Source organism: Amborella trichopoda, chromosome 12 (assembly GCF_054954075.1).
Source record: "Amborella trichopoda isolate Santa Cruz 75 chromosome 12, AtrichopodaSantaCruz75HAP2 v2.0, whole genome shotgun sequence".
NCBI classification, from domain to species: Eukaryota; Viridiplantae; Streptophyta; class Magnoliopsida; order Amborellales; family Amborellaceae; genus Amborella; species Amborella trichopoda.
In genome coordinates this window covers 40,891,552-40,963,640 of record NC_142347.1, presented here as the reverse complement: position 1 = coordinate 40,963,640, position 72,089 = coordinate 40,891,552, and the positions used below count along the sequence as shown (strand labels likewise).

The 72,089-nt window shown below is 35.0% G+C and overlaps 3 protein-coding genes across 8 annotated transcripts; 2 read left to right on the top strand and 1 right to left on the bottom strand.

Moving 5' to 3' along the window:
• The first annotated feature begins 19,481 nt into the window (after positions 1–19,481).
• FIP1[V] (FIP1[V]-like protein) lies at positions 19,482–36,795 on the top strand. Of its 2 annotated transcripts, XM_006857107.4 has the most exons (9): positions 19,482–20,327; positions 22,359–22,612; positions 27,677–27,803; positions 28,404–28,472; positions 28,562–28,711; positions 29,603–29,704; positions 29,790–30,145; positions 32,533–34,255; positions 34,867–36,795. In XM_006857107.4, the coding sequence occupies exons 1-9, from the start codon at positions 19,530–19,532 to the stop codon at positions 35,506–35,508; spliced, it is 4,221 nt and encodes a 1,406-aa protein (XP_006857169.2). In that variant the 5' UTR covers positions 19,482–19,529; the 3' UTR covers positions 35,509–36,795. The 2 variants fall into 2 exon arrangements, with proteins under 2 accessions (XP_006857169.2, XP_088709934.1); XM_088853808.1 differs by lacking the exon at positions 28,562–28,711.
• Positions 36,796–40,623: 3,828 nt separating this feature from the next.
• On the top strand, positions 40,624–47,900 carry ZCW7. 4 transcript variants are annotated; one of them, XR_016045861.1, is made up of 6 exons: positions 40,624–41,260; positions 42,051–42,195; positions 46,779–46,938; positions 47,054–47,178; positions 47,295–47,516; positions 47,668–47,900. XR_016045861.1 is itself a non-coding variant. In XM_006857106.4 (5 exons), exons 1-5 carry the CDS (start codon positions 40,756–40,758, stop codon positions 47,671–47,673), a joined length of 1,038 nt encoding a protein of 345 aa, XP_006857168.2. In that variant the 5' UTR covers positions 40,624–40,755; the 3' UTR covers positions 47,674–47,900. The 4 variants fall into 4 exon arrangements, 2 of the variants coding, with proteins under 2 accessions (XP_006857168.2, XP_020530826.2); XR_016045860.1 differs by having other exon boundaries at positions 47,292–47,516; XM_006857106.4 differs by lacking the exon at positions 47,054–47,178.
• A 7,441-nt stretch (positions 47,901–55,341) lies between these two features.
• Positions 55,342–57,087, bottom strand: LOC18447003 (uncharacterized). 2 transcript variants are annotated; one of them, XM_006857105.3, is made up of 3 exons: positions 56,180–57,087; positions 56,007–56,079; positions 55,342–55,867 (listed from the first exon to the last, which is right to left on the bottom strand). In XM_006857105.3, the coding sequence occupies exon 1, from the start codon at positions 57,008–57,010 to the stop codon at positions 56,252–56,254; it is 759 nt and encodes a 252-aa protein (XP_006857167.2). In that variant the 5' UTR covers positions 57,011–57,087; the 3' UTR covers positions 55,342–55,867; positions 56,007–56,079; positions 56,180–56,251. The 2 variants fall into 2 exon arrangements, with proteins under 2 accessions (XP_006857167.2, XP_088708831.1); XM_088852705.1 differs by having other exon boundaries at positions 55,342–55,832; positions 56,007–57,087.
• Between the last annotated feature and the right edge of the window lie 15,002 nt (positions 57,088–72,089).

Sequence of the window (72,089 nt, the reverse complement as noted above, 5' to 3'; positions counted from 1 at the left end):
CATGATCTACACTATGATGATCATGGATACAAAAATTAAAATACAATTTTTAATTTTGATTTATTTATTTCTTCCTATCTATTGAAAATGAATCTTTAGTTGTGGAGGTCATCTTAATGATGGATGTTTGTGAGTCAGCAGGTCTGCTGACTCGCAAAATACTTTTCATGTATTGAAACATTGGCACGTAAGATATTTCCCCCCTCCCCTCTCTCTCTGTCTCCTTAGACTAAAGTCAATAAATGTTTTTTTCTTTGTTTTTCTCCGGATTTTACTCTGTATGCAGTTGAAAAAATAATGCCTTAAGATTGAGCAGAGACCATGTAATTTTTAGATGGTGAGAACTTAGTATTAGAAAACTTAAAATTCAAAATCTTTTTTTGAAAAGAATCATCTAGTTATTCTTGGGTGATTCCCAAAATGCTGGTTGAGAAAATCCTCCCAAGTAGGCCTTCCACCCGAGGGAGTATATATATAGTAATGCTCATACGGAAGCAACTGAAAAATCTAATTATTTTCTCATGGCATCAAATATTTGAGAAAATAGAAACAAAGCCATGTAACTAAGATTTATGAAAAAGAGAAACTTATTAAATTTCATGATTAAAATCTTTGAACCTTTTCCAATATTATCCCCTTCACCCACCAATCCGATGAATTTTACATCGCTGAAATGAAGGCTAAAAAATTCATGACAACTCATTTCTTCTATGTTTTCATTTTTGCAATGGTAGAAAAAAGCTTATATTATGTTAAAAGATTCAATCTTTAATATTATATTATAAAAACATTATTATCTTGGTTACACAATGATTCAATAAATACCGATCTCGTACTTTTTTGAGTCATTATTCCCCCTTCCCCCCACTTCCCTCTCCACTATTATGGATCCCTTACTTGCTCTTATAAATAAATGATTGCTCTCCTCCTAAATAATTGTCCTGCCTTGCTCTCTCTTTGAGGATGATCTAATCTTCTTGCTTCATATCATGAGTTTCTTCTTCAAATATGATAACTCATATACATTTATTAAGGGTTAGCTGGGCCATATATTTTATTAATTCATAAACACCTACTTAGGTGGTTAGCATTTTATTAAGGGTGTGGTTTGTGTAAGGTGTCATCCTCAAACAATTAACGTAAGGTACACCTCATAATGTTGCTAAAAGATGAATTCCGGTGTTGGAAACCTTTACAATGGCCTAGAAATCTATTTCCACTCATAATTATTAATTTAAAGCTCCAAAATTTGGGTAGATCAAGAATATCTATAAACACTTAAATTTTTTGAAAATTGACGATCTAGATAATTTATTACAAGATGCACTATTTTTAAGACTTGAACATTCATTTTATTTTTTGTTGTCATACATCTTGAGTAGATCAAATGTAGCGTTTTGGAGGTTCAATTGAACCAAGATAAAAATAGTACATCTTATGTTAAAAAGGTTCAATTGAAGGTGTCACAAAAGATCACAAAGAAAATGTAATCTTGATGTATTCAAGAACAATGTTACAAAACCTCGGCCGATCAGGCATAAGTTTTAGATCACAAACAGTAGCTTGGGCAAATTGAAAAAGTGATGGAGGAGGAACAAATTGATGTGCTCCCGTGGGAGTGTATTAAATATTGGAAAGTGGTTTGATAGGGGCTGCAGCCCTATATCAAAATAAGTAAAGCCTCACATCATAACACATTAAATATTATAATTCAAGTATTAGAAAACTTTTAAATCGATCATCTTGACTTAAATATTATGATTGTGAAAAAAATTAGGATTTTAAACCTAAAAATAATGTATCTTATAACAAATTATCTAGACTGTTTATTTCACCCTGAAACTAAGCGTTCATAGATCCGCAAGACGTGTAGCATATTTTGAGCTTCAGATTTTATTATCGGTGTTAGAAATTGATTTTAGATTCATCATGGAGGTTTCCATTGCTGAAAGTGCTTTTTAGATAAGGATTTATGGTGAGGCTTTATTTTGTTTGGTAGGCTTTATTTTGTTTTCATAAAGCCTAAGCCTTATAAAAGCTACGAACATTATTAGGTGTGGTTTGTATAAGGCTGAGGGCTTAAACAATCAAAGTAAGACGCGTCTTCAAATAGTGTCGAAAGATGTTGTTTCAATATTGAAAAACTTTGTGATAACCTAGAAATTTTTTTCATCTCTATTATAAAGTTTAAAGCTTGAAAAATATTATAGATTGAGCAGAACTATGAACACTTGAAAATCTTGAAATTTGACGGTCTAGAAAATGCATTATAAGATGCACCATTTCGAAGACTTAAAATCCATTTTTTCTGATGTTCCCACATCTTGAGGTCTAGATAATTGATTTCAGAATTTTTGGGCATCAAACTAACATCTTGTAGTGATTTTTTGAGGTGTGTTTTAATTTGATTGTTTAGGAACTCACCCTTATATAAACGTTTTCCACTTTATAATGAAACAACAAATCTATTTCAAATGAATTTTATGTGGGATTATATATTATGAGACCATTTATCATTGTTGCAGAGGAGGTCACAATCACTACTAGCCCTTAGATGTCAAATTGGATGGCTTTCGGTGTGTCACTAACGCTGCTAAGTACAAGAAATTTTTTTTGAACTTTGAATCTAGTTAATGTCATGCTTACAACCATCTAATTTAAAATTTGATGGACTAGATTAACTGTGACATCTTTGTAATAAAAGCAAATAGTCACTTTGTATACTTTTATTTTATATAATGTATTATTTTATAATATTTATTTTAATAATGAAAATTTCATATGAAGGATTTTTTTTTTTAAAGATGAAACCCTAACTAAAAATAATTTCATTAATAGCTAATTAATAAATCAATATGAGTATGATAATTTTATACTATTGTCCATTATAATTAGCGTTATTTAAAACATATTCCCCTTATTTGCATTTCACACTAATGTTCCCTTTATATTTATATTTATATATATATATATATATATATATATATATATATATCAAATAAGTAGCTTATAACTATTAATTCATTATAGTGAGGAGCTCGAGGCTAATAGTTCCAAGCTACTTTATTGAATCGTTCCATCTTCGTAAAAAATCAAAGCGGTCCTCAACTATTAGTTATGGAATGGTTTTGCTTCCTCACAATGGGCAATTTGAAACTATTAGATCTGAACTACTTTGATTCCTTGCAATGAGTATAGAGGAACTAATGGTTCTAAACCATTTCTATTTCTATTTCTTACGATGATCGAACCAAAAACTATTAGTTTTGAACTGATTCCTTATAATGAGAAGTTTATAACTAATAATTTAGCACTTTGATTACTTATTTGGAACCATGTTTTAAAAAAGGGTGCAGTTTGCATATGATATGGATGCATTTGTAGGTGTAGAGATACGGTGCCACTCCAAATTTTATCATGGTATATAATTTTGATATAAAATGTTCTTAGGATTATCTCAAAATCTATTTTTGTATCTAATTATCAAATTTTAAATTTTAAAAATGGTTAAAATCAAGTAGATCTATAAATATATGAAAATCTTGAAAATGGACGGTGTAGATAATATATTGTAAAATGCACTATTTCTAAGACTTAAAATCTTTTTATTTTTCATATTCATACATCTCGATGTCGAGATGATCAATCAAAGGGTTTTTCAACATGAAAACTACCTTTTCCAATAGATTTTTGAAGGGATCCGTAGTTCTACACTATAAAGTAGCATCCTTATATACCTTTTTTCTTTTTAAAAAATATATATACAAAAAAGGGCCATGAGTGTACAATGTAAAATATCAGCGACATTTTTTGAAATATTGCTAATTACGAGGGATAGGACTGTGAGTTTTCCTTTTTAAATGCAAGTCACAATCGACACAATTTTAATATAATTGACTTAAAGATTATAACTATAAATTAAACTTTTTTAATTGAGAAATATTTTTAATTAATAGAAGAAATTAAATTTAAACTATAACAACTTTTATCATGGGGAATATACAGGGTCACTCACGTTTTTTATTATCCAGCGGACATTTTACATGAAAGCGCTCCTTCTCTTTTTTTTTCTTTTTTTTTGAGAATTTTAAGCAGTCCCCGCTTTGGCAAGACAGTAAGCTTCACAGTTGAAACCTCGCTTAACATGAGCAAAGGTGATCTCGCAAGACCTTAAAGCCACCAAGATGGAATCCATGACTCCACTTAGATGCCACAGCATAATGTCCGGCTAAGAGCACCATTTAAGGATATTAGCAGAATCTCCTTCAATAATCACCTTAGAGTGATTTTCAGATAAATAATCTTCCGCTCATTTTAAGTACCCATAGCTCTGCCTCATTGATTTCACAAGAATGCAGTTTTTCATGGTAGAACCATCCCTAGCTATCGCGCAGTAGTCCACCATAGCTGCTAACATTGCCTACATCACATTCCAAATAACACTATCGAGAGATATGAAATTAGCCACTACCTCGTGTTTCTGGATTGATCTAGAATAAACATCTGGATACAGAACTTTAAACGGGTATCAATAAAATGTTTAAACTTTGAATCTCAATCAATTGTTGATGATTATAATATCGTCTTACTGATAGAATTATCACTAATATCTCCTCTAATTTGTATAATTACAAAAATACCCAAAATTTTGTTCTTTTTGCACATACCAACTTTATCCCAAATTATTTGTTGTACACAAAATAACCCCCCTACGATCCTACTAGAATCGTCGTGCCTAACACTACAGATCTACTGTACCCATTTACGATTATAAATCTAATAGATCCATAGAGCTAGGAAGGCCTTATGGTGCTTCCTCCCATGTCATGAAGTTCACAAAAAAATTCAGGAACAAATGGGCGTGCAATTACAAAATTTTGGGTATTTTTGTAGTTACAAAGATTATAAGGGATATAAGCATAATTTATCGAAAATATTATTTTTCGAGTCTTAAATAATTCTTATTAATTCATAGTATAATGATATTTAAATTTTGAATTGAACAATCTCAAGATCAATTTATTGTAATTTCGATTTGACTTCTAATTGATTTTTATATCTTAATTAAAAACAGTAAAAAAAGAGAAGAAAAATCTAAGTTTTCTACTTAATTAAATTAAAATAAAATAGGCAATTATTTTTAGGGTGTGGTTTGTATAGAGCCGAGGCTCTAAACAATCAAATTAGAGCCCACCTTCAAATACTGTCGAGAAATATAGTTTCAATACTAGAAAGTTTTATGATAGCCTTAAATTATATTTTCATTTTTAGTTATAAAATTTAAATCTTCAAAAATAATGTCGATCGAGCAAATATATGAAAACTTGCAAATCTTGAAAATTGATGATCTAAAAATACGTTACAAGATGCTCTATTTTCAAAACTTGAAATCCATTTTTTTTTTTATCATGTCCATGCATCGTGATGTCGAGATGATCAATTGATGATATTTGGGCATCAAAACAACCTCGTGAAAGTTTTGAGGTAGGCTCTATATAAATTTTTCCCTTATTTTTGTCTCACACTTATGGAAATCAAATTCTTACTCAAAAGGCAAACATATATTAAATTGTATACTTTTGTATTAATATAAATTCTAATTTCATCTTTAGTAAAAAGAAAAAGAAAAAAAGAAAAATAGACTTCTCAAATTTATGCAGCTGTCAAATCAAGAGATCAAAGTATAAAACTCTTTTAACAATTATCTATCTTTTCAACATATATTAAAACCCTAATGAAGGATATCGCATATGACATTCATTTGGATGAGATACACAGTGAAAGAATGAGATTCGTGCAGGTAACTACAAACTTTAAAGTAATACAATGGGGGATCTTTTTTTCTTGAGGTTAATTGGTCCTAAAATTACTCCTTGATAGGATTATACTCTTGTTAAGCTCATAGTCACGAGGTCATGGGAACACATGGGCTACATAAATAACTCACAATAGTTGTGCAGCAATAGTATTATGAGGGATTAAAAAGATGGAAATAACTGTAAGGTCATATAGCTGTATCATATGATCCACTAGATCATTTTTCTTGATAGATTTTATTTTATTTTTCTAGACGGGGAAGGCCCGATTCACTTTTTGATAGATTTTTTTTTTCTAGGCGGGGAAAGCCCGATTCACTTTTTGATAGAATTTTTTTTTTTTCTAGGCGGAGAAGGTCCGATTGGCCCCTCAACTCTTGATAGGATGGGAAACATTGTCACAACTGTGATAACCTCTTCATCATAGGGTTATGACCAAGATATAAATCACAGCGTACACAATAGAGCTAAAAAAAACCGCTTAGTGTTGAATAATTACATTAATCAATTCATCAATAGAGAAAGAAACAACTACGTTACCATCAAAAAATCAGTTCAAAATAAAAAATATTCCTTGGAGTTACAAAATTATGCCAGAAAATACTATAAAATATTGCTAGTATTCAAGCTTCGATATAGGCAAACTTGCTCAGTTGCACATCTTCTCAAAACCCTTGCAAGTGTCCCAATGTTGCATGTCTTAAATTAGGGTACCGTTTCTATAGAGCCTAGGCTCTAAACAATCAAAATTGAGCCTGCAATCAAATAGTGTTGAGAAATGTGGTTTCAATATTGGAAATTTTTGTGATAGCCTTAAAATAAATTTTCATATTTATTTATAAAGTTTAAATCTTTAAAAGTAGTGTAGATCGATAGATCTATGAAAACTTGAAAATCTTGAAAATTGTTGGTCCAAAAATACGTTACAAAATCCGCTATTTCCAAACCTTGAAATCCATTTTTTTCTCATGTCCATGCTTCTTGATGTAGAGATGATCAATTTGAAGATAGTTGGGCATACAACCTCTTCTAGTGAAATTTTTGAGGTAGGCTCAAATTTGAATGTTTAGAGCCTCGGCTCTATATAAACTTTTCCCCCTAAGTTATATTCCAATATTTTTTCTTGCCTTTATTGAGCTTCTAAAATTGGTAATATTTTAAATTTTAATTACTTTCATCGTTGATTATTTTTACTTTCCACACAATATACATCTCTATAAATGATTAGTTATTTTCATATTCTTTCGATTATTGAGTTGCTTACTCTCTACTTATAAAAAAGATAAGCTAAACCTTAAGAAGCAACTTAATTATATACAATTTTTGTAAGTGCAACACGTAATTAAAATCATCTATGATAAAAATCATCTACAATTAACAATTAAGAAAAATTGTTTCATGCGAGCTGGACCGCATTTCTACACATGCGATCAAGAATCTGGAAAGCATATATCTTAAGGGTGCAGTTGCTATATGGATGCATCCGTAGCTGTAGAGGTACGGTGCACCTTCAAATTTTATCATGTTATATAATTTTGATGTAAAATGTTTTTAAGATTATCTCAAAATCTATTTTGATATCTAATTATAAAATTTTAAATTTAAAAAATGGTTAAAATCAAGTAGATCTATAAACATATGAAAATATTAAAAATAGACGGTGTAGATAAAATGTTGTAAAATGTACTATTTTTAAGACTTAAAATCTTTTTATTTTTCATGGTCATACATCTCGATGTCGAGATGATCAATCAAAATGTTTTTCAACAGTAAAACTACCTTCTCCGATGTATTTTTGAGCTGCATCCGTAGTTCTACATTATAAGGTTGCATCCTTATATAAACTTTTTCCATATCTTAAAGATGAATGCAAGTACGTGTTCCATCCAAAAACAATGGAAACTAACGGTCCAAATGTTTTCTTACTAGAATTATTATTTTTAAATTTATTTCTTTTATCATATTCACGATCTCCATGTTAAAGATTACATGTCCTTAAAAATTAAGTCTTAAAATCCATCTCAAAAATAGATTTATTGAGTGGATTACATTTCTACATATGCGAGCTTGGCCGTATAGAAACCGGCCAATAATTCATATTCGTATACATAGTTTCTCTTATACAACATCAATTAATGCTGACTTTTATCTACACGAACAACGTGTAAGTATTAGACTTCCATAGTGTAGATCAATGGTTTAAAAAACGGATCGGTTCGGGCACCCAAAAAACCGATTCGGATTGGCGAATCGGCAATCCGGATCAGGAATCGGGTGAATCGGTCAGAATAAAGCTTAAAAAAAATCCAAAAAATTATTAAAATTCATTATAAATATTTTTTTTTAGGAATTCAATAAGAAATGAGGGTACTCCATTAAGAATTTTCATGTTTTTGAATGAATATGCGAATATTGATATGTTCTTTCCCTGCATGAACCTCTATTCAGCATTTAATTTACATCACACAAAAGGATAAACATAGAATTATCATGGAATAAGTAAATCAACATACATGGACTACAAAAAAGCATAAAATTAGTAACATATGATCTAAAAATAAAATGATAGATGACGTTATTGTTCTTCTTGGTCACGCTGGTGCCATTGATTGAATTCGTTTAACAATTCATTGATTCGATCTAAAAACGAATCATCGTTATTAGCAGGCGTCTGACTATTCCCAAATCCCTGAGTGTTAGTGTTTTGTTGTGTTCCCAATCTAAAATCCCCGAAGCTTGTCCATCCTTCATGCTCACCTACACTGTCGTGCTCATCCCTACACTGTTGCTTTTGGGACTCGATATGTGAATAATATGGCTAGAATAGGGTGGCCTCAGAATCATCATCTCTCTCATTTTCTCTTTGAATAATATGGATTAAAAAAAAAATTAACAAATTTTCAAAAAAATCAATCATGGATTAAAAAAAAAAAATCACAAATTTTCAAAAAATTCTATCATGGATTACAAAAAAAAATTCGATCATGGATTAAAAAAAAAAATCACAAATTTTCAAAAAATTCTATCATGGATTACAAAAAAAAATTCGATCATGGATTAAAAAAAAAAAATCACAAATTTTCAAAAAATTCAATCATGGATTACAAAAAATTCGATCATGGATTACAAAAAATTCGATCATGGATTACATAAAATTCGATCATGGATTACATAAAATTCGATCATGGATTACAAAAAAAAAAAAAGCATAAAAAAACAAAAAATTCCATCGTGGATTACAAAAAAAGTAAAAAACAATTCGATCATGGATTACAAAAAATTCAATCATGGATTACAAAAAATTCTATCATGGGTTACAAAAAATTCGATCATGGATTACAAGAAAAAAAAACAAACATTTCGATCATGGATTACAAAAAATTCGATCATGGATTACAAAAAATTCTATCATGGATTACAAAAAATTCTATCATGGATTACAAAAAATTCGATCATGGATTACATAAAATTTGATCATGGATTACATAAAATTCGATCATGGATTACAAAAAAAAAAAACAAAAAAAACAAAAAATTCAATCGTGGATTACAAAAAAAGAAAAAAACAATTTGATCATGGATTACAAAAAATTCAATCATGGATTACAAAAAGCTCTATCATGGGTTACAAAAAAAACAAAAAACAAAAAAAATTCGATCATGGATTACAAAAAAAAAAACAAGCATTTCGATCATGGATTACAAAAAAAAAAAATTCGATCATGGATTACAAAACATTCGATCATGGATTACAAAAAATTCTATCATGGGTTACAAAAAAAAAAAAACAAAACAAAAAATTCGATCATGGATTACAAGAAAAAAAAACAACCATTTCAATCATGGATTACAAAAAATTCGATCATGGATTACAAGAAAAAAAAACAAACATTTCAATCATGGATTACAAAAAATTCGATCATGGATTACAAAAAATTCTATCATGGGTCACAAAATAAAAAATAAAAATAAAAAATTCGATCATGGATTACAAAAAAAAAAAAAAAACAATTCGATCATGGATTACAAAAAAATCGATCAAGTATTACAAAAAAATCTATCATGGATTACAAAAAAAAAAAAAAAAAAATTCCATACGGGACTCACCGATCGGCGAGTCACTGTGAAGAATCGTCCGGTTCTCTCTAGAACCGGACGATTCCCGTTTTTTTCGCCGATTCAATCCGTCAATGGCGATTCCTGAGTCGAACCGGGCGATTCCGGTTCGACTCGGCGTTTTTTTAAACACTGGTGTAGATCCACATTTTTTCGGAGCATGTAAACCCACTTACGTACTCAAAAAACAAAAAAGATCCACATTTTTTTTAGGTAACACAGTGGAGAAGACGTGCCCCTGCAATTTTTTTCAAATAGATTAAGAGTAGTACTCTTCTTCCTTTAACTAATCATTTTAAGATATTTGAATTTGAAAGTCAAAATGTTTGCTTATTTAATGGCTTTCAAATTGTTTGCTTATTTAAGAGTAAGCAAGAGTTGTTTTTACTTCTTTTGACTCCTTTGTGTACTGCAATTTTTCTATAATCTATTTTTCTCTCTAAAATCTATCAACATCGTCATTATCCTAGCTCTATTCTAACTATTTGGATTCGGCTCTCTGACCTCTATCAGCAATCAAACAAAAATGGGAAGTCTTGTAAAAGTAGAATTTTTTTTCATTACTGAAATGATAATAATTATCTCAACAAAAATGAATGAGAATGTCACAAAGAATTAAAGAATAAATTAAATTTAAGAAATAAAATTAAGTTTATCGATTTAGTTAAAATTACGACACATCAACAACTATTAGATATCTATAAAGGATGGTTATTTTGTGTCATTCCTCTGCTCAAAAGTTCATAAAATGTTTAACAAACTTTGGAATTTTTAATGGATTTTGAGCAGAGAAATTTGACAATATTTAAGTAGAGGAACGGTATATTGAGAATAGGCTCTAAGTAGAAGTAGTGAAGGTGGTGGCTGGCAGAACTTCCTGTCTAGAATTCCATCCTCGTCATGTCCCAATTTAATATTAAAAAATAAATAAATAATTTAAAGGAGCAACACACTTCAACTTTTGAAGATCACATAGTGATGCACAAGAGGATCGTGCCAAAAGTGTAGAGACGGCATTGTATGCATTTCTATTTTCTATAAGAGAGAGACTTAGAACTCGTATAAAATTTAGGAAAATTGTAGATACCTTGACTCAAACTTTCTAGCCATGCCAGCCTCTAATATTTTTTAAATCACATCCCTCACAGTTATTTTCTTGAAGCATGCTAGCCCCATATAGAATGAGATCATTTACCTTTGATACAAGGTGGTTACAATTAATCTTGACCATTGAATGTAAATTGGGTAGTTGCATTTATTCTGCTAATCAAGCACAAATTTTTTAAAAAAATTTCTCAAACTTTGTGAAGCTATCAAATTTCACATGGGATGGTTGTAATAATTGTGACCACTTTATATTAAAGGTAAATGGTTTCATTGTATACAATCCCTTTTTTTATTTGTGTCCAATCCCCTGAGTAAAAAAGTAATTTTTTTTTAAAAAAATACCCCTTCCTGAAGGCATGTTTTTGTTCATTTTTTATCGTCGTTTTTGAAGCCGGTATGACACGATGTGTGCTAAACCAGCTTATTTTTGTGAAGATCGTTAGGCACAATGTGTACCAAATTCACTTGTTTGGGGCAAATTGTGTCGGACCGACTTTAGAGGGGACAAAAAACTAAAGAGAAATATGCATTTGGATAGTGGTAGTTTAATGCAAAAAAGTTACTTTGTTTACTTGGCAGTTGATATGGCTTAAAAAGCATTGCAGGCGGGATGATTGGAAAGTTGGGCTTTTTGGATTCATAATTTTCCCAAAAAATTTGAGTCTCATTTAGATGTCTATGTTTTAGACGTTTCAATAAAATTATGAGAAAATTACGTAAATATATGTTATATTTCTCGTTATTACGAAAATACTTTAAACTTTCCATGTATATATAAAGTAATTATACTATGAGACCCTCGTACACCCATGTGAGTAGGACCCTAAAGAATCACCTTTAAATTTTGATATTGATATCTAGAAAAGTTATGAATAAACCTATTCACCCAAGTCCCACACCCATGTGATAACTTTTCCATATATCTGTATCAAAATTGAATAGTGATCATTTAAGGTCATCTTGAGAATAGATAATCTAAATAGTGTATTACAAGATGTAGCATTTTTAGGACTTTAAAATCTTTTTTTTTCCCCCCCACATTCATACATCTCGACAAAATGATCAATTAGAGGGTTTTTCAATACCAAAACAACCTCTTTTCGATGGAATTTTAAGACATGCCTTTCTTTTTTTTTTTAGATTAGAACATTATATAAACTTTTGCTCTTTCATAGAATCGCTCATAACCAATGGGACGTATGTGTCCATGACTATGCTTTAAACTTACCTTTACGAAAAGATAAAGTATATAATGAAATTATTTATCTTTGGTACAAGGTGGTCACAATATGTGAAATTGGGTGTTGCATTCATTTCAGTGACCAAGCTGAAAGTTTAAAAGAAATTTTTTCGAATTTTGTGACACACCCAAACTATCAAATTTTACATCGGATGGCTGTAAGTAATTGCGACCTCCATGTTCCAAAGGTAAGTGGTCTCATTATATACAATCCCTTATGAAAAAGTAAGGGTGGCAATGGGCCGGGCCTAGGGCGGCCCAACCTTGCACCTACCCCAGCCAAGCCCGGTTGGGCCAATTCCAAGTAAAGAAAAATAAGTGAAAAGCAAGAAAAAAAATAGGGTCCTTAAAATGGGCCTGGTATTGGCCCTAGCCTGGCCCTCGGGCCAGAGTTTGTGGCCAGGGCTATGCCCATAAGGCATGTTTTCCATATCGATATGCCATGAGCCATATATTCATTCACCCCAGAAAATATGTTATGAGCCATATGAGTCACGGGGTGATCATCGTCCAATAGATGAATTGGACGGTGATCGAGATGAAATAGGACCCATCCAACATGACCTTAATGTTAAGAAAAAAATCGAGGCCCTACTTCCTCTTCATCACCGTTTCCAATTTGTTTAGCAGCGATGACCTTTATGATAACATATTTCATGTAGCCAGCCAGGTGATTCAAAACACATTTTCCCTTGGTGTGTGTGAAAAAGGTTAAATAAGGTTGCAACATTAAAATATAGAATTAAAGATGCACCAAAAAGATCCATCATAATGGTTGTTTGGATGTTGGAAAACCCTCTAGTTGACCAGCTCAACATTGAGATATATGAATATGAAAAGAAAAAAAGATTTTGAATCCGTTAAATAGTGTATCTTGCTACACATTATCTAGGCTGTCCATTTTCAAGATTTTCATGTGTTTATAGATCTACTAGATTTGAACCATATTTAGAATTTAAAATTTTCTAATTAGATATGAAAATATATTCTTAAGCCATCTTAAAAAAAATTTATATCAAAATTATATTTATAATAAAATTTAGAGGTACGCCTTAATTGGATTGTTTAAGGTTGCAACCTTATGCAAACCACACCCCATATATATATATATATATATATATATATCGGATATTTAATTAAGTGATTTAAAAAAAATAAATTGGTCACCCCATGTCGATTCTATCAATATCTAGGAAATTGTTCAGGTTTGGAAAAGAATGTTGAGCGTGGAAGCTCTAAACTCAATGGGTTGATTTTTGGCAAATAAAGTACGAAAAATAAAATATGAAACACGCACCACAACAACATAAAGATTTATGTGGTTCACCCCAAGAGGGCTACATCCATAGGCACGACAAACTAAAATTCATTATATCAATGAAAGTTACATCAAAGATTTGAAACAAACCTCGATAAAAAATCCAAGACAAGCAAACTCTTTTAAGCTGCTATGACTTTCTTATATTTACTTCTGGCAACCATTATTGACAACACTAAATAAAGACGCAAGAGTAATGAGAAACTGTTATTCTCTCTAATTAAAAGGAAAAACTATCTAAAATCTCCATGGGAATCACTTCGCTACAAGAAACAAACATCTCAATCTTCAAGAGTCTAAAAGAGGCACCGTCACAATGTTTCTCTCAATAAGAAGTTATTTTCTTTCTAAGAGGAAACCTTGCATTTTATGCACAAGAGACCTTTCCCCCTCTCTCTCTAAAGATGAAACCCCTTTTTCCATATAGTGATCCAACTAGGACACATTAATTCTTTACACTTTTATCCCATATAAATAAAGTTAAGAATTCATACTAAATAAAAAACTTGCTATAGATGTTAAATATATCTCAAAACCAAGAGATATATCTAAAAGTCATAATCTTTTTGGAGTTCTATTTCATTTAGAAATCTTATTAATATGAATTTCAGTCCCACATGATATGTGAACATCTCAGTCCAACAAGAATATCTCAATCCCATCCACATAAGATGGGAATATCTCAATTTCTAATGTGGGTGATTTTGGATAGCATTGAATCCAACAGAGAACTGGAGATTTGCTATAATAAAAATGCCATTTTGCTACAATAAAAATGCTTGATTCACCGATCTGGACTGGTTCTGGCCAATTCACTATTTTTGCACTTATTTTTTCAGTTGTATGCTATTTTTTCACATAGTAAAACGGTGATCCGAACCGCCGATTCACCTATCTAGACCGGTTTTTGAGATGTTCGACCTTGGTCACCAATTCGTTTTTTAAATTACTGGTATGATCCATGGCCCCATGACATCATGATTACTATCGTTAGTCGTTGACGGTGATATGACTAGGTGGGTCCCACTACAACATTCATTACTAGCATTTTGTGTCCCTACTATCCTCCTCTACCTTCCAATCATGGGGATAAACAAAACGATCATTATTTTTCCCCATGGATAATATTATATCTTCATTTTAAAACAGGTGCAGATGAAAATTTCAATAAATTGTTTATATCATGGGAAGCAGTACGGGAAGAAGTACACTAAGGGGCCGTTTGGATACGTGGAAATATATTGTCTATGAAATATATTACCGGCATAATACATTACTGCGAAGTTTTGCAAATGGATTGTTACTGTTTGAGTGGTATTTAGATGCAACCTGGGAAATACATGACTACTGTTTGGTTATGTCTGGAAGAAATAAGGGAAATACATTACCAACATTTTATCAGCACTTGCTTATAAACTATAATTTATTTATTTATTTATTTTTTGTCATAAATGTGGAATTAAAGTCATCATCACATCATTTCAAAAAGATTTTTTAATAATAACATCATCATCATTACAAAAAGATTTTATGATAATAACATCATCACCATTACAAAAAGATTTCCTAATAATAACGTGCACCATTCTAAAGTCACCATCACACAATTTCTTACTTATTTTGCCTACTTTTAGCACTTACATGGAATCACATGTCTACTAACATGATTAGATTTTGGTTTCAATATGATAAGTCATTGGAATAATATGATTGGAATAATATGTTTTTATTGTGATAAGCCTTATTTTTATTTATTTTTTATAGAAGTCTTTCAATTGTCTATCTATATAATTACAAATAAGCAATAAATTTATGATACCAAATTAAAAATCTGTGTGGTACAAGTTAAAAAATGGGAAGAAGTTTGATTAGTAAAGTAGAATGTTTCGTAATTGCAGTAGAAAATTTTGATGTATTGGAGGAAACTAAAGAGGTATCTCATTTCAATTGATTTTTTACTAATCTCTTGTGAGGATTTTGTTAGGTACAATTTTTTTATTATAATTGTGTTTTGTAATAGGTTAACTTGTGCTGTATAATTTCTCATTGATTAGATAGACTAAGGAGAATAGATATACTAAAGAAAGAGGGAAAATGGAAAAGTCCAGATGAGAAAGTAAGGGGCTTAAAAAATAAAAAAGAGTGGTGAGAGAAAGGGAATTAAAGATAAAGGGGCTTAAAAAAAGAAAGTCGAGATGAGAAGAAAGGAATTAAAGATAAAAGGGCTTAAACAAAAAAAATACAAATGAGAAGAAGGGGTGTAAAGAAAGAAGAAGCCAACTTTAAGAGACAGTGGAAGGGCTCAGAGAAAAAGGGTAGAGAGATGCACATCAAGATTTCTAAAGATTATCTATCAAGTGCGTAATAGATTTTTCACCTTTTATCGGGACTAATTTGTTTCATGATTTTTTGGGAAATCTCGACTGATCTTTTTCTATTTTTTTACTATAAAGTGAAACAGTGAAAATGTCATATTTTCTCGTAATCTATTGTGATTTCCAAATACTCAAACAGCACCTAATCTACCTTCACAAAAAGGGTAAAAATTATGTGTATAGGACTACCAACTTTTTTTTAGAGTCATAGGTGTCATCCCCATTCAATTTTGGACGGCGGTGTCTCTGAGAGGGACTACCATTTACGTACGACTTGACCTAGCGCTCCACTTCTCCCTTCATAACCATTTATCCATGGATTCAACAGTGATTACACTTGCTACCATGAAATACCTGTAGTCACAAAAACCATGTTGTAATTCCCTGTTGCTCCGAAGGTGAGAGAGGTTGGCGGCTCGCACATTGCTCACACAAAAGGAAAATGGCAAAACAAGTAAAGCCTCACCTCACAACTCATAAAAAAATTACAATTCAAGTATTAGAAAACTTTTACATCAATCATCTTGACTTGAACATTATGGTTATAAAAAAAAATACAAATTCAAATTCTAAAAATATTGTATAATAAATTATCTAGATCTTCCATTTTACCCTAGAAATAAGTGTTTATAGATCCGCAAGATTTGTACTATTTTTTTAATTTCGAATTTCAAAGCCAGTATTAAAATTTGTTTTTAGAGCCATTATGGATATTTCTATGGGAAAAGTTTATATACTTCCCCTACAACATAGAAGATCTATGCTTTCCCTACCACCCAACCGTCCAATTTTGATCAAGAAAGCTACTCACCTTTTGATCTTAGATTCGTCATCTCAAAGTGTTTTATTTTTAGTTTTTTTATACAAATTGTATATTTTTTCGATAAAATATAATGGCCAAAACACCTTTGAATCTTTTAAGGGTATTTTGGTTATTTTGTTGAAATTTTTTTATCTATATATTTTTTTCGTTAGTGTGAGCTTAATAGAGGATTGGATCTACAAAATTTGGTGTCAAAATAGTTTATAGAAAAAAAATTAAAAATAAAATAGTGTGGAGACGTGACATGTGATTGGGGCAATCATAGCCCTCCATTCAGAATGGACGGTTGGATAAGGGGAAGTATATAAGTTTTAGAGAAAATTACTAAAAAAAACACCCTAATCTATGCAACTTACCCCACTCAATCTTTTCTCTCACTTTTTTCCCCAAAATAACATTTCCTTGCAAAAACCCCCAAGGTCAAAAGTTGTTATTTTTTGGACATAAATGCCCTATCATACCAACCAAATCAATTCACGTGTCCCAAGTAGAATACTGCAGGAGCGCGTCTTTGCATTGCTGGAGTGCATTCTCATAATGTCGGAGCGCTGTGGCTCAAACCTGATTGTCAGAGCGTGCTTGTTTATACTGCTGGAGCACCGTCCTCTATTGTCGGAGCGTTGTGGCTCCAGATATTTCATTGTCGAAGCGGAATGCCGGAGCGCGTTTTGCAATACCAGAACGAGTTCTCATAATGCTGGAGCGCTGTGGCTCATACCTGCATTGCCGGAGTGTACATTCAGAATGCCGGAGCACGTATTTGTATTGCCGGAGTGTGTATGAAAACATGAGAGAGAAGGCTGTAAAAACAAACAAGGGTAGTTTAGTCATATTTCATGCTACTTTTGGGTTTGGGGGTTATTTAAGATGAAAGGTTGTTTGGAAAAAAAGTGAGAAAAAAGATTGGAGTAGGGTAAGTTGTTCATTTTAAAGTATTTTTGTAATTTTCTCTAAGTTTAAAGTTGTAAGCAGCGTTTTAAAAAACGCCGAGTCGAACCGGACTCGCCCGGTTCGATTCGGAAATCGTAAAAGGGGACCGGATCGCCTAAAAAATCGGAAATCGTCCGGTTCTAAAGAGAACCGGACGATTCTGTACAGTGAATTGCCGATTCACTGTACGGAATCGGCGAGTCCGAACAGTGAATCGGCGAGTCCGTACGGAATTTTTTTTTTTTTTTTTTTTGTTTTTGCAATCCATGATAGATTTTTTTGTAATACTTGATCGATTTTTTTGTAATCCATGATCGAATTGTTTTTTTTTTTTTGTAATCCATGATCGAATTTTTTGGTTTTTTGTAACCCATAATAGAATTTTTTGTAACCCATGATCGAAATGTTTGTTTTCTTTTCTTGTAATCCATGATCGATTTTTTTGTTTTTTTTTTTTTTTTTGTAACCCATGATAGAATTTTTTGTAATCCATGATCGAATGTTTTGTAATACATGATCGAAATGTTTGTTTTTTTTTTGTAATCCATGATTGAATTTTTTGTTTTTTGCTTTTTTTGTAACCCATGATAGAGTTTTTTGTAATCCATGATTGAATTTTTTGTAATCCATGATCGAACTGTTTTTTTCTTTTTTTGTAATCCACGATTGAATTGTTTGTTTTTTTTTGTAATCCATGATCGAATTTTATGTAATCCATGATCGAATTTTATGTAATCCATGATCGAATTTTATGTAATCCATGATTGAATTTTTTGAAAATTTGTGATTTTTTTTTTTTTTAATTCATGATCGAATTTTTTTTTGTAATCCATGATGGAATTTTTTGAAAATTTGTAATTTTTTTTTTAATCCATGATCGATTTTTTTAAAAATTTGTTATTTTTTTTTTTAATCTATATTATTCAAAGAGAAAATGAGAGAGATGATGATTCTGAGGCCACCCTATCCCAGCCATATTATTCACATATCGAGTCCCAACAGCAACAGTGTAGAGATGAGCACGAAATGCTGTAAATTAAATGCTGAATGGCGGTTCATGCAGGGAAAGAACATATCAATATTCGCATATTTATTCAAAAACATGAAAATTCTTAATGGAGTACCCTCATTTTTTATTGAATTCTTAAAAAACAATATTTATAATGAATTTTAATAATTTTTTCGAATTTTTTTTAAGCTTTATTCTGACCGATTCACCAGATTCTTCATCCGGATCGTCGATTCGTTGATCCGGATCGATTTTTTGGAAACCCGATCCGGGTCACCGATCCGTTTTTTAAACCATTGGTTGTAAAGAAATGGTAGAAGGCTTGCTCTATGGATATTTCTATTGCCAAACTTAACCCACACGAAAATGAATTTTACGCGTACCTGAGACAGATGAAGATCTGGAGAGAGAAAGGCATTGAGTTCCGAGAGAGCGAGAGAGAGATTTGGGGTTCTCAGAGAGAGAGAGAGAGAAGGGTTCCCTTGAGAGACGGAGTTTAGTCTTCGCTGCCGTACCAAAGTTCGGCCCATAACCATACTTTCTAGTGGAAGAGAAGGACGAAGAGAGAGAGAGATTGGGGGTTTTCTCACGCATGTATTTCCTCTGCCATTTCGCATCTATGACACATGCTTTCTCTCTCTAAAACCCTTCACACGCTATTGAGCCTGTGAACCTCGGCGAAGATTATACAGTCTCTCTCTCTAGCCTCCAGCTTCATCCCATACTCTCTCTCTAACCATCTGTATTCTTCTGAGGAGAGGCTTCTGATGCCCTTGTTTCTCTCTCCTCTTCTCCATGGAAGAAGAAGATGAGTTCGGCGACCTCTACACCGACGTCCTCACCTCTTCTTCTTCAAACCCTCCTCTTTTATCTTCCTCTCTAAACCCTATTTCTCTCTCTTTGCTTCCTCATCAAAATGATGAAGAAATCCTCTATGAAACCCTAATCAGTCCCAAAATCCGAGGAAGTGGCACCAAAAATGAAGCCACAGATGAGAGAGAACCGGAAACCCTAGAGAAACCAGCACCCCAGGTTGGGCCTGAAACTGATGGATGGCATGATGATCGTGGTGGTGACGCAGGCTGTGATACCAAGGGCTCGAGTGATGGGATCGATCTTATGGGCTCTGAGCAGATTCCTGGTTTGATTCCTGGGTTATCAGCTGGACCCTTTAAGGCAGAATTGTTCCCAAGCTCTGAAACGAGGGTACAACAGGAGAAGGGGGAGGAAGAGTGGGATAGCGATAGCGAGGATGATCTGAAAATTGTTCTTAATGAAGGGCACGATATCCTTGGACCAGGCCCTTCAGCTCTTGAGAGGAGAGATGATGATGGTCATGGTGATAATGTTGATGATGATGATGAGGATGATGATGATGATGGGGATGACTTTGTCATTGTCGCAGGTGGAGATCCCCATGCTCAGGTGGTTGAAGATCAAGATTGGGTTGAGGATCCATCTCAGATTGCAACTGATGGAGACAAACCAGGTGCGGTTGATGATAGAGGCCAAGTTGCAAAGGTTAATGCAGGAGTTGTGGCAAGGGTTGGATTTGGAGGCCATGGGTATCACATGCATCATTCACAGTTCAAGGTCGAAATTTTCTTCGTGTTCTTGACCATTCAGTGAAAATGTTCCATTTTTATGTGGTTTCTGATGCGTGGTTCATTTTCCAGGGGTGGTATTTCGTTTTTTTATTACTGTAATATTTGAGAGCTTGTGAATTTTCCTGAATTTTGTTAGTTTTTAGTTCTGAAGATTCCTCTTTTGTATTGGAGATTATATGAGCTGTGTTGGGTGTCGATTCTAACTGTAACTATGTATTTAATCAATTTATAGTGGAAACAAATAGTTTTCCCACTTGATTTCCCTATGCTGTAACCTTTGTAGCATAGTTTTTGGCCTTTTTCCTTATACTGTTTTGTGAGTCTTTTACGATATACTCTGTATCAGGTTCTTTGCATTTTGGAAGAGAATTAGTTGAGAATTTGATTTATCAGAGCTCTGAATGTTGAAAAAAGAGCCATTGGAACAATGAACAGGAAAAAGTGGTTAATATGTGATCCTCTGCACTGATGGAAATGTAACTTAGCCAGAAGCAAGATAATTGATGTCTCGTAGTCTCAATTTTATTCAAAAAGCATTTTTCCATCTTTTTCCTGTACCCGGGTTTTAATTGTTTTACAAATGGGTCACTGAGGTTGAAATCTACACTCCCATATTTGACAGTTAATGATATCATTAAACTGAATAGGAAGCTTCATGATTTTGAAAGGATCGAGTGGCTCAAATAACTTACAGATGTAATCATATCTTCGAATTGTTTTCCTGGAGAAGGTGGTTTTTTCCACTAAAGCATTTGTATTGGGGTTGAAGGTGGTAGCTGTCGATATGGCATTTGAAGACACCTTTGGCCTTATTGGCTCTGTTTTCTTTTGAAGGAGTATCATTTTTTTTTGCTAGGTATTGATTGGAGGATGCGCCTTGCAAACCTTACATGGTAGTTGAAATGGAGAAGTCTCCTTAAAAATGATTCCTTTGAAGCTGCACGTGATGGTCTAAATGTTTAGAAGCTCTTTTTTAAGACTTGGGACATGCCTGAACCTTAGAACATGTAAGCTTCCTGAGGTTAAAAATTGGGGAGTCTTAAGAAGACACATAAGACAAGCTGATGTTTTCTATACTCTTGCAAATTTTTTAATCTATTCATAGTGAATTTGACAATAAAAGTTTTTGTTTCAAACGTAATCTGATGCTGTGTTAGTTATTTAGGACTTACCAAGTATGGTATTTGCATACTCCCGAAGAGCCTCATGTGTAAGGGAAGGTGCACTGTTACAAATTTACAGCTATCACAGAGAGAGAATCTGATGGCACAAGACTATTATTAATTTAAGTCGAGGGCCATCTCTTAGTTGGTAGCTTGACACGGACGCTTCTTTCTATGGTTGGGAAAGGAAGTGTTATCAAGTTCATGTGTCTGATGTGTCCATTGATTTTGTTTTAAATTTCTAATTTCTATCTACAATATTGAGTTCTATGCAAAGGTTCTGAAGGATGTAAGTAACAAGCCAGATGCATTTTTGTATCGTTGGGTTTGCCAAATGTCATATAGACTAATTGGTTGTGGTGGAGGTGATAATGATGACAACGTCTATTGGCTATCGGTCTGAGTTCTGAACTCCATGTAATGGCCATTGCACTACGAGGGTTGAAGAATATGGTTTTATTTTGCTCTCGAAACTCTTTTTGAACCCAGAGTTTTGTAAACAATTTGGGAGGACCATGTTGAACTTCACTCCCCCTTTCTTTGATAACTGTATTTTTTGTTTTTTTGCATGCCATTAAAATCTACTTAAATGTGCATAATATTTGAGTTTTACATTGTTTTTCTCATGAATTTACATATTTTGCCTTTCCATCTCATTAAAAATCCACTCAAAAGTAATTATGATAAACATTAATAGATATCTTAAGTGTTTGTTACTCTGACTTGTAGCTAAATACAGTTATGATGTGCATAAAGCTCGTTGTTAGTTCCTATTTGATTGTTCTATTACATTTCATTCTTTTCTTCCCCCCTCTATTAATGAAATATCTGAAGATTTATTTGTTTTCATGCAGTATGTGAGGCCTGGTGCTGCAACTGCAACTGGAGGTGTTGTTAATAATGTTCCTAGTGTCCCTGGTCAAGTCCGCCCTCTTGCTCCCATGGGCCCCATGTCTGGTCGTGGGAGAGGTGATTGGAGGCCAATGGGTGGCAAGATTGTCCCTAATATGCAGAAAGGCTTTCATGCAGGATATGGCTTGCAAACTTGGGCCAATAATTCAGCAATGCGTGGTTTCAATGGCATGGAGTTCACTCTTCCATCTCACAAGTAAGCTCAAAGTTTTCATGTAAACTAAATGACATTTTGATGTACTTTTTCTCAAGTTTTATTCTTTTAATCATGCGGGGAATCTTAGATATGGGGATTTTTGCATCATGATATCCTAAAATGTCACCGGGATATTTGAGAATTTTGTGGTTATGTTTGCATTTATGCGGCATCCTTATTGTGTATTTAATAGAAAACTATTGTTTTGACTTCTTTTTTTTACCATTTTATTAAATGAAGGACATGCACGGCATAAAAAAATGCCAATGATGATAGATGTAGGTCGAATCATCTAATGTAATGGTCGATTTGATAGAATTTATTCAGGACAATTTCTAGTAGCATATAGTTTCTGGGAACTATGGTCCTCCGCTATATGTGATGTAACTCGACATTGTATTTTACCCATATTCAGTTTATGAAGGTATATACATCTCGATTACTTACAGGGACCAGAAGCAAAAACAAAAAGAAAACAAAAAAAAAAGAAAACCAAAAAAAAAGAGGAGAGAGAGAGAGAGAGAGAGAGAGAGAGAGAGAGAGAGAGAGAGAGAGAGGAAACCATATAGTTTCTTTTCCAACCATTTAGAGCCTCTCTCTCTCTCTCTCTCGCTCTCTCCCCGTATATGTGTGTGTACGTGTGCGCGTGTGCACACATGTTTGTACATGGTTATCAGTACCACATATCTGAGTTGGCATGGGTGTCAGTGAAGGTTGTTGTCTTCCCATGTTTGAGACTAATTCACGCATAGTTGATGGAGCATGCAATTTGGGTTCTATATATGTATGACTGCTTGGAATGGATTTTGTTCTTTTCTGATTGGGGGGTACTTAGATTGCTAAAAGCCCTACGAGGATGTGCCTTTCTTTGAAGCCTTGCTATTTGTTTTTTGAGATTTCTGCATTAGTTAGCGATTTTCTAAGTCAGTGTTGAAGTTTGTTTTCAAGGTGAAAGTTCATCTTTGATTCATTTGTCAATGGGATTCCATGGCATTTGAGGAACTTGTTTTGTAGATTTGAAAAATGTTGGATGTTGGAACATCATAAAGGCACACGAAGTTTTAGTTATATTACTTCAGCAGCTGGATTAGTTTTACATGATGCTTGTTTCTTTGCATTCTAACAATAAGAAAACTTCTGGTGGTTTAGAGGAAATTTCCTGCAATTATTGTGCTCAGAATTTGTGAAGGTTTAATAAAAGTTGTCATTTTTAAGTGGACATCCCCCTCCCCTCCCCCTTTTGTTTTTTGAGAAAAGGTTAACTTTATATTTATAAAATAATAGTAAAAATACAAAAACCATAAGATGTGATAAATTTCATTCCACAAGATGGGTGCTCCGAGTACAAAAAGGATAGGTAGAGCAGAAAGTGTCCAGCAAAACAAAAACAAAAGCAAAAACAAAAACAGAAAGCCAAAATCTGAATTGACAATACGATGGGGAGGAAGGAAGTCTTCTTGTGATGTGGGTGGCAAGTATTGAGCAGCTTGCGGATGCAAAGTCTAAGGGTGCACAATACCAAGAGAGGAGAGGTAAGCGATAGAGGGATGGGAATGGAATAGAAAAAGGATGGGGATTAAAATAAAAAGAGATAGAGGGCTAGAAAGAGAGAGGGCAATAGAGAGAGGGAGAGGAAGAGAGAGGGTTAAGAAGGAGAGAGGGAAGGTGATGAATATGACCAAGAGAGTAGCAGAAACAAGGTAGGAGGGCTCATGACAAAACTCCGACCTCCAAGGCCTGTGATGATTAAGCCACCTTCCAGTACTTTGAACCAGATACTAGCTTACCACTCTTTAGGAAGTAAACTGTTTGCAAGGAAAAGGGCAGACACGAAGAAGACCTGCATGGGAGATAGAAATAGAGAGAAAGCAGAGATAGATAGAGAGAGAGAGGAATAAAGCCAAGAAGGAAAGAAGATTGACTAAAGAGGAAGAGATGAAGAGGAGAAGACGGAAAGCTCACTGAGTAGCGGGCGAGGGGAATGAAGGAAGCTAAAAGCTCTGGAAGGAGCGAATAAGAGGGAGAAGTGAGAGGAAAGGGTAGAGAAAGTAAAAAGGTCGAGTACGCAGAAAGAAGAGGGGAATGCAAACAGAATGAGAAATCTATAAATATACCTTTTTTTTGTTCTGTCTTTTTTTTTTCTCCTTTTTTTATTTTTTTACTTATTTTTTGGTTGGGAAAAAAGAAAGGTAGATAGGAGAATACTAAGAAAGCAGAATTTACTGTAGAAAAAAAGAAGGTAAAAGAAAGGGGTGAGGGGGGGAAGGTGTTAAACAAAATTCAAATTTGTACCAAGAGTACTTAGGGCTCCTTCCTTTGTGAAGGCAATCTGCCGTTGAGTTGGTGTCGCAGAGGATATGTCTGAAGGAGACAGGTGGTAGAGATCTGCACATAAATGCTATTTGGTCAAAGATGGATGAGAGGTGCCAGGGGGGCCTGTTTGAGATTAGATGGCCAAAGGATAATGTTGCTGGAGTCGGCCTTGACCTGCACACCAATGAATTGTGTGGCAACTTGAGAGGCCCTCTGAAGGCCTTCGAGCAAAGCAAGGCCCTCAGCTGTGGTAGAAACTAAAACTCTGAAGGGCCCGAAAGGAAGACACCTTTAGAGTTGGCCAAGGTGCCACCAAAGCCTGGGGGGCCAGGGTTTCCTAGAGAGGAACCATCTGAATTAATCTTGAGGACACCCGGGGAGGAGGATTCTGCTCAGCCCTATGCTGAGGTAAGGGAGGGGCAAGGGTAAGAAGACAGTTCCAATTGGCACGGAAATGTGTTACGGGGATGGAGGTGTAGTCAGGTAAATTATTTGCCTAGAAAGAAATCAAAACTAAGATGGAGTCAAAAGGGGGAGATTGGTGTCTAGCAGAGCCAGGGAAGGTCCTTGCATTCCTTTCTAACGAAATGGACTATAAGAGAGCCATTACTGAAATACACCACAATTTTCGACCCTTGTCAGGGAAAGGAGGGGAAAACAAAGTTGAAAAGAGTTATGGAATGGAGGCAGGGGTGACCCATTGAGGACCGAAGAGTTGGAGGAAGGAAGACCATAGGGAGGAAGACATCCCTCAATGGAGGAAGAGATGGGGGATAGTTTCTTCTTCTTGAAGGCACAAAATGCATCGATTGGGAAAGGAGAGACCACGCCTCTGAAGTTGGTCTAAAGTTAGGACCTTACCTTGAAGGAGGATTCAAGTGAGTGCTTGGACTTTGAGGGGGGCGGGTATAGACCAGAGCTTGTTTAGGAGAGGGGGAAGGGTCCAAAGTGGGAAGTAGTGAGGAGTAGAATGAGGAAACACTGAAAGCCCCCAGTGGATTGGGGGCCCATATGATCGAGTCTTCTCAAAACGGGGAGAGAAGAAAGGAGTTAGCATCAGAAGAAGGGAGTTGAAAGTGCCGATTTCGGACTCATTACGATTTCTCCTAAAAATAGGGGTCCAAACCAAGGGTGAGAGCCTACGTTACGAATAACGAGCAACTGAGGCATCTTGGTCTACGACTAAGAGAAAGAGAGAAAGGAAAAGTTGCTCGAGGGGTTGATCACAGAGCCAGAGGTCCTTCCAGAATCTAACCCTAAGCCTATTCCCTGTCTTGAATCTTATAAGAGTTCTGAAGGCAGATTTGGTTGAGGAGACAGAGGCATGGTGCAGAGGGGAACAAAGCAGCTATCGGTTGTCCCCAATGCCATATTTAGCCACGATAACTTGTTTCTAGCGGAGAGGGTGTGGGGAAGTGAACCTCCACCACCATTTGCTCAATAAGATAGAGTTCATGAGATTGATCTTCCTTATACCAACGCCACCAACTTTTTGGGGGAACAAATCTTCTCCCAAGCATCTAAATGGAATTTATGGCCCTCAGAGTACCCATTCCAAAGGAAATCCTCACGAGTTTCTCAAGATGTTTGGCAATGGACACAGGAACCTAAAAGAGAGAGAGACATCTGGTAAATAGGGATATTGGCCAAGGTTGCTTTAATAAGGGTAATCCTTCCACCAAGGGACAGGAATCTACCCTTCCAGTTGGCTAGCTTCCAAGAAAACTTCTCAATAACGTTGCCCCAATGGTGTTTTCCAACTTTACCTAGGCACAAGGGGAGACCCAAGTAAGAGGAGGGAAGGTGACCAATGGCAAACCCTAAGTGTTCAGCAAGGAATGCAATTCCTGGTTCGTGGACCTGCACTCCCAATATTTTTGTTTTGGACATGTTGACCTTCATCCCTGTGGAAATCTCAAACATCCAAGGAAGAGCCAGAGATTATCCAGCTGTGAGGGTTCAGCCCCACAGAAGATTAAGGTGTTGTTGGCATAGAGAGGTGGTGAATGATTGGGCCACAGAAGATTTCAGCTGTAAGGGTTCAGCCCCACAGAAGATTAAGGTGTTGTCGGCATAGAGGAGTTGGGAAATGACCGGGCCATCTCTAGATGTCTGGAATCCCGAGATGAGGCCTTGATCAATCATCCTATTAATGGATCTAGAAAAAAGTGCACCTATGAAAGTGATCAAAAAAGGGGAGAGGGGGTCTCCATGTCTTAAGCCCCTAGAAGATGGGAAGAAACCGACAGGGGATTCATTATTTAATGATAGAGAAGGAAGGTTTGGAAATGCTGGCCTTAATCCAAGATCTTCACTTGGGACCAAACCCCAGGTTTGAGAAGATTGGATGGCTTAGGGTTTGTGAAGGGTTTTCTGGAAATTAAGTTTACTCTCTTTTTTTGTTTTTTTTTTGCTTTATTGATAAGTTCCCTTGATTCCATAACATTAATTAAAAAAGGTAAGTTCTTTAATTTCTTTCTTAGAAGTCATATTAGTGCTGATATTTTCTTTGTCCATTCCTTGAAGAGACGTGTGGATGTTTCACATTTGGAAGTACAATTTAAGTGCTCTTTTTAAGTTAATACCTATAAGCTCTATGGTGGAAGCTGGAAACTATGTGTAAGGTTCCCTTTTAGCTATAATACACTTGCAGAATGCTTTTTAATCCTTGAGTTTGAATTTTTTAATCCTTGAGTTTGAATTTATGATTATAGCTATCCACATCCGGTTTCTGTTTTTCCCTTTTTCCAGGACAGTATTTGATATTGACATTGATGCCTTTGAGGAGAAACCGTGGAGGCAACCTGGTGTGGATACGTCTGACTTTTTCAACTTTGGTCTGGACGAGGACACTTGGAAGGAGTACTGCAAACAATTGGTAATAAGCAGTTGTTTTCCAATAGTGGAAGTATATCCTCTAACACGAGGGCTCCTAAAGCTAGAAATCGTGATTGCATGGAATTAACTGATTCTTTGTCATTTAGTATAGCATATTATTTTGCAACATGGGTCTTACTAAATCTAAAAGTTTATATGCTATTGCTGGAACATACCTTGCATTCACTCTCTCATGTAAAACCCTATCTCAGAGTATTTTTAGGACCTCATATTTTGGGGATGCAACCTACTCAACCCAGAAACCGGCCCTGAAAAAGGAAAAAAAAAAAGGAAAAAGAAATAGAAAAAGAAAGATTCATATTGCCCGATATGCACTCTATATGTGTCTGAAAAGAATAATGTCCTAAGATTTAACGGAGACCGTCCAAATTTGAACAGCCAGATCTAAGTGTTTAGAAATGCAAAATCTAATATTTTTCCTGAAAATACTGATCTGGTGATGATAAAGCAGATCCTAAAATTTCAGATAGAGAAATTCCTCTGAAGTAGTTTTTTTGCCTGGGGAAGTAAGTTTACAGTATTTAGCAGCTAAGCTCCTCACTTGCTACTGTTGTAGGGGCTCATCCTTTCTATTGTGCAGGAACAATTACGTTTGGAAGCCACCATGCAGAGCAAGATTCGTGTTTATGAAAGTGGACGGTCTGAGCAGGTAGGAAAGTTTATGGTTCTGTTTATGGGCAATTAGCTGATTGGGCTTCCTTAAGTTTTTGTGATTTGGTTTCCTGGATTGTGTTTTAGGATTATGATCCAGATCTACCTCCAGAACTAGCAGCAGCGGCGGGTCTCCATGATCCTTCCATGGATAATCAGCATATTAATAAGACTGATATTGGATCATCCGATGCAGCTGGTCTTGTTAGGGGATCTACACGGGTTCGTCCTCAGATAGTAAGGCCATGTTTCATAATTCGCACTTCCCCTATACTTTTGTTTCTTCCACAAACTTCTGGTGAAATTTTTGTCTCTTTTGTGAAACTATTAATAGTTTTGTAGTTGTGGAGGCTCAAACTGATGCTGTAGCAGCCAATATACTGGGGTTTAAAATGGGCAAATAAAATATTATTTGTTTTTTAAAATGTAAAGGTTTAATTTTCAGCAAATTGGATATAATGGATATAATGGTGGTGCTTTTTTTTATCAATGAACATGTTCAAAAGAGCATATAGGATGCTTGGTTTTTTGAAAGAAAAACAGATAGAACGGAGATAATATTGTCTGCTTTTTCCAAATTTGAAGAGTATGTTATGTTGGCTGTCGCACTGATATATAATGGCCATATAAATTTCGAAAGCGCTAGTACTTCACAATGTCAGGTGATTTTGACTATATAGGGTACGCCATTCCATATCAAATATATACCAGGGTGTGTAAGCCTTGATCCATTGAAAAGCCACTATTTGATACTTCATCCCTCTAACCAATACACACACACCAACACACACACACACACACAAAAGATGTTTACTCGGAGTTGTGGTTTTCTCAACCATGGGAAGGCTCATGCAAAGGACTATTGAAAACCTTGATTGATTGGGTAATCACTATGTGATGAAATCATGGATGATGATTTTGAGAATGGTACCCACCAATAAAGGACATGATCCCCATGGTGTGCCTGCATGCTATCTGCATCATCATCCATCATTGCCTTATATGTGCATGAGCCAATGGAATTTGGTTTTCTATAGTCCATGAGACTAGCATAGTTTCCTCTATATCATTAGTTTATTACTTATTAGAATTTCATGGATTTGACAATATTTCATGCTTCGTACCCAGCCTACAGGGAGAGCGATACAGGTTGAAGGTGGCTATGGTGAACGCCTTCCGTCTATTGATACCAGACCGCCAAGATTTCGTGAACCTGATTCCATCATCGAGGTGAAGTATAGTATATAACTTTATACCCATTTGTTTTGATGACAATGTTTTAGTGTGTTCTCCCTGATGTTATTGTTTTGAGCAGATTATCCCTCAAGGTACTCCTGAAGATGATTCTGTTCCCTCTAATGATGCTGCCGAGCAAGCAGATAATGGCCATGAATCAGAGGGTCTCAGAAATGAAGGCCAGGAAGTTGAAGAAGATAGTAAACAAGTTGATGCCGACAGCATAGAGCAGTTTCCTCAATCGTATGATGGCAGGAAGCGGGAAATGGTTCCCAATAGAAGAGGTCCCATTCTGGGACCTGTTCACAATACCGTGCGTGAAGGAGATGGGATTTTACCTTTTCCTCCTGAGGCACCTCTCCAGTATCATCCTGGTTCTAAAGTTAGGGCACCCATATATCCAATGGGTCTTCTTGGGGCACCTCATGGAGGCAGGTAAAATCTATTTCATGCTAATGTCTTGGTTTTGTTGATGTTCAAGCCTGATATCTATTTCTAGCTATTGATTTGGAACAAGAAACATAATTTTTTTTCTGTTAGTTGCATCTCACACCCACATAGGTTCTGAGCTTTTTCCATTTCTATTTCTATGACCCTTGTATTTATAGAAGAAATTATAAGGGAAGAAATGTTCCAAAAATGGACTGTGTTGCTTGGCTGAACCGATTGTACTGCGAACAAGGATAAAAATCTGTCCATTTTATCATAAAATCTATTTTCTTAGAATACATACTGATTACACTAGTTAAGCTGACCAGTTCAACCAGAAAACCTAGCTACCCCTCCTTTTTATTTTTTTAATTACAATGGTTCAAACTTGTAGGATTGGCGACTGAACCGCATTAGAATGGATTGCGCGCTTGGCTATCCTGCATGCACAGATTAATGGAGATAGTGAGAAAATATCTCAACGAATTCTATAATTAAAAGCTTAACAAGTTCTATACTTCCAACTTGGGTGAGAACTCCCAGAGTTAGTTAGCTGAACTGTTACATTGTTGGGGTCTTTATTAATGTCTTTGATACACTGGTGAACATACAGGGGGTTTCAAACTCCCAAAATGTAAATATCCTACACTACAGATACTGTTGTGTTATATCCCAAAGGAACATCCTGAGCAAATTAAGTCAACCCTGCTGATTCTTGATAAATTTCTAAGCCCTGTGGTGTCTCAATCCTTTTCTTGGGCTGAGATGAATCCGATTCACAAACTTGAAATTTGACTCCTCTAACGCCTATTATATCAAGAGCTTTGCTAAACACCAGAACCCAGGAATTAATACCCTCCACTAGATGATCTCTGTCAACACTTCATTGGTTCAGTTACCATTATTAGGTTATTAGCTTATGAACCTTCTTAAAAAGAAAGCTGAAAATTATGATAGCTGGAGGAATCATGCAGGGATGATTATCAACACCAAAGTACAATCATGATTGTATCAATGTGGTCGTCACATTTAGGATGTAAGAGAGTTTACAAGCCTACAACCAATGTTCAAAAAGGTGTAGGCGCTTGCCTAGACGTTTTGGGGTCCTGGCTGCCTAGGCAGCCAGGTGTCCGCCCGGGTGGGCTATTAATTAAGATGAAAGTTGTATTATAATTATTATTTATTTATTAATTAATATCCATAAGATTTGGTTTTGGATATCAAATATTCACAAAATTTCAATTGCATCCAAAGTTTATGCCTATTCACAAACCCAATTTCATCGTCTAAATGAGGAAAAATTAAATCACTAAAAAATTCAATCTTTCAATTAATATGATAATACTTTAAAAATATCAAAATGAAATCGATGTCGGTGCAAACCTTGTCTATTGGGTCGCCAGAAGTCTTCAAAATCGACTACTAGAAGCTCCAAAAACGCCTATGAACTATTGCCTTTGTTTTGGGAAGAAATTGAAAAAAATAAAAAATTTATCGATCTTTCGATAAATCACAAAAGAGAGGTTTTTGGGGAGTTTTTCTCTCTCTAAAAGGCCTCGGTTTTTGTTTTGGTGACAAATTTCGACTCTCGCCGAGGGTCTTTTCCGCCATTTGACAAATTGTCATGAGGCGGCGCCTAGGCGGCCTCCTAGACTGTAGCACCTAGGCAGTGCCTTGCGCCCGTAGGCGGGCGACTAGACGTAGGATGCCTAATAGGCCCGCCTAACTAGCGCCTAGGCGTTTTTGAAAATTTTCTGCCTAGGTGACCGCCTAGGCGGGCGAATTTTCGAACATTGCCTACAACCTTAGGAAATTGATCACTTTGTAGAAGGGCTATTCAGGTAGCCAAAGTCTACACTTTGGAGTTTGGAGTATGAGCTGATTATAAGGATAGTTTATTGAATTTCCAGCTGTTTTAAGATAAATTAAATTTTACATTGTGTCGATATATCTTCACACTGAAATTATTGTCATAGGTTTTTTTTTTCTTTGGAGAAAGTAAGGAAAATTGCTTTTATTTCTCCTTTCCTTTTATTTTTTTGAAATCTATTTTTTCCTTAATTTTCCCTCAAATATTCATGGGGAAAGGAACATTTGAGCATATGTTCTCAATATCTCAATAATTGCCCAAAAAAAACTGCTCCTGGGTTTGATTCAAAAAAAAAAAACTCTTTATATATTATAACCTTGATACACCGGTAATTCTTGTTGGGTTCTTCTTTTAAGCCCTTGCCTTTTTGTTAGTGATATGCTTGAACATCATTTCCCAGATGCAACTCTTGACGTAATCATTTTTTTCAGGTTTCCTTAAATAAATTTTTGTTGTTGAGTTAAAGGTTCTTTTTGGATATTGTGATTCTATAAACACTGATTATTTGTTTCTGGATCTACAGGGGTTGGTCGCAGGGACCAACAGTACACGAGAGGTACCTTCCAATAAATAATGAGCCTCCAAATGTTCCCATCCTCGATGAATCCATTCGAGATCACAGGAAGAAAGAGAAATCATTTGATAGCATGGAATATAAAAGGAGTTCGGAAGTGCCAAGGCCTGCCTTAGATGAAGTGGCAAGGGAACAGAGTGTCGACCAGAGAGGTGATGCTATGGATAGTGAGCATATGCTCCCTGAACAGGTAGCCGATGAAGGTGAAGAAGTCATTTCAGACATGAAAATGCCGAATGAGGCCAATGAGGATATTGGTTCTTCTGTCCATCCTGGTAAGAGACAGAAATTGAGTTCCCTGATTGAGCCACTACCGTCTCTTCGAGAACCCGTTGATGATTTGAAGGCTTCAAGAAGTGATAATAGCAGGGGAAGGTCGGGAAGCAGCAAGGACTACCCAAAAAGGCATGAGGTGGGGGAGGAAGAGGAGGTCGAAGATGGAAGAGTAAGGCAGTTAGGCGAAGGGAAAAGGCGACATGGTGAGGAAGAGTCTAGTTTTCGTAGGAAAGATGATTATGTTCGAGATGGCCGGCATGAGGCTGATAGAAAACGTGTCGCTATGAAAGGAAGAGAGGACGTGTATCGCCGGGCTGGTAATGGTGCTTACCCCCTTCGTGAATGGGCTCTTGATGTTCCTCACTTCATTCGCAAGAATGAGGGGTTCGATAGACTGAAGGAGAGAGAAAATGGAATGGGGTCTTGGCCATGGAGAGAGGAAGATACACGTGGGAGGAGAGAGAAAGATGAGGATTTGAGGAGACGGGATCGGGTTGAGGAGATGGGTTCTAAGCACAGAGGTAAGGGGCATGAGGCAAGTAGGAGTGAGAAAGATGAGCTGAACCATCTTCGAAAAAGGGCAGATGATTTTGATTGGAGGGCTCACCATGATAAAGAAGTTTCAAGACAGAGGGAAGGTGACGATTTCTCATTGGTGAGGCATGATGCCTTGGATGACCCACGTGTAAAGAGGAGGAAGGATGAAGAGGTTCAGAGGAGAGAGAGAGATGACAAGGAAGATAACATATATAGGGTTCGGGAAGATGCAAGTAGAAGGAAAAGAGAGAAAGATGACAGCCTTGACCATAGGAGAAGAGAAGATCGAGCTAGATCTCGAGACAGGCCTGAAGATCACCACTCTTTCCGTCAGAGGGAGAGGGATAGCAGTTGGCGACAGAGAGAGAGAGAAGACCACCATAGGGGAGAAAGTGAGGGAAGATCAGCACAGCTCAGTAGAGAAAGAGAAGATGCACGGGGCTCAGCAAGGAGCGATCGTACTATGGAGGAGAGAGCTTGGGTTGGGGGTTCGAGGGCTATCAAGGATGGATCTAAATCTATGGGCTCTGATAAAGATCATCACCTTAAAGATAAAAGGCGACATAGTGAGCAACAACCCAAGATAAGGGATCGAATAGAGGAAGACACTTCTACAAGGCGGAGGGGTCGTGAGGAATCTGCATATTCCCGAGAAAGCCACCCAATTAATGAGGAAAGGAATTTCAGGCGTGAGAAGTCGACCACACAAAATGAGTCGGAGAGTCAGAGGATGTATAAGGACAGGTCCAAAGAGAGTAATACCAGGAAGATTAAGGAGTCCGAAAGGGTCGATCAAAATGATTTGGCTTCTGTTGCCTCGAATAAGCACGATCGAGCTGTTTCACACCGTAATGAGAAGGTATTTGGAAAAAAAATAATGATTGGGTTTCTATCTAAGCTTAAAGATTGAATATGAAATGTTTTTGCAAGTAATTGCTTTCTAAGTCGACTCTTATCATTTGAATTCTCGTTGATGCTGACTATTGGCTTTTTGTCAGTGTCTTGTGTTTTGTATTCTCTTTGTAACTTATTTCTATGTTGTTTGACTGGATAAATTGACCTACATTTCTCTTTTGTAAGCTTGCGGTTTTCCTTTTGTCATTTCATGTTTGATTGGCATATATTTTGACAATTTAACTGATTAGTTTCAGTACCCTAGGGAATTTTATCAAAATGCAGTGAACGCTGTTATACTCATCATGGTCCACCATCATCATAAGCATTGGATTAAATGGATGGTGATGGAGGGAGTGGCTGGTGGATTCAACACTCTCCATCCCATTTTGTTGGATGATGATGACTACACTGGATTAGGGTTTTCCATAGTTTCTTGGTTCTATTTTCCCATTACAGGTTATCTTTTATGTGAATATGCAAGGGAAGATGCAGAGTCTGTTCCAAAATGTAATCACGGATAGCTTACTCGAAATATTATTGACACAGGAAATGTATTATATGTTGAAACTGCAGGTTGCTAGGAGAGATGTGCCCTACCAAGCAACTAGCAATGCCTTTACAGGGCGAGGAGAACCTCGAGACCGTAACCACCCAAGGTACTCATCTACCTCAAAGAAGTCTAGCGATCATGATAGTCATGTTCGACAATCTGCAAAGCCTCCAAAACCCTCAGAGGAAGGTGTATCTGATGATGAAAGCTCGAGGAGGGGTCGTTCAAAGCTCGAACGCTGGACAAGTCACAAGGATAGAGAAGGTAATCCTCAACCAAAGGCAACCCGCGAGTCTGAGTCAAGCGAGCCTGAAAAAATTGAGGCATTGGTTTTCGACCAAGAAGATCTTGAGAGAGAGGATGAGCAAGATGTGAAGAGAGAGAATGAGAAGCTTCAATCCTTGGGTGAGGAAGAAAATAGTATTGGTTTCGAGATGAAAGGCACATCCAATGATGATTGGCTGGTTGTAGACGCAGATCGAAATGGAGAAGACCGACATCTTGAGACTGTTGAGAAGTTGAAGAAGAGGAGCGAACGATTCAAGCTGCCAATGCCCGGAGAGAAGGAGTCAAGTCGGAGGGTTGAGAGTGAGGCGGCCAGCCAAAGTGAGCATGTAGAAATCAAACAAGAGAGGCCTGCAAGGAAGCGAAGGTGGGTGAGTTGACTAGGTGAACTTGAATGTTTTCCTTTGGCAGTAAGGCTTGGTGGGTGCTCATTACAAGATAAAAGATGATGGAGTGCCTAGCATTGGCTCACTAGGGCCTCCAATTTCATTCTTAGAGTTTGTGCTGCCCATGCTCCCCACCCCTAACTTCTGATTCGACCTCATTTGGTGGGGGAAAAAGCCCATGGACCTGTCTTTTGTTTTTGTTTTTAATTTCCTTTACTCTGAATATGACTGTACTGCAGTCTCTCTCTCTCTCAATCTCAACCAAAATGAAATGACTGCTACCCTATGTTTGATGTATGTATAATGTACCATTGAGCACTTGTGTCCAGTGAAATCACCTATTGCGGTGGCTGGAGAACTAAGAAATTTCCGGTTTTCTAGCACTTTGTACTGAACAAGTAGAGTCTCTAAGTGAGGCGGCCAGCCAAAGTGAGCATGTAGAAATCAAACAAGAGAGGCCTGCAAGGAAGCGAAGGTGGGTGAGTTGACTAGGTGAACTTGAATGTTTTCCTTTGGCAGTAAGGCTTGGTGGGTGCCCATTACAAGATAAAAGATGATGGAGTGCCTAGCATTGGCTCAGTAGGGCCTCCAATTTCATTCTTAGAGTTTGTGCTGCCCATGCTCCCCACCCCTAACTTCTGATTCGACCTCATTTGGTGGAAAAAGCCCATGGACCTGTCTTTTGTTTTTGTTTTTAATTTCCTTTACTCTGAATATGACTGTACTGCAGTCTCTCTCTCTCTCAATCTCAACCAAAATGAAATGACTGCTACCCTATGTTTGATGTATGTATAATGTACCCTTGAGCACTTGTGTCCAGTGAAATCACCTATTGCGGTGGCTGGAGAACTAAGAAATTTCCGGTTTTCTAGCACTTTGTACTGAACAAGTAGAGTCTCTAAGTGAGAATATCAGCCTCTATAGTGGACAGGTAGGAATTTCTATGATGTATCATGGTTTCTCTGTGGATGCGTGCATCTTTATGTGCATGGCTGCACACTGAAGGCTGGATGCCTGGGGTCTCTTAGTTGTAAATTAGCCAATGATATTGGGATTAGGATTTGTAGAGATGGGGCATGGGTTTTGGGCTAGGCTTCTCTTTTATGCTATTTTGTATTTTTTTAGATTTATTTTTTTTCTCATTCTTTTCTTTTCGCCAGCTGAAACAGGGGTGCTTTCCACATGAAGGGGAAAGGGTGTAAAAGTGGATGGACCCCTTTGAGGGGGATTACTATCTCTTGTGAAGAATGAAAATTAATAACATGTAGGCATTTTTGAGTATTAAGGTTGCATATATTTGCCTAGAGTCTTTTGCTTAATTTTTGTGGCTTGTGTGGGTGATTGCATGTGCCTTGTGTATTGATTCTTGTTTGAATAGATTATTCATATAAGGGTGTGGTTTGTATAAGGCTGAGGCTCTAAACAATCAAAGCAAGGCGCACCTCAAATGTTCATTAGAAAAAGTATCAATATTGAAAATCCCTTAAATCCGATCATCTTGACTTTGAGATAATATGGACAAAAAAAAATGGATTTCACTTCACATAATGCGTGTCTTAGTAGCGTACACTTAGCTTGCTTCTCTTGTGCATGTAATGTGCTCTTGTGGATTATAGCTCAGAAATGGTTCTTCTTTAAGGCCCTAGTGTAAGTTGGTTTGAGGTGTTTGTTCTTTGCTGTGGTGCATTTGCAAGTGTATGTGTCCATGTGTGTCGAGCGTAATGGTCCGAAAGTTGCACTTTGGAACCCAACCGTTCAGTGTTTTGTTTGGGCAGTTTTAAAGTCCTTTGGGATCCGTGGTAAATAATAACAAATCTAGCAAATTTGATACTTTAAAGTGTAAAAAAATCTGAAAAATTTGACACCTTGCAGTAAAATGTCAAAAAATATAGACCATTTTTTAATACCCAAATTTGGGCTTGTACATAAAATTCTCAAAATATTTTTCACCTATTGGTCAAAACCAATGTTTTAAGAATCGGATGGGCCTGTTCAATTTGCCATCGACCGGGCCGGATGGATCTACATCGGTAATCAGGGTTACCTTTGCCACATGGACCTAGCTAAAAAAAGAACAGAAATAATAGTGAAAATATTTTAGAAAGTTATCTGTTTGTCTATGAAAAGATGAACTAGAAAGCACCAAATATTGAGAGTCTAGTTCTTGTTTGAGTGTCAAACGTTCATTTAACAATCTAAAATATAAAAACTTCCAATAACAACATCTATAGTATTAATCATATGAGTAATGACCCACACTTATGTGTGTAAGACTCTAAAGGATCACCATTAAATATGGCACAGATCTCTAAAAAAGTTATCACATGGGTGTGAGACTTGATTTTTCTAGAGATCTGAGTTAAATTTAATGGTGATCTTTTGAGGTCCTAGACACAGGTGTGAGAGGGTCTCATAAGATCATTACTCTAACCATATAATTTAAAATGTTATTAAATAGGTCAAAACATACAATCTAAAACCAAAATAAATGACGAGATGACTCTTAGATCATACTGACCATTATCATCTTGATCACTAATGTATTGCTGAGCGACTGAGGGAACAAGTTTGCTGGTTCGGGATCTTGGAAACGAAGCTAACTATATCAACCCCATAGGTACATGAAGAAATCCGCAATGGTAAACCCTCCTCCTAACCCGAAGTCCCCGAGGCTGATCCACCCAACTTGCTCGCACCCCGTCTAGTACTGGTTGGCTGATCCTCCTTTGTGTGAGCTCTTACATCTTGTTGGATAGCCCCTAATCATCATCATCATCATTATCGTCGTCATCATTATCATGGTGATCATGCTCTCCCTCATTTTGTCTTGCAACTTCCATATTGAGCAATGACTCATCCTCCTCCACCACGCACTCCTCAACTGGATCCTCTATAAATATATGTTAAACGTTTATCAGATTCTACTCAATAGCTTCCCTTTTCAACGAAGGTTGAAAATGTAGTTTACATAGAACAATTAGTGAATCCAATCTAAAGTTAACATGTCAATCTTAAGGATATGCATCCACTATGTAATGTACTACAGAACAAGTTTGGCTGAGCACCTTGATCATTGTGGTTTTTAAGTGGGGTGCATCAGTACCATGTAAGTTCCACCATTCACTTGAAAAGAACGATAAGTAATTTTAAGAAAATCCCAACTGGTATAAAAAATAAAAAGATGGGAAAGAGCACATAAGAAATATTTGAGTTCCAACCTGGATATAGTCTGGCAATATTCTTAAAAATAACGCTTGTGCGCCCTATACAAAGGTAGCTGATAAAGATTAGAAGGCCTGGTGGATTGGACGTGGTGTATGCTGTTCGCGGACGGTAATACCTCGCGGACGCTCTATACAAATTTACTATTAATACCTCGCAACGGTAACGTGGTTTATGCTGTTCGCGGACGGCATAGTTTTGATCAATGAGACCCAAAGAGATATCAATACAAAATTAGGACTTTGGAGGGATGCTTTAGAAACTAAAGGTTTTAAAATTAGCCAAACTAAGACAGAGTATATAGAATGCAAGTTTAGCAATAATAAGAGTAGTGACTAGGTAGTAGTTACGATTAATGGCTAATATATATAAAAAAACAACGTACTTTCAGTATCTTGGATTGATAATTCAGAAAAAAGAGAGAATCAGAAAGATGTATTACATAGAACTAGAGCTGGACCAGTAGAGTGAAATGTGCAACTGAAGTTTTATGTAATCGCCGCATACAATGAAACTGAAAGGCAAGTTATATAGGATAGCTATGAGACCAACTTTACTTTGTGGGGTGGAATGTTGGGCGGTCAAGAAACAACATGCTTATAGGATGAGTATAGCTCAGATAAGGATGTTGAGATAGAAGAATGACAAGACAAGATGGAGATAGAATTTGAAATGAATATGTTCAAGAGAATTTAGATATGACTCCAACATGCGAACAGATAAGAGAAAGTAAACTTGGATGGGCTGGCCACATATAGCGCGCATTCAGTACAACACCTATTAGGAGGTGTGAGCTAGTTCAAGTAGAAGGCTGAAAAAGAGTAATAAATAGGCCCAAAAAGATATGTTGAGAAAAGATACAGGGATTTATAACTTCACTGAGGATATGACCATTGATAGAGTGTAATGATAGATTAGAATTATCATAGCTGACCCCAAATAGTTGGAAAAATGCTATGATAATGATAATGATGACCTCACAAGAGTAGATGTGTGTAGTCTCATAATTTTCCTAACACGGTGAGTTAAATATATCATTTTTTGTTGAACTTGGGGGTTCAATGGGCTTTTTATAAAAACAATAGGTTATTTGGGATAGTAATTTTAGAGCGACGGTATATGTCTTCCTTCCTAAAAAGTTTTTTAAAAGATGTATTTCAACATCTCATCAATAAAACATATGGGATTATATGCGATGAGACTATTTACTTTTGATTCAAGGTGATCACAATTACTTACGATCATCCGATGTGAACTTTGATAGCTTGGATGTGTCACAAAGTTTGAATAATTTTTTTTTTTGAAGTTTGAGCTTGGTTAATGGAATAATGATAGCTACCCAATTTCACATCTAATGGTGAAGATTAATGTGACCACCTATACCAAAGGTAAATGGCCTCATTCTATTCTTTCCCAAAACATATAATGAATGGTGCAATTTGTATAGAGCCGAGGCTCTAAACAATCAACATAAAACGCACCTTCAAATAATGTCGAGAAATGTGGTTTCAATATTGAAAATATTTGTGATCATTTTAAAATATATTTTGATATTTAGTTATAAAATTTAAAGCTTTAAAAATAGTGTAGATTGAGCAGATCTATAAAAACTTGAAAATCTTGAAAATTGAAGGTAAAAAAATACGTTAAAACATGTACAATTTCCAAAGTTTAAAATCTATTTTTTTCTCATATCCATGCATCTTAATGTGGTGATGATCAAATTGAAGATATTTGGGCATGAAAACAACCTCTTCTAATGAAATTTTTGAGGTGGGCTCTAGTTTGATTGTTTAGAGCCTCAGCTTTATATGAACTTTTTACCGGCCTAAGTTTCCCTCTTTCCTAGTAGGCTAGTTTTATTTGGGTTGGTATTCCTTGTAGGCTTGTACCAAACAAATGCTACTGATTATCACCCGGACCTTTTATCCTGTACAGGGGTGGCCCGGCCCGTTTTGACCCCACATGTTCGAATATCTCTAGGGCCCTCTCCACTGCAAGCATTCGAAACCCTTCGCCATGAGTTCTTCATCTCTCAAGTCTCTTTACTCTCTTCCCCCTACTGAAACCCTAGATCTCTGCAATGCCCTCTCTCTCATCCCAAGGATCAAGCTCCTCCTCACCTTCTATCGCTCTGACCCCTCAGTAAAACCCATTGACGAATGGCAACTCAAACTCTCTCTCCTTTCTTTCCTCAAGACCTCCATGTCCATCACTGTACCAGAAGAGGACCTTCACTTAGAGAAATGCAAGGACCTTAAGAAGAGAAAGAGGGATGATCCTGTGGCTTCTGCAACTCTCTATATATATGATCTCTCTCCTTTTAAGAAGCTATTGGCTACCGATAATGAGGGTTCGGCGAAGAAGTATAACGAGTGGAAGAGTGAGGTTTCTTATAAACTTGATGGCATTGAATTGAATTTGGAAGGTGTGAAGTTTAGGATGAGTGTTTCAGTGCCTGTATCCGATCATTTTGAGAGAATGAAGAAGGAGTGGGAGGAGTTTTATAGAAATGAAAACAGAGGTCTGTATGATAATATGATTTGTTAAGTAATGTTTCTGTGTGTTGCGGATTTTTATATCTGCAATTGTCGATGAATTAATTAGTTTGGATGGGTATTTGCTTACAATGTGATGGATTGATATTGAATAGTTGGTTTAGGGTTTAGTATGTTTACATTATGTTCGAGCTATTTGATTGCTGCAGATGTTTGTGAATTAGAAATTCATTTTGTCGAGCATTGGTGAATGGGGAGATATCCATTCACCATTCTCTTCGGAATGTATTTGATTATAGAGATCCATTTTTTTCTCTCTTTGTTTTTTTCAGATTTTCTTCAAAATTTGGCGATTGTTTTTGTAGTCTTTTCATTTGCTTTCTTAAGCTTGTTTTCTGGTTTTTTTACCCTATATATGTTTTTATTTTATTTTATTTTAGAAGTGTTTGTTTTTGTTGCACTTCTCTATTTCCACTGAAGATTTTTACACTCATGAATTAGAAGTAGAAAATGATAGTTGTTATACAAATTGTAAGCTATCTTTTTCAAGGCATGCCTTTATTACTCTTGTAGCCAACATTTTGCGATTTGTACAAAACTGGCATGGTAAACATTGAAAGGTAAAATCTTCAGGAAAAATTTTGGAAAGGAAACTTGTGCTTGCAAATTGTTATCTGAGCTTTATTTGCTTTTGCTTACTGATAATAATGTGTGAGTATTCTAAATAGAAAATAAAATAACACAATCTTCTCTATTATTGGTTGAAGTCAGTGAATACTCAGCTTATAATATATGTGGCTCAATATGCATATTCAGGTTATTATTCACGTAGCATGAGACAGCAACCAGATACACTCATTTTGGAAGGTGTCCCTTCTCGTTGGTTTGCAGAACCACGAGTATCGTCCAAAGCTTCGATGCTTGTCACCCACACAATATTTTCAGTGTTAGGAAAAATCAGGTGAGTGAAACATTGGCCTTGCCATTTCTGTTGAAGTTTACATGTTGACATTCAACATGTTGTTAGTTCCAAATTTTAAAGCTTTTAATATTTTTTATGAATTTCGGGATGGTTATATGATTAGACCTCTCATGTTTCTAATTAAAAGTATGAGTTGCTTTAAAATATGCTCTTCCTGGAATAAACCATCATAGAAGTCGGTTAAAGATGCTGATTATGTGATGATCTGTGCCCTTTAATGTCACCTGTTATATTGAAATCTGGGTGTAGTTATCTGATAAGGGAGCTAGCTGCAAGGAGGTTTTTGGTAGAATTTGTTTCTATTGCCCATTGTTTAAATTTCATGGGTAATGGATGATATGCTTTGGGGCTACTTAATACCGTTTGGAGACCGAGTTGCTTTGGTTTCATGATTATTAAAAACTGAAACTTTGCATGCTATACGCCCATGTCTAATGCTGTGTGCTAGTAATTCTTTACATGAATCAATGTTTTGAAACTTGACTTAGGCCTTAGGCTCGGCCATGGCCTGAGCTGAGTTAGTTGGCCGAGTCCGAGTCCTGGACAACACCAAAATAGGGCCATAAATTCCCAAAAAAGAAAATGCAAATAATTATTAAAATTAATTCAAAATAGAAAAAACTAAAACAAGTAATAGGAATCATTAAAAGTCCATAAAAGATGGAAAAATTCTATAGAAAAAGATGGATTATTTTGTTTGATACCTTGAACCATTTCGGAAAAGTAAAAAAAGGAAAAATAAAATAAAATTCAAGGCATGAAATAAGAAAAGTTCACCTATCATCATAAAAAACCTAAAAATCGGATAGAAACAAAATTCTAAATCTTATTGATGTAGAGAAAATTTGAGGAAGCAGTAAAATCAGCATGGAACAAGCTAAACACAAACACAATTCAAAGAAACTTAGGGTTTCTTCTCCACACCCAAGGCAGGGTTCCAAAAGCCTAAGCTTTTCTCTCTTTCAATTACTAAAAATCATGTGGAATGGCCCCCTCAAGGCTCCATACACCTTTGATATATTATAATTTAGGGAAATTATCGCAAATATACCTATATTTTAATAAAATCGAAAAAAAAAAACCCAACTTTTCAAAACCTCGCCTACACCCTTTTTTTCCAATTTTTGGCTTTGTTTAGACAAAAATATCCTTTACGGTAGTTTTTTTTATTGTAATGAACATTACAGTAATTTAAATATCGTAATACGTTGAAGGAGTATTACAATAATTAAAATACTGTAATACCGTAGAGTAGTATTACTGTAATTTAATTACCGTAACATTACAGTAATTTAAATACCGTAATACTCATTACGGTAATTAAAATGCCATAATACCTTAAAATAGTATTACGGTAATTTAATTATCGTAATATTGCCCAATCCTCAATACAAAGGATTTTCTACTCTCTCAAGTCTACTATCTATTTACTCCCTCGACAAAAATCCATGCTAGATGTATTTTTCAAATTTCAAATTTTTAGGATATAATCTGTACTTAATTTTTATGTGATTCTCAAAATTTTAGAACAAAAACACTCTTAAATAGGTGTTTTTGAGAGAGGGAGTAGATCTACATCGTGCTCTCATGGGAACATGGATTTTTTGAAAAGAGAGAGGGTTGCCTTGATATTAGCTTCAGTTTGAAGCTTTTCAACCAATAGGAGGGTGAAAGTGACTGGGAAAGTATTACAGTAATAAGAATATGGTAAAGACTTCTCACACATTACGGTAATTAAATTTGAAAGACTTTCCACCATCCTATTGGTTGAAAAGCTTCAAACCGAAGCTAATATCAGGGCTATCTCTCTCTTTTTTCAAAAAATCCATGTTCCCATGGGAGCACAATGTAGATCTACTCCCTCGCTCAAAAACACCGATTTAAGAGTGTTTTCGTTCTAAAATTTTGAGAACCATATAAAAATTAAGTAGAGATTATATCTTAAAAATTTGAGATTTGAAAAATACTGCTAGCATGGATTTTTGTCGAGGGAGTAAATAGATAATAGACTCGAGAGAGTAGAAAATCCTTTGTTATGAGGCTGGGCAATATTACGGTAATTAAATTATCGTAATACTACTTTAAGGTATTTTACATTACTGTAATTTAAATTACCGTAATACAATTTTAAGGTATTACGGTATTTTAATTACCGTAATACTCCTTCAACTTATTATGGTATTTAAATTACCGTAATGTTTATTACGGTAAGAAAAAACTACTTTAAAGGGTATTTTCATCCAAAAAAAGTTGAAAATTGAGAAAAAAGGTGTAGGTAAGGTTTTGAAAAGTTGAGGGTTTTTTTTCCGATTTTATTAAAATATAGGTATATTAGCGATAATTTCCCTATAATGTAATATTTTAAGTACAAAAAATGTCCAAAACAAATAATTTATTGACCCATATATCCTAACTCAACTTAATATTTGTAATGACAGTTTTACCCCTATGAGCAGTAATTGTCTGTACTCATGAAGTAATGAAAAATATGAAAACCCTAGAATACCTAAAAAACTAAAAGACCCTAGAAATAAGCTCTAAAACTAAAAATATAATATACATCATTTGAAATTAAATAAAAAATAATAATAATTTTGCCCCTCCATCACTTATATTAGTTTTTTAAACAAAATTTGTATTGTTAAAAGGAATTTGACATAAAATAGCTTTGGCAGGGTGTCGAGACCGTGTAACTCTTGTCATCATTGTTTATTCATTACTCTTCTGTATCATCGTCTTGAATTAGCTTATTTAAAGGTGAAAATTATCTCGGTCTCAGTGGGCAGTCTAAATTGCAAGAGTTTAATCTGCAATTCGGAAGGAAAAGATGCATATACTTCTTGATGAAGTTTTGGAGGATAAACAGATTCGTACTTGTGAACTTTCAAAATACAATAAAACAAAATAAAGTACAGTTGCTTGTGGCTCGATTTATAGTTTTTTATTTTATATATTACTTGTAAAATGTGTTCTTATTTCTAATAAATAAGAAATGACACATGTCTAAGTTTTATGAGGCTAAATCACCATAGTTGCTTGTCTGGTGTTGGTTAGAAAGCATGTACCTATCTAGTTTTCGGAAGTTAAATTAGTTGTTGTAACTGGTCTACGATAAAGTGGCTCGGCTGCACAACTTACCTCTGGAAGAGGTGAGTGGCTTGGGTGAGTCCTAGTTGACCCTCCTGAATTTGTGGCAAGCTCCCAAATAAAAAACTCTAAAACTGGGAAAAATCCTAAAAATAATTAAAAAGAAAAAGTGAAAAAGTACAAAAGTAGAGAAGCAAAAAAAATTATAATAATTAAAAGTTATACAAGATGAGAAAAAAATTCAAAAAATAGAAAATATAGAAAACTGGTTGAATATCATTTTCTAAAAAACTGAGAAGAAATAGAGAAATGGAATATATTAAAATCATAAAAACATAAAAAATATGGACAAAAAATAATTATAAATCAATTATCAAAATACACATGAGAGCTGAACTATTTAAAATTTTACCCATTTGCAACTATTCTAGCTCATGCTCATTGGTCTATTTATGGATGTTTTGGAATTAAATCAAAACATAAGTTAGAATGTTAAATAGTTCAGCTCTCTTGGGTATTTGGATAAGTTTCCCATAGATTAAATATATGTACTTAAAGTTTAAAAAGGAAATTTACCCAAAATTTTGAGGCCGGTCCCCAATCTTCATGCGCAGTGTGAATTGATGCGTCCAATCCTTGTCCAAGCGTCCTTGTAGAACCCCAAGTGAAAGCTCCAAACCAAATTCGGGTTTCGAAATTGGATTTAGATGATCCAAGCTCCTGAGATTTTTGGATAAATAGTAAATCCTATTTAAAATCTCAGTGAGAGAAAATGCGTGATTGGATGAATAATCCAAAAATAGGCTTAAGGATAATTTTGTCGAAGATTTACCAACCAATGCAAAGAGATCGCAAGGTCTCAAAATGGACAAGACCATGTCAAAATCTTCAATCTGTCAAATTTGATTTTTATTTTTTATTTTTTATTTTTCTTAAGTTTGATCCATCTGGTGGATAGACCATGCAAAAATGGTTCTTAGGACGAAATTCAGCTCAAATATGTCTCTGGGCTCTTAACTCTCAAAATTGGAGAAAAGGAGGGGGCCGGATTTCTTCCCCATCTTTGCCTATTTTGTGTACAGTACTCGAATACTGTAGCAATGTACTCGAGTGCTGAAAAATTTTAGCGATTCAGCCCGAGACTCGCTCTAGTTTTGTAGTACTCATGTGAGTCTCTAGTCTCTACAGTACTCAAGTACTGTATGTATCCTTCATAGCCCCTGAGTTGGGGGGTGTTCTGGGCTCGGCAGGCTGCGAAGCCTGAGGACTTGGACGAGTCCAAGTGGGAAAACAGTGATTGTAACAAATGAGAGATGATTCCTAACAATCTCTTATGATGAGCATTATTTCTTTCCGTTTATGAACATTTGCATGGTTGAGAGGATTGTGATATTTTCTTTGATGAATGTTATTATAGTTTAGCTGATTATATGTTGTGTTTCCTAACTTGGTTGCACCTTGACTTCCAAAATTAGGAATCTTAACATTGTGGGCAACGATGATCTAGGTAAGATCATGGAGCAGGGCAGTGGGCAACTTGTTTCTGGTCTTCAATGTAAAATATGGGTTCAATTTGAGAATAGTGGGGACTTCTGCAATGCAATGAAGATTTTATGTGGCCATTCAATGCAAAAGGTGTGGTTAAAAGCTCAAAGGGATTGTAAATCATTGGTGTATGATATATGTTACACAGTGCTTCCCCTGCCCATTCCACTATCAAGATTAATCCCGAGTGAATGACTGTCATCAGGAACTTTGGTTAATTTTAATGGATGGGAGGTGCCACTTTGTTGTGTCATATATCACTAAGCAATGGTCTATTGTTGACCACCTTTCACCTCAAAGAGAGGAGTTCTGCATATTGTTCATTTTTTGGTATGATTTTAGAGACAATCTCTTGCTTCCTTCAATCCATTCAAACAATTGCAATCTATTAAATATTTATTTCATTTGCTTATAGAAAAGGACTATCTTTTCATGATTTTAAGCAGCAAGGATCACGCCTCAAGGCAAATTATGAAGTGACATGGGATAGAGATGGATTTTTTCGGAACATGCCCAAAAGAACTCCACAATATCGGGAGGAAGAAAGTAGCGGCCGAAGGCCAGTGGCTGTTAGAGACTTTAAGACTGAAGTCCCTCGACTGCAGTCTCAAATCATACGATCTGGACCAGATGATGTAAACAAAAGTGCACCACCAAGAAGGTTTAAGGTGAGTAACTTTTGTAATTAGTGGCATTCAACTCTTTGCTTTGAACATATCAATCCAAATCCATTAACATGCACTGATTCGCTGTAATTTTTTTCACTGACGCAAATTTTATTCTGGTGGCTTAACCCTTCGTTTTATTAAAATTATACAGGACTGAAGATTCTTTTGAAGATTTAAATAGAAAAGATTAAAGGATTACCTTAAGACCTGCTGACCGGACTGTAAAATTTTGTCAATGATGCGAAGGTAAGAGAAGGTTGCTTCAATGAACAAATGTACATGACCAGATCGTATAATATATGATGGAGATTTTTGAGTAGTGCTTCTGTTAAATTGTAAACAAAAAAGTAATATTTGAGTTACCACAAACAAAAAAAACAAAAATCGACGTAGTTATCCTTGTGAATACTCGCAATAGATATTTCTGACGGGACATATTTCAAGTTTGTCTTTGATTTTAGAAGGGTGTAATAGTTTTCATCACGGCATATGTTAAGTCTCTTTATTTACACTCTAATTGATGGTGTATACATTGCATCAACATACCCACGATATGCTCTTAAAAGCGTTATTTTGAAAAATATCCATATTCATTTGAAGGTATCACATAATATGAAAAACAAAAGAAAAGGCTAAAACAATGTTTAACCATTTCTACTAGGTAATTTCAAATATATGAACTGAAATTCCCAGTAAAAAAAAAGAGAACTGAAATTCTCAGAAAAAAAATTTGTGCATTTATCACATACTTTAAATCAGTGATTCAAGAAGCGTCGGTTTGGCACGGAATCTCCCGATTCGACTTGGGAATCAATCACCCCGTCTCTGTTTTATGAATATATAGGAAATCGTCCCGGTATAGAAGAGAACAAGCGATTTGCTATAGTAAAAATGTTGTTTCTATATGGTAAAAATGTTGATTCACCAATTCAGACTCATTCTTGGTTGGTTCACTGTTTTTTCGTCGGTTCCCTATCAGTAAAACGACTATCTGGACCGTCGATTTACCGATTTGGATCGGGTTTTGCAATGGTCGATCTTAGTCACCGATCTGTTTTTTAAATGACTGCTTCAAATAAGTGATTTAAAAAAAAGGATCGGTAAATAGTATCGGGCATTGCAAGAAGGCGGTCTGGATCGGTGAATTGGTGGTCCAAATCGTTGTTTTATTGATAGTGAACCGGCTAAAAAACACCTACAAAAACAGTGAACCAGCCTTGAATCGGCTTTTTTACTATAGCAAAATAGCATATTTAATGTAGCAAATTGCAGGTTTTCTTCTAGACTCAGGCGATTTCCTATATATTCACAAAACCTGCACTGGGTGGCTGATTCTCGGGCCGAACCAGGCGATTCGGTGCTTTTTAAATCACTGCATCAAATGAATCAATAAATTTTAAAACAGTATAAATTAATTGATATAGGGATAAAAAAGTATTTTGAAAAAATCTGTTTTGGTCACTTCTTCTTTTTTATTTATTTGAAAACCCTCCTAGACGGTCTGTATAAAAAATCCTTTCCTGAAAATGAGCTCTCTACCGGTGAGAGCAGTGACGATGATATCCATAAAAGAGATGAAGGTCTAAGGCACAATGGAAGGAGTGTCCTTCGACAATGTGTCCAGAAATATTTGGCTGAAGGTTCTCTAAGTGCCCACAGCGCATCGATCCATTAAAATTCAAAACAAATGATCCCACCAAATCCACCACTCCAGACCGTACACTGCCATCCAAGTTCAGCATAAACCACTTCATAAGAATGATTGGAGGACCTCAAAGCAACCATACAAATGGCCGCCTCTATCCGATCCAATCCAATCCATTCCATCGCAATTATCATTATGCCCCTCTTTTTTTAGTCCATTTTCTAAACGCTTTCTAACTAGGGTATGGTCCTTTATTTACTTTGTGTGATACCTAATAGATGACCAGAAATATGAGCTGATCACTAAATCCGTCACACATGCCACCTTTCCAAACCAACTGGATTTGCATGCTCTGCTGATTGTTTGCACTATATTATATTTCTTGTCCCATTGCTTTTCTCTTGAGATTTGTTATATTGTTTAGTCTAGCCTCAGTTAATTACAAAAAAAAAAAAACCCAAGCCTACATTTTCTATGTAACCTACCCAACCCAATTTTTTTCTCTCACTTTTGTTCTAAAAAATACACTTTCTATGTAAATACCCTTCGAACCAAAAAATAAGTAAAAAAATACCTAAACTATCCTCCCTTTTTTTTACCTTACTCTCTCTCCTCTATCCCACCAAAATAGGGGCTTCAGTACTGTGTAAGTACAGTCAGATAGTTGCAAAAGGCGGTCCGACAGTTGCAAAGGGCCATTCGACAATTGCAAGGGCCGATCGACAGTTGCAAAGGGCAGTCCGGCAATAGATGTTACTGAATTTCAGGACTCCAACACTATGTAAAGGGCGATCTGGCAGTACTCTGTTTCGGTCCGGTATTTGTGTTAAGGCGGTCTGGCAGTACTCAGTTTCGGTCCGGTAGTTGTCTTAGGGCGGTCTGGCAATATTCAGTTTTGGTCCGATAATTGTGGGCTCCGACAATGTGATGGTGTGCTTATTGGGGTCCAAAATTCAACATCTGGCCAAAATGATTTTTGTGTATATGAAGAGTATTTCAGTCTAAAAAAAATGAATTTTTTCCTTTGGAGATATTTGCATAGAAAGTTTGTTTTGGAGAAAAAAATTGAGAGAAATGGTTAGGTTGGAGTAAGTTGCATAAAAAGTATGGTCAAAAGTGTTTTTTTTGTAATTTTCTTTTCATTCATTCCTCGAATGAATGATAGTGTGTGACAAAATTGAAGAAATTCTCAGTTCCAAGAACCAAAAACTTCCAAAACCTAAGAGAAAACTCAGACCACCCATTGCGAAACCAGAAAGGTCGTGAGCTCGTCGTCGGGAACTCAGAGGGTACACGAGCCTCTCGTAAGCAATCAGTTTCCTCAGCTGTTTGAGTTTCTGCCTCACCCTGGAATGATAACACGGCCAAGTATTGGCAAAAGGGCTTCACCGATACCAAACACCAATGGTCTAAGAGGGTCGAGCTTCTTTCGGATCAGGAAGTAAACATCCCCCTTTGTATTTTGTTTTTAAAGTAATAAAGTTTACGGTTTCTGCCGTGTGACACTAGTTTGTTTCTGTTTTATTCTAGGCATAATCGAGTCACAATATCACACGAGACCACCACGAGAGTCTTGGGTCAAAATGAACTTTGATGCCAGTAGGGGGGGGGTACGGTGTACCGTTAAAGGATAATGTGGGTAATATACTTTGGTCCTATGAAGATCGTCCGCATAACCGTTGGATCAACGAAGCAGAGCTATGGGCTCTAAAATTTGGTATTATTAAATTGGAGCCAAAGCCATTATAGTGGAAAGAGACTCAGCAAATGTAATTAATTGGTGCAGGTCCCCTTATCGAACACCAGGCAATGGAGCTCCATGATGGATGAAGTCCTCTATGGCTTAATTGGTCCGCGTTGTCCTCTATGGTTTAATTGGCCGGCGCTTGATGATTTGTAAGGTTACGCCCAAGGCTCAATTTCTACCAAAAAAAAGCTTTCTTTCCCACCGACTAACCAAAAAAAAAGTCCTCTACAATTTATAGCTATTTACACAGGAAGCACAACAAGACGCAGACAGTTTAATGAAAGTTCCTGCAGGCCAATTAGACCGTCATCCTTTTCTCTTTTCTATGCTTTTGAGACTGCACTGTATTGTACATTTGTACTTGTTTAACTTTGTGCCCCTCTCATCCCCCTGTCTTTTTCCTTCTTAAACATTGACGTACTTGATTTCATATTCTCAATGAAATCTTTTTAAAGTAAAAAATAAAAATAAAATAAAATACTGTTCCTCTAGTGATCCCATTTTAGCTGGTGGTGTTATTTATGAGGTGTTACCCCTGAAAGTTACAAAGAATTTACTGAAGCATTGCAAAGGAAATTTAAGCTAAATTGCAAAGATTGGTCTTGTGGTCGAGAATTCAATGAATGATGGGAAAGACACAATTTTTGTTGGTGGTGCTATGGATACTTTTTTGATCTCATATTTTGGGATATAATTTTTACAGCCCATAGCATAATCTCAAGAAAAATAATATCTGAAATAAACTCTCTATATACTAAAAAAAGCATATGCCTCAAGATTGAATAGAGACCCTTCAATTTTTGAAGAGCTAGATCTAAGTGTCACAAAACTTAAAATTTGAAGTTTTTCATTTAAAAATAATCGTCTAGCTATTATTATGTGTTTCTAAAAATTATAGAGTAAAACAATTGTCTTGAAAAGATGTTTTGAGCGAGGGAGAGAGAATTATGTGTTTCTCAAAATTATGGATATGTGCGTGCACTTAAAAGGACTTGGAGGAAATGGGCAACCAAATAGCACATGTCATGTGAATTTATGAAATGGGTTAGAAAAAGAGAAAACACATCGCATGTGTGGGATCCTCATGAGTAAAACGTTCTATCAAAAAAAAATTCAAGTCTAGACTTTGCATTTTTTTTGTATGATGAGCCTTTTTGTGCCTTGGTAGAACTTTTTAAAATTTTAATTTGAAAAACTTGAATACAATCCAAATTGCCCAAATGGTTTCACCAGATTTTTGGATGAGAATCCAAGATTTTTGAGTGAAAGTCCGAAACATTTGCTAGATTTGGGTACATATAAACCAGCACTTCAGCATGTTGTATATTTACCCATATTTATATATATTTTTTATATAAATTATGGGTTCCACAATAGTGAAGGAAGAAATAATAATAATAAAATTTGAGTTTATAAATATTTTGATCCGATTGTCCAAAAATTAAATTAATTTTGTTTTTTATGAGAAAATTATTTATTTAAGGCACTTTTTTTATTGTCTATAATGTTTCTTGCATGGTATTATTCAAGGCACTTATCGAAACTTACCGAATCTTCTTCAATAATTTGATAAGAGCGGGATGTTGCACACTTTTCTTTTTGTTTCATTTTTTCTGATACCATTTCTTTCCAAGTGATCATCTTGATTTGTCCCATTATTTCTTCTTCTTCTCCTTTATTTTTCTCCGAGGGCAAAAGTTGTAGTAATAGAAATAGCCGTAGGAGTAGTGCTTCAATTATTCAGGGTTTCCATTGTACGAAAAATTATTTTTTATGACTCTGTAATCAACCCCTAGAAACTCTTTTTTTTTCATTTTTTTTTTCTTTAATCTTTTTTTAATGGTATTATTCAAGGCACTTAACAAGCACATATTAGTTATGTTTTTTGGATCATCGCTATGTTGAGGAAGTTAAGTTACATGCCAAAATTTGGCATCTTTCAATGCTCCGAAAATGGGGTTTTTGCAAGGGGATAGATAACCGATGCGTTCACACCTAAACATAAAATCTTTTTAGCTTTTCAAATAGTGGTCCCATGGTTCCGTTTTAATAAGAACTTAGGCAAAACACATGCATTTTACCAGTTATTACTTATTTGTGGAATATTGGCCTCATTAAAAAAAAGATAATAACTATTGGGAAAGCTTTCTATGTTCCTTCTACATCATAGAAGTTCCATCCTCTCCTTATCCAACCATCCAATTTTGAATGGAGGGTTAAGATTGCCCCAATCACAATGTCACGTCTCTACACTGTTTTATTTTTTATTTTTTTTCTATAAACTGTTTTGACACAAAATTTTGGACGTCCATTCCTCTATTAAAGTCGCACTAAATAAAAATATAAAAAAATATTTTCAATAAAATAAAAAGACCAAAATACCCCTGAAAATTTCAAGGGGTATTTTTATCATTATTTTTATCAAAAAATTATTGTTAGTATTTTTCATTGAAAATATGGCATGTACCAAATTTCATATTCAGAATATTTGTATTAAAAAAACTAAAAATAAAATACTTTGAGACGTCGGATCTAAGATCAAACGGTGAGTGGCTCTCTTGATAAAAATGGACAGCTGGATGGTAAGAGGAGGATAGAACTTCTATGCTGTAGTCCCATAACACTATTTACCTTTGGTACAAGGTGGTCACAATTAATCTTGACTATTGGATGCGAAATTGGGTGGTTGCATTTATTTCATTGACCAAGCTCGAAGTTCAAAATTTTTTTTTTTTCACTTTATGATACACTCGAGCTATTAGACTTCACATTGGATAGTTATAGGTAATTGTGATCTCCCTATACCAAACGTATATGGTAAGATTGTCTACAATCCCTTTTTTTTTTATGCTTTTATGTTATTTCCCTTATTCATGTACACCAATTTGTTTTGGTATTGGCCCCAGCCCGTTATGGATATAACCTCTAATGCTTGTGGTGGTCAAAAAATCAGGACTTGGGTGCGAAGTCCATAGACAGAGACTCATCACTTGCGAGGGCTCCCTGGTTCTCGAGTTGGTTTGCTGATCTAGACTGAGTCGAGTCACGCGTATAGGTGAATAGGTGAAAGAAAAAGAAATAATTAGTTAAAAAATCGGTCAAGACTCGGATTGACTTGAATCTCTCGTAATTCACCACAAGGTGCCACCCAGTTCAGTGCAAATCATGGGAATGGGAATTTTCCATTAAGGAAGAATCCAGAACTAGATTCCCAATCATCCGACACGAGTAGTTCTTAGTTAGCTCGATGATTTTTTGAACCCCACTGCGCACATTCTCTATCTCATTAGTTGATTATCTAAAAACTGTGCTCAAAATGGCAGACTTTCTTCACTGTAGGCTATGGGCTCATTTGGATATACTCGTAATCACTCATAATCTTTTGTTTCAATAAAATTAATTTTGATAATGAACTATTTACTGTCTGAGTGTCCCTCATAAATTTATCTTAGATAAACTTAGGCAATAAGCTTATTTTTTTTAAAAAAAAATGATTTTTATTTTAATCAAAATACTTGGTTGAAAATCGAACCTTAAATAACTAAAGAGGCTGAAAATCACCAAAAAAAAAAAAAAAGTTAAATAATTAAACATTTAATGTAATGTAAGGTATATATCAAACACTAACAAAATAATATTATGGAAAATTACAAAAAAATATCACACTTTCTATGCAACTTATCCCTAACCAACCTTTTTCTCTCATTTTTTTCCCAAAAGCAAACTTTCTATGCAAATACCCCCAAGGGAAAAAGTTCATTTTTTTTTCAAACGCAAGCCCTTCTTGCATAAAAAAATCATTTTGCCAAGATTTGACATTAACCTTTGGATCCCAATAGCACATTACCTGACTGCACTATCACATTGCTGGAGCGCACAAGTGTCAGAGCGCCCTTTACATAGTGTCGAAGCCCTGGAATCTAATAACATCTATTGCCGGACCGCCTTTTGCAACTACTGCCGAACCGCACGTTACACAGTGTCGAAGCCCTACTGTCGGACCGCACTTTATACAGTGTCGAAGCCCTACTGCCAAACCGCACTTTACACAGTGCCGAAGCCCTACTACCGGACCGCACTTTACACAGTGCCGGAGTGCTATTGCCGAACCACACTTACACAATACCGGAGCCCCTATTTTGGTGGGATAATTTATTTTTCATTTTGGTTGGGGGATATTTACATAAAAAGTGTATTTTCGGTAAAAAAAAAGTGAGAAAATATTAGGTTAGGGTAAGTTGCATGCAGAGTTTAGTCTTGGATTTTTTTGTAATTTTCCCATAATAATATTATGGGGAGTATATTAAATTCCAATAAGATACCCCACCGGTAAGATTAACCATCATCTATACGAGCCTTACAACAATTTGCCTATGAAATTTAGAACAATTGCCAGTGTCATAAGGGTGTTTAGTAGTATTCTTATGAGGGTATTTGGTTGTAATTGGTGCAGTAAATTTATGAATCATAAACAGGATTTCCAATCATCACCCGTTCTTAATCAGTTAAATCTTCACCAATTTTCCCTTGAATTTTCCCCCGAATTTCACCCGGCATCTGTCATCGCCCCCTGGTTTACTATATGAATGATACGCCCCCAGCTTTAATATGAATAATAGAAATCTTGGAAGTTTATGTAAATGTAGTCTCAAGGCGGAGATGGATCTCGAGATCTTGGGGGCCCCTTGGAGATGGACCACTTAGCTGGTTTTGTAATACTGAAGCCTCCTCTTCTGCAGGAATACTAACTGTTGTTGTTTGTGTCTGCCTCCCTCTTAGTGACTCTTGTTGATGATTTAAATTTGCCGGAATACTAACTGTTGTTGTTTGTGTCCGTCTCTTTTAGAACCCCTCCTAAAATGATTTAAATTTGCCGGAATACTAACTGTTGTTGTTTGTGTCCGTCTCTTTTAGTACCCCTCTTCTGTAAAAGAAATGATTTAAATTTATGATCTGCACCTGAAATTGAGTATCAATCTGATTATCTAAACAGTCCATCAAGGTTATAATGAACCTTGTGAATTCAACACAATACAAATTTTCATTACATATAATGATCTAAAGTCTAAACAACAAGAAAAAGAGAGAGGAAACATACACAACTGGGGAAGCCTCTTTATGTACAAAATTGCAAATAGCCACTCCCTTTTCTTGTGATGTAGAAAAATGGCCTGTTCTAGGAGACCAAAATCCATTACCTTGAAGGATTGAAAACTTTCACTAACCTCTCAGAGAAAGCAACACCAAATTTAATGAATTCAATGAACTTACCTATCTGACATGAGAATCATCATCTTGAAGAGTACACAAAAACAAAAGTCCCATCTCTCTCTCACTCATATCTCATTTGACATGGTCCTTCTGCAATGATTTCTGCATCACCACCATCTTCCTCCCCTCATCAGCTCCAACATCCACAAGTCTCTTACCACTAACCCTCCTTGTATAATCTCTCTTCTTCATAGAATCCCTTCTTTCTCCCTTCAAATTCTTCACAGAAGGCATCATATACCACCACATACAAGTACACAAAATGGCAAAAACCTTACCATAGAGAACTAAACAGAGCAAAATAAGAACAAGAGTAAAATGCTCATAACAAAGAGATCCACCCTTAAACCAAACTCCTGTCTTGTTCTTCGCACCCCCTTGAGAAAACCCAACCCCGGGATTTGTACCCGAAACCCGATTTTCTGTCTTTTTGGGTTTTTCTCTCTCTTCGGAGTTGGTAATTTGTTCAACTTCAGATGACTTAGGCTGCGGAATTTCCTGGTTTTTGGATTTGATTTTCGACAAATCCTTGTTGGGTTTTCTCTCATTGCTCTCTTTGACCTTCACAACAAGAGGAACCCAACGTTTGATCGGGTACGAGTACATGAATCGAACCATTGATGAGTCTTGTGGGCCAAGTTGAGCCAGGATTCTCTGTCTTTTGGCATTCAGATCCGCTGAAACCATGGCAAACTTGTCAAGGCCTATTGATGAGAATGGGTTCTTGTTGGCCTTGCTTTTCTTGCATCGAATTGCTTTTGTGGGGGTTGAAGGAGGATGCCATGGATGATCACCTTCTTCCTCAACTGCAAACCTCCCACACAGAATCATTGGTGAATGACTTTGAAACTAACGTTTGCCGAAGTCTCTTGAAAAACTCGTATTTATAACGCAGACCACTCTCCCTTGTGTTTTTACTTAGTCAAAATATCATCTCCTCTCTATGCAGGTCAATTTAAATGTGATTGGGATGATCCATGGAAGCTTCGATGGTGTTAATGAGTGAGATGTTGACCATTTATGTCAAATATTTGAGCGCCATTATCTATTCTTCTGAGTCACTCTTACTTTTTTTTCTGTTTCTCATTTAATTCCATATGAGGACTTCTAGGTAAAAGACAAAAACTTCCTGCGTTTCTAAAATATCCAAATACCCCCAAGTTTCCATGCTTTAAAACGTTTAAAAAAATTGGATTTTATAGAACGAGACTATTTACCTTTTGCAAGATGGTCACAATTATTTATAACCATCCGATGTCAAGTTTGATAATTTGGATATGTCGCGAAGTTTGAGAAAATGCCTTTTGAAGTTTGAGATTAGTTAATAGAATAATTGCAATCACCTAATTTCACATCTAATGGTTAGGATTAATGTGACTACCTTATCCCAAAGGTACATGGTCTCATCGTATACTTTCCCTAAAAAAAAAAAGAAGATTGGCGATCCGGATTATTTATCTAGAAAATTGGGTTGGATGGGAAAATTGGCCAGATCAGTTGGTTTTGGCTTACAAAAATTTCAAAAAATCTTTAAAATTTATTGGAAATCCAGTTTTTTAAGTTAACAATAAAATAAAGGATTGCATTATGGATTTTCATCATTTTACCAAAAATACATAACTTATGAGAATATGTTTCATGTCTAAGTGTTTGTTGATCATTACATTCATTTCATAGTTGAAATATAGTTTAAAATTCACTATAACCCGTGTTTTTTTTATTCTTGTGTTTTTACAATCTTCAACACCGCTGGTAAAGATAGGGGGTTTGCTTATCCATTTCTTACTTTTACCCTTTTCTTAAAAAATTGAGGTGAGGGATATTGGTCATTTAAAGGCAACTAAGAAAAAACAAAGTTCTTATTAAAGGTGAGAGATATTGGGTCATTTAAAGGTTAATAAAACAAAACAAAGTTCTTATTAAACGTGAGAGATATTGAGCCATTTGAAGGTTAATAAGAAAAAACATACATTTTATTAAAGCTAAGAGATATTGGGTCATTTAAAGGGTTTTTGGCCTTTTAAAGTAAGAACTAGAAACCCAATATCTCTCACATTTAATAAGAAAAAAACAAAGTTTTTATTAAAGGTGGGAGAAGTTGGGTCATTTAATCCCATTGATATTTGTTGTATTGAAAAGTTTACCTCCAAAAAAAAAATGAAAAAAGAAAAAGAAAAAAATTAAAAAAAAAGAAAGAAATTTGCCCCACGGAAATGAATAAGCAAGAATGAAAGAGAAAGAGATGGAAAGGCTTTATCCCACTTCAGGGATATAGATAAGAAAGGGGACCCAAAATGCTATAAATAAGTCTCGTGTGTGTCTTATAGTGTGGATGAGCACAGGTATCCGGTGCACTGGCATGGTGGGGCCAAGTAAATGTAAATTTTAAAAATTCAAATTGTAAAATTAAAATAATAAGATATGGCTTGATTCTTTCGAATTGCCACGCAAGCTGTTGTTTTTTGCAAGAAAATGGATGCGCTAACGCTAGCGCTAGGCTAGCCCTGCATGGTTCACTTCAGACAAAACCGGCCGGTTATTTCATAGACAGGCGGATTTATCAATGAACTGATCAGTTCTTCACGGAAGCTAGTCAAGTCCCTATATATTGGGGGAATTAGATTAGCCCATTTGATTCTTGTTTTAAATTTGGGCTTTTCCAATTTGGATTACCGATTTTTTAAACCTTGCTTAAAACCTTACCCCGCTTCCTGTCTTTAAGCTCTAAGTTGGTCCTTCACCATTTTTTCAACGGTGCGGTGTGCATTAAGGTGTTAAGCTTAGATATTGAAAGTGCAGTATGGCTCCAAATTTTGCTGAATTATGCAATTTTGGTGATGAAATTTTTTTGTGATCAAATGAAAATATTTTGTCATCCCTAATTATGAATTAAAGCTTAAAAAATGGTATGGTCAAAGCATATCAATAAATAACTCAAATCTTTGAAAATGGATAATCCAGATATCATGTTACAAGATGCGCCTTTTAAGCACTTGAAATCATTTTTTTATTCATAACCGTACATCTCGAAGTTAAAATAATCAATCATAGAGTTTTTTAGCATCAGAACAATCTTTTCTTATGGGTTTTTGAGGTATTCCTTACTTCTATAGTATATGATCGATGCCGTATATAAACTTTTAATAAAAAATTATACAAGTTGTCAACCTTACACTTTAGAAGTAAGGCACACTTCAAAAACCCACTAAAATAGATATTTTTGACATTGCAAAACCTCAACTTGATCATTTTGATTCGGAGATGTATGGATATGAAACAAAAATTCATTTCAAGTTTTGAAAATAGTGTATCTTGTAGTGCATTATTTACATTGTCCATTATCAAGATTTTAAAGTGTTTATAAATCTACTTGATTTGCATTATTTTTAGAGGCTTAGAGTTTACAATTAGGGACGAAAATAGTTTTTAGGCCATCACAATGTTTTCTGGCACCTACATCTTCTGTATAGTTCAGAGGCGCGTCTTGGATTGTTGAAGGTTGACGCCTTATACAAAGCACACCCCAAACGTTCTCCTATTCTGAATGCCTGGCAGCAATAAAAAAGAAAAGGCAACTTAAATTGCTTATATTTACACAGCTTTTTTATTCGGAAAATTATAAAAAAACCCCAAAAGCACACTTGTTATGCAATTCTCCCTCAATGTAATAATTTCTTTCACTTTTTCTCTCAAAACAAACTTTTTATGCAAATACGCCTTCCCCCAACGAAAAAAGTTCATTTTTTTACACAGAAATGACCTTCCCGTGCACCAAAATCATTTTGGCTACATTTGACCTTGACTTTTGGACTGCAGTAGCAAATTGCCATAGTGCACCATCACGTTGCCGGAACGCACAAGTGCCGGACCGCTCTAAGACAACTACTGGACCGAAACTGAGTACTGTCAGACTGCCTTTTACATACTGTCGGAACCCTGCAATCCAGTAACATCTAATGCCAAACCGCCCTTTTGCAACTGCCGTATCGCACGTTACATAATGCCAGAGCCCTACTATCCGAGCACAATTTACACAGTGCGGAGCCCTACTGCTGAACCGGTACAGTGTATAGAAAGTACATTTTGGGGAAAAAAGTGAGAGAAAAAGTTAGTTTGGAGGTAAGCTGTACAGAAAATGTAGTCTTGAGGTTTTTTGTAATTTTCTTTTTTTACTTTATAGTTTCTTGGTACCCAAAATAAATAGACGTCTTTTTTATGAGTCCTAAGATTCATACTTAGATATGGGTCCCGTCTTCGTACTCCAATTTTTAGATGGATTTTAGACCTATTTTTTAGTATATATAATAGCTAGCATGAGAATATGAATGTGTTAAATTTTTCTTTTTTGAAAACTAAAAATGATAATTTTTGAAGGAAAATTCTAAACCATTTATTTGGCTTTGAAACTACAACACCACATCCATCTTTAAGGTGGACAGAGGATGCCTCCGGCGAGGCAAATATAGTATTGCACCCATAAACCACTTTAACAAGAGAAAGAATTGTTGGTATGATGGTCCATGAGTCATGTGACCACGCAACATATGGGGTCAAATGATCACCATCCAATACATGGGTTAGATGGTGATGAAGAGAGTGACATACAACGATTCAATGTCATGTTTAGTGGATTCCATCCTCTCTCCATCACCATTCAACCCATTATTATGGACGTTGATGACTAGTGTAACGCACATATTTGATGTCCACATATTTGATGTACTCATGGATATAATCCTATATTTCATGAAGTTTATTCCGTTTTAGATTCTGTTTTTGGTATAGTTTTTCACCTTAAGTTTCAATTGGGGAAGAATAGTATGGTCCCTAGTAAGTATATAGTCATAGGCCCATTCCATCCACCCTCCATTTAAAATGAACAATGGAGATTGGACCAAGAAGTGATCGAAAAGGCATATCAAAATGTACATGCAATATGTCTCTGTCCGGGGTCAATCTCTACCGTCCATTTGCAATGATATCTGGATGTGTGAGGAACATGCTCCCATATGTTCGTTACTGATGATTGAAAAGCCTTGATCCAAATTGAACGTTGTGGATCCAAATTGGAAAACAGCATAGATCGCCCAATTAGCTGTCAGATCTGGGAATCGGTTCAATTCTCATGGAAATGACAGGTTCCTACATTTATTTATTTTTATTTTTTTCTTGGACCAATTTTTACATTCAAGAATTAGCCCGGTTTGCCAATCAAGCTTTTAAAACAGTCCTCTTTACTATATTTTAACTTATACTTTATTCCATTTATTTTGAAATTTTTTATAACCGATCCAGGCAATTCGAGAATGATCAGTATCACCAATCCGGAGCTGGATCGGTGGTGAGCGATCCACCCCATCGTTCCGTCTTCTTAAACATTATTGAAAAAACAGTCTGATCCCCCCATAAATTCATTGATTCATGGACCAAGTTATCGTTGGATTAGATTTATGAGTTCAGTCACTTGGTTTGGTAATTAGGAAGCAAGGACTACATTATCATGACTTATCCGTCAAACAATAGACTATATTTTTTTTGGGATTGTATATTATAAGACCATTTATTTTTAATACAAGGAGGTCACAACCGCTTTTAGCCAATGGATGTGAAATCTAATAGATGAAAGTATGTCCCAATTTTTTAGAAATTATGATTTGGACTTTGTGCCTAAACAATAACACATCCTCAACTACTCAGATTTTAAATCTAATGGTCAAAGAAGACTTTGACTTCCTGTATAAAAAATAAAAGATCTCATCATATACATTTTCTTATTTTTTGGGTAATTAAAGAGAGTATAGTATTGCGGTCTTGGATTTGAATTCTATTCTAACCTCCCTGTGATAAGAAGTATTCCATACATAATATATGAGTTGGATTAGTCATTTGTTTTTTGTGGGAGTCATGGAGAGGACCCCTACTCTTTGTAGGAATTAAGCTGTATTCCTTAAATAATATATGAGTTGGATTAGTCATTTGTTCTTTTTGTGTAAGTCAGGGGAGAGGACCCTATCCTTTGTACGAATTAAGCTTAAGACGTAGTGTTGTAAATTGTCATGTGCTAACGAATTAAGCTCGGGCTCTTTTTACCCATTAGATTAGTCATTTTTTATGATGATAGTACACTTCTAGGAAAGAAGCTAGAGAGAATGCCAAAGCATATGTGAGTGCTCCTGCTGGTGCTCATTGTGCAATATTTTGTTGATATAAAATTTTGAGATCCACATTCGAATCACCAATGATTGTTTCAAAAGCACAAGATTTCCTACTCCAATAAGAGGATATTGTATATTTATTCCTTCGGGTGAAACGAAATTTAGGAATAATTTTGGGATCCGAATTTTTTTGGGACTTAACTTCGTCAATCTAAACGTATCTCATTAAAAAAAAAATCCCAAATTACACTTTCTATACCATTTAAAAACAAAAATGTCTCAAGATTGAACTGTTTAGTTTTTGAAGGTGAGGTATAAGTGTTAGAAAACTGGAAACTCAAAATATTTTTATTTTGAAATTTATCATCTAGTAATTCTTAGATGCTTCTTAAAATTTCAAATTGAAAAATTTCTCCCAAGTAGGTACTATGACTGAGGGAGTAGATGTACAACAGTATCCCGAGGGAGCATGATACACATACTCTTCAAGAAAAATAAAATGTATTGTAAGTTACTAAACAGTTAGATTTGACCATTTTATTTCCATGGTCTTTATTCAATTTTTCCGCCACTCAGAGGAATGCACATGAAATTCTTCTTTCTTTCTTTTTTTCGTCGCTCGGACGGATACCCCCAAATTTTGAGGTCCTAAAATTCTCCAAGACAAGGGTCATAAAATTTTCTAACTAAGATACCCGCAAGATCATAAAACCTTTTTTTTTGGAAAGTATAGAGGGACACTATTTGTCTTTGGTACAAGGTGGTTATAATTAATCTTGTCATGGATGTAAAATTAGATGGCTGTATTTATTCATTGATTAAGCTCCAACTTTAAAACTCAAACTTTGTGACACACCCCAGCTATCAGATTTCACATTAGATGGTTATAATTGAGGTCGTAGTTAGCATGTAGCGAAGCCCCTAGATGTAGAAATACAGGCTTGGTAATAAATATATTTTTTAAATACAATTTGGTCCTAAGTTTTAGAGAATATATAATCTTTAACATGGAGATCATGAATATGAATTTTTTTTTTTTTTGAAAACTAGAAATAATAATTATATTAACAAAATATTTGGACCGTCAATTACAAATGTTTTTAAATGGACCATCTATGTGCATCTATCTTTAAGATGGATACTTTATACCTCTGGATTGCATATCGTGGAAATATGATCCAGCCCGCATGAAACAAGTGTTCTATAAGTAATTATGACCAACATCAAACTTTCTCTCTGGTCCAGGAAAGGAGCGGTATATATAAAACTGATGTTATGATTAATTTCTCTAATTTTTTTCAGCTGGATGTGTCTAGAAATAGACCTTGTATGAGATGGAATCCCGCAGACCAAGGAATCCTTAAGTTGAATTTTGATAATAGTCTTTGGGTAACCCAGGCCCAGCTGGTTTTGGTGGAGTGGTCCGTGATTGGCTAGGAAATGTAATTCTTACTTTTGCTGGACTTTGTAGTGTTACCACGGCGAATCATGTTGCATTATCTACAATTATGTTTGACTTGAAGATTCTAGTGGCCAGAAATTTTGGCGCGAGGTTTATTATTGAAGGGGATTCGTTGAATGTTATAAAATGGTGTGAGAAAGAATAACGATTCCTTTGGCGACTCAAGCAGGTCGGCCTGCAAATCTTCTACTTAATATCAGGTTTGACGGTGTCACTAGAACATGTGTACAGAGAGGCTAATATTTTGGTTGATTCGTTGGCTAAAAGGAGAGTTAAGTTGGAAGCTCCGGTGGTTGCTGGTGATTTTGAATCCTTGATGTAATTGGTTTTTATTATTAATAAATCTTAAATTTTGTTTCAAAAAAAAAAAAACATCTTTATATTAAAATAAAATGGTATCATTGTACACAATCCGCTTTTTTTGACTCAGGTACGTTTACTCACGATTGAGGAGGAGTTGAGGTTGGGCATAAGCGTAATCATGGTGGTTTGATAGTTTGATCGGGTATTGATATGTATAACGAGTCAATTAAGATTAAAATGATAGATCTTTTTTTCAATTTTTTTTTATTTTCTATCGTAATTTCTTTATCATCGTCATACCATATGCAAGTCATCCCTAAATAATGGCACTTTCGTTCATTTCTTCGAGAGATTAGGATTTGGATTTGACCGAGAGAGAGGGATAAAGATTTGGATTTCTATTAACCTAGATTATGATTCGGATTTGGTTGCCAGGTCATTATAAAGGGTGAAGTTTGTACAAGGTTGCCTACGACACATCCATAAAATTTACTTAAAGATGTCATTTAGGCGTTCAAAACTTGATGATGGCTTCAAAATCTCTTTTTATCCTCAGTTATAAAAGTTAAAGTTTTAAAAAATTGGTCCAGATCGAGTAAATTAAGAAACAAATAAAAATCTTGAAAATAGGCGGTCCAAATAAATTGTTATAAGATACACTATGTTTTAGATTTGATTTGAAATTCTTTTTTGTCTTCATGTCCATTCATCTTAAAGTCGAGGTGATCAGTTGGAGGGATCTCCTATGCCGAAACATTCTCTACTGTAAGATTTTTGAGGTGTACCTTAGTTCAACAGTATAAGGTTGTAATCTTATATAAACTTTTTCCCATTACAAATGGGATTTGTGTGAGAAACACCTGAATGGTGGTTTTAGAGAGAGAGAGAGAGAGAGAGAGAGAGAGATAAGGACGTTGACACCCAGCCATTTTATAGTTTGGAGACCGGTTAAGTCCGGAGTCTTGACAACATGTGGCTTCCATAATTTTCTTCCCTTTCTTGTAAGAAATAATCAAACTCTCCATCTATGCTTGCATGTCCACGACCCATCGCACTAATATTTATTTGGAAAAAGTTTATATAGAGCCCAGGCTCTAAAATATTAAATTAGAGTCCATCTCAAAAATTATACTAGAATAGGTTGTTTTGATGTTTAAATATTTTTAAATTGATCATCTCAACGTCAAGATATATGGATATGAGAAAATAAATAAATTTCAAGTTTTGGAAATAGTATATCTTTTAACGTATTTTTGGACTTCCAATTTTCAAGTTTTCATTGATATGCTCGATCTACACTATTATTGAAGCTTTAAATTTTATAATTAAAGATAAAAAAATATTTTAAAGCGATCACAAAGATTTCAAATATTGAAACCACATTTTGCAATACTATTTGAAGGTACGTTTTACTTTGATTGTTTAGAGCCTCGGCTTTATACAAACTGCACCCATATTATTATCATCCATTCCATTCCACATAAGGTCACGATTGAACAATCTTCCTTGAAGAAGATAGCAAATGTTTTTACATATTGAAAAATTGAATTATATATTACATACATCAAGGAATAAGCCATGTGATCTAACGAACAGGTTATCAACCAAAAATAAATGATGGCTATTTTCTTTACAATGAATTTAAATGGTTACGAGAAGGTCTTGTACTTCAATATTTTCAGACATGTAATACCTTTGCACCATAATCTAGGAACCTTTTTTTTTTTTTTTGTTTAAAGGTATTTTAGGCAATTCATTGAGGGTGAGCTAGAATTTCTTGATAGAAAAAAAAATATTTATTAACTAGAATAGAGAAGGGTTTTGTTGAGGTACGCCTACACATGAATATTTTCTTAACTTACTCAGTATTTTTGGATATTTGATACCTTTACCCTGTATTGTGTAACTTTTTTGCCTATGGGTATTTAAAATAATTAATCAAAGGTAAAACATAAATTCTTCATAAAAATGAAAATATGTATTAATTATAATGGAGAATAACATCATCCACATGATATATGACACCACCAATATTGAACATTGATTATTTTTTAACAACTAATAGATTGCCACTAGATTCTTATAGAAATATCGTTTCCAACCCTCCTAGCAAACAAAAATACCTTCGCTCAAAAAATTTTGTGTTACAAAATAAAAATAATAAATGTCCAAAAATGTTGAGTACATTAATAAAACACTACATAAGTTAGAGTATCCTAATATAACTCGAGTGAATAATGATATCATCCACATGAGCTTTGACATCACCTACATAGAACATTAATTATCATTAGTTTATTGTAGGAATAACCTATTCTGCCCTCCTAATAACGGAAAATATCCTTATATGAAAAATTTGTATTACAAAACAAGAGTAATAGATATCCAATGAATGTTGAATACATTAAAGAAATGCTATTGCATAAGAATGCCTTAACAAAACTCTTTAGACAAATTTGTTATTTTAGAATGTAAGAGTCTCGTTTGTGTTTTGTTGAAGAGTCTCGTTTGTGTTTTGTTGTGCTCTCATTTTCAAAGGGGGAAAGCCTTCTGTCCACATGATGTTGTCTTACGATTCAGAATTGAACCACACAAATTCAATTTTGTATTTTATTGTTATTTTTATTTAAATTTATTTTTACTTAAAATTTAAACTATAGATTCTTTTTTATAAATCACAACAAATAACAATAATAAAAATGTTATTTTCAATAAAATAATTAATCAAAATACCTCTCAAAATTTTAGGGGTATTTTAGTTAATTTATTACATTCAAAATATCTTTTTATTTGGTTACACAATTTTAAAAGAAATATATATCATAAATTTCAGGTAAAAGTAATTGTTAAATTAAAAAAAAATAAAAAAATAAATTTTCGACCGTTAGATGCCTCATGGTTCAATATGAACCGTTGAAGGGTGCTCTCTCTCTCTCTCTCTCATTTGATACAGTATCCGGTGAAAACAGCCCTTTTGTCCTCTTCTCACATTTGCATATATAATATAGTAGAGGAACCCTATTGTCATCTTATAATTTGGTTTATCTTTTCGCTGGTCCTAGTTTGAATGAAGGCCCTTGTATTGAAGTTTCGATGATGTCAAGGTATGGGCTCAACTCACGAGCTAACAACTAAATTAATGCTAGCTTGTCGTGTACCCAAAGTTTGTAGAATTTTCAACTCACACATATGAAAAAGGAACCTTTAAATTTATTATTTTAAAGTTTGGAGATGAGCGACTAATCAAGGGTATTTATAATGAACTTCTTTCTAGTTTATAATGAGGAAAAAGTTTATATAAGGATGCTACCTTATAATGTAGAACTACGGATGCCCCTCAAAAATCCATAGAAAAAGGTAGTTTTAATGTTGAAAAACCCTTTGATTGATCATCTCGACATCGAGATGTATGACTATGAAAAATAAAAAGATTTTAAGTTTTAGAAATAGTGCATTTTACAACATATTATCTGTACCGTCCAGTTTCAAGATTTTCATGTGTTTATAGATCTACTTGATTTTAACTATTTTTAAAATTTAAAATTTTATAATTAGATATAAAAATAGATTTTGAGATAATTCTAAGAACATTTTACATCAAAATTATATACCTTGATAAAATTTGAAAGTGCACCTTACCTCTACACCTACGGATGCATCCGTATGCAAACTGCACCCTTATAATGATGGATAGGTGGCTGACAAAGGGCCGGGCCTGCATTGGCACATATAGGGTTAGCCTGGCTTGGGATTGGGCCGACCATGCTGGCCGGCCCTATTGATAGGTGGTTAAGCACAATTACATAGTCTTTTGTAACAAAACATGCAATCTTTTGGGAAAATTCTAGACTAGTTTGCGTTTGTAGGGGGTCTAAATGATTCTCAATACTAATGTGTTTTAGTTATCGAAAAAGTCTAAGGATGAGGCCCTAAACAATCAAATTAAGTCGCACCTCTAGATGATGTTATTTACCAATCAAATTAAGTCACACCTCTCGATGATGTTATTTCAAGAAATCCTCAAATTCGATCATCTCAACATCAAGATGTATTTATATGAGAAAAAATAGATAATGCATCATATAATGAATTATCTAAACAGTTAATTTTCAACATTTTATAGTGCTCATAGATCTGCTCGATCTATACTATGTTTTGAATCCTTATACTTGAAAATCATAAGTGTTCATAAATTTTCAAGTGTTCTAGATTGGGCAAATCTATAAACACTTGAAAATTTTGAAATCGACAATCTAGATAATATATTGCAAGATGCACTATTTTCAAGACTTGAAATCTAATTTTTCTAATGTCCATAAATCTTGATCTCCAGATATTCGAATTGAGGGTTTTTTAACATTAGGATAACTTGTTTCAATGAATTTTATCTGTGTATCTTAATTTGATTGTTTTCGGCCTCACCCTTATATAAACTTTTTTTTCCTTTAATTATCGAGAAAATATTTGTGCTTGCTCGAAGGGATGCCTTAGTCATTATAAATGGAAATATCGAATTCTCTATAACAATGATGAAGGGGGTAGTTGCTTCTTGCCCTCGCATGGGCCCAAGTTGATTTTGGGAGGAGGAGGGATTGAAAAAGCATTTATGTAAGGTTCATAAAGGCTATGAGTTGGTCATGCTCTTTAAATATTTTTATTAATGGAATACTTATAAGAAGCTACTAGTCATGCTTGGTCTTAAATAATTATGAAAATTGAATTGCCGCTCATTGTCAAGAGGTTTTGAACAAGTTTACTCCTCCCTTTATATTTTATAGGCTTGGGTGCAAATCAGAGGCTCCCCACAAGCATAAACTTCACTTGAGAGTTTTTTTATTGGGTAACATCTGATAGTTTTCTTTTAAGGGTGTGGTTTAAACAATTAAGGCGCACCTCCAAATTTTATCATAACATGTAGTTTTAGTATAAAAAATTCTTAAGATGGCCTGAAAATCTATTTTCATATCTAATTATAAAATCCAAAAATGTTTTAAATCAAGTAGATCTATAAACATATGAAAATCTTCAAAATGGACAGTCCGTTGCAAGATGCACTATTTTTTGAACTAGAAATCCTTTTTCTTTTCATATTCATACATATCGATATCGAGTTGATCAATTAGAGAATTTTTCAACATTAACGCACCTCTTTCAATGGACTTTTGAAGTGCACTTTAGTTCTCCATTTTAAGGTTGCAACCTTATATGAACTAGAAATTTCGGTCTAAAATGTATTGGTTTTTGAGAGGAACCTCTTGGAGGCCGGAGGGTGGACCAAAGTTATCTACAATCTCCTACAACCTTCCCTCTCTGCTTGTCATATTGCAACCCCTCTCTCTCTAAGTGATAGGAAAATTACAAGCCTTTATAAATCCTATCATAAATAGGATTAAGATTAGGTAAGGAAAATAGAAGTCCAACTAGACTAGGACTGTTGATTATATATTTTAGTTTTAATATATAGCTAACATCTAAGGGAGACGAGAGAGAAAAGAATATGTTTTCCCCATTTGGGGTCACTATATAGAAAATACAATTTTCTCTAGAGAAAGAGACAACAACCTCCTGCACTGAGTGGCAGTGCCTTCATATAGAGATAAATGAACTTCTTGCAGAGAGAAGCATCTACTGAAGTACCTCCTATAGAGTTAGAGGTTGGTTTTTCATACTCGTATTATGCTCTTTATTGATTTCTTTTTAGCCGGTTAAGTATAGGATTGTAGTAGGCTCCAACTTCTGTTTAGCCGGTTAAGTATAGGATTGTAGTAGAATCTTGTAGTAGAATCCTGTACCGGTTAAGTATAGGATTCTAAGAAGTGGTATTAGAATACATGGTTCAATATATAGCTTCTTTTAGTTTATTCGGTCAAATAAAAGTCTATGACGATATGTGTGAGTGTTTTGTTTGAGGTGGAAAAATACGATGGCAAACATAATTTTTTAGTAAAAATGACTAAGGGGTTTATTTAGAAAAAAAGGCGGAAATTGTGAAATTATATGATGGATGTTGATATCATAAGGAGGTGATTTTAATATTAAGGTGGACCTTGTTAGAGAAAGTCTTAGGTAAAATGACAAGCCCATAGAAATCCTTTTATAAGTGAGATTAAGATTAGGTAAAGCAAATGGAAGTCCAACTAGATCAAGATTCAAGACCCCATGATTATATCACTTGGCTTTTGAGATATGTATGACATGTTAGGGAAGTTTTCTTATTTGGTACATGGTTTCTAACCTTTTATACATAGATAACGAAGAAAAACATATGTGCCCCCATTTGAAGTCGCCATTTGGGAAATGTAACTTTCTCTCTCGAGAGAGAAGCAAGGGTCTCTTGCATTGAGAAGTAATTATATAGAGAGATGTGAGCTTTTTATGAAGAGAGCCACCATGATAATACCTACGACTCCCTTGTAGACTTTGGGTGAAATCTCTTTTTAGTAAGAGAAAGTCTTAGTTATACTCAAGGGTTTTTTCATGTACAATATCTAGCTATGGAGTAGAAATAAAAAATTGACTTGTAGCATTGGTCAAAGCTAGTTCAAAAGGGTTTGATCAAAGGTTGGATTATTGTATCCCAAAATATGTGATGTACCTTTTCATTGGTATAACAGATTTCAGTTTACCATGTTTGTGGATGTACCCTTTTGAGATAAAATACGTAAATCTTTGTGTTCAAGTGATGTCTGTATTTTTTATGCTTTATTTCTCATACTTATATTATACTTTGTACTAGTTAATTTCTTTCTAACCAGTTAAATACACAATCGTTCTGAAATCCAAATTTTGGAGTTCCTATTTCATATGAGAGGGTCTTGAGTCATAAAATAAAGAGTGGTGGGATCCTCCACCCCAATCATTAGCTCTCTCTATCTAGAAAGATCATTGGTAGGGATAATTTTTTGAAAATAATCATATGGAGGATGATCATATAAACCAACATGAAATAATTTAGAGGATCTCTTCCTTGAAACAGTTTTTCCATAGCTTTAATTAAAAATAAACAATTTAAAACATCAATTTCAAGTTTGGAGATGCACATGTGAAAAAGTTAGAATTCAACAGACGGTATGGTTTGTATAAGGTTGCAACAATAAACAATCAAATCAAGGGCACCCCTAAATTTTATCATAAGATATAATTTTGGTGTAAAAAATTCCTACGGTGACTTAAAAATCTATTTTTATCTTTAATTATAAAATTTTAAACTCCAAAAATTGTTCACATTAGGTAGATCTATAAACCCATGAAAATCTTGAAAATGGACGGTCTAGATAATTTGTTATTAATAAAGCTTTATAAACTTATTTGGTCTATAAACTAGCTGAATATTTAGGTGATGGTGGAGCAATTAAAAGGTATGTATGCATAAATAAGTGTGGCTTTATGCTTATATATTATAAACTTATATGGATGTTAACATCTCAACATCATCATAGCTTTTTTTTTTTAATTAATTGGAGTCTGCTACATAAATCTTAGTCCGCTTCAAGATTCATGATAAGTTTTAACAAAATTTTACGTTGTCTACCTACCGAACACAACTGAGCCCTTTACCCGGACATGGATGTCAATATCAAAGGACTAAATATATCACATATTTGAGTAGAAGGTTTCTGACCCTCCCACATTTTGGGGTGTCTTGGGTCATTCGTACTTACCCCAAAATCGGCACTGAACTCAGCGAAGAAGTCAATGAAAAATGTTCAAAAGAGATAATAAAAATGTTAATATGTTTGTGTAGAAAATACAAAAGGGTAGTTCAAAATAATAACCGTTAGAAGCAATGGTTTTTTTTGTCAAAAACTGGTTTTCTGGATTTTAGTTAGGGAAAATTATATAAATATCTATTTTATTTTTCATTATTACAGAAATACCTAAAACTTTCCATTATTACTGGTGCCTGTTTTTAAACTTCATAACAATTTTTTTTTTTTAAAAGAAGAAGCTACCCATTTTCGTTTTTTCTAAAAACTAAAATTATTAAAAT

What these genes read in the sequence shown, in the direction of transcription:
- ZCW7 (XM_020675167.2), top strand. Translation starts at nt 40,756, where the DNA reads ATGAGTTCTTCATCTCTCAAGTCTCTTTACTCTCTTCCCCCTACTGAA. An exon ending in TCAGTGTTAGGAAAAATCAG is followed by an intron (nt 42,196 to 46,778) that starts GTGAGTGAAACA and finishes TTCCAAAATTAG; the next exon opens with GAATCTTAACATTGTGGGCA. An exon ending in GTGGCCATTCAATGCAAAAG is followed by an intron (nt 46,939 to 47,291) that starts GTGTGGTTAAAA and finishes CATGATTTTAAG; the next exon opens with CAGCAAGGATCACGCCTCAA.
- LOC18447003 (XM_088852705.1), bottom strand. Translation starts at nt 57,010, where the DNA reads ATGATTCTGTGTGGGAGGTTTGCAGTTGAGGAAGAAGGTGATCATCCA.